The sequence below is a fragment of the Callorhinchus milii genome, unplaced genomic scaffold, assembly GCF_018977255.1.
Source record: "Callorhinchus milii isolate IMCB2004 unplaced genomic scaffold, IMCB_Cmil_1.0 Scaffold1, whole genome shotgun sequence".
In the NCBI taxonomy this organism is placed as follows: domain Eukaryota; kingdom Metazoa; phylum Chordata; class Chondrichthyes; order Chimaeriformes; family Callorhinchidae; genus Callorhinchus; species Callorhinchus milii.
This window is the reverse complement of record NW_024704742.1, coordinates 47,433,780-47,501,530: the sequence shown is the minus strand read 5'-3', so window position 1 is coordinate 47,501,530 and position 67,751 is coordinate 47,433,780. Positions and strand designations below refer to the sequence as shown.

Below are 67,751 nucleotides of genomic sequence, written 5' to 3'. Positions count from 1 at the left end.
GTTCTCAGCAAATTGCAAATATAGTCTTACAAATGAGTTATGGGTGTACTTAATGTATTTTGATTTGTTATCAAATGTTCCTGAGAATCATTAAGCTTGTTGGTGCAAGTCTTGACTGGAGATTTTCAGGCTATTTGCTAGACACACCCAGCTTCTTTTAACTTTCCACCTGTCCACAGGGAATACATTTCATATTCCTTATTCAGGTCCTACCTTTCACACCGCCTCCACTTTCATCACAGCAAACTGCTTCTACTCCGGCCCCTGTAAGGTTTAGTGCGGCGTTCCTCAGGGCTCTGTCCTCAGTCCCCTCCTCTTCACCCTCTACATGATGATGTTGGTGACATCATCCGCAGACATGGGGTAAATTTCCACATGTATGTGGATGACACCCAACTCTATTTCTCTGCCTCCACCCTCAACTCCAGGACTACTGGCGTCCTGACCAACTGTCTGTCCGACGTCAAGCCCTGGACGAGGGACAACTTTCTCCAACTCAACGTCAGCAATACCGAGGCCCTTCTGATTGGCTCAAGCCAGCGCCTCTGCAGCTCGGGCGCTGGCAGCATCAGCCTCCACGCTCAACCTCACTAAGTCAGTCAGGAACCTGGGTGTCTTGTTTGACCCTGAACTGACCTTTCTCCCCCACATCTGCGCCATGACCAGCACTGCCTACCACCACCTCCGCAACATTGCCAGACTCCACCACTGCCTCACCCCTCAGGCTGCCGAAATCCTCACTCACGCATTCGCTGCATCAAGGCTCAATTATGGAAACTCCCTCCTCATCGGCCTTCCCAACTCTTCCTTTCACAAGCTGCAGATCATCCATAACTCTGCAGCTCGTGTACACTCACGCACCAGGCTCCGTGACCCCATCACTCCCACCCTCGCCCGACTCTACTGGCTCCCCATCCCTCAGAGGAGCAAGTTCAAGATCCTCGTCCTCACTTTCAAGGCCATCCATGGCCTTGCACCCTCCTACTCTCTGACCTGCTGACTCCCTACCAATCTGCCCGCTCCCTCCGTTCAGTGAGCTCCGGCTCACTCCATGTCTCCCGTACGACCCGCCCTACCATCGGTGGCCGGGTTTTCAGCCTCTCTGCCCCCACACTCTGGAACTCCATCCCTCAGTCCCTTTGCCTCGCTTCCTCCCTTGCCTCCTTCAAGGCTGGTCTCAAAACCATTCTATTCGATCATGCCTTTCGTCGCCCTCCCACCTCTCTGCCTTCCCTCACCCCTACACCCCTCCTCCCCCATGCTCGGGCCCTGACGTCTGACTATTCAAAGCTTTGGGACGTCCTCCCGACGTGAAAGGCGCTCTATAAATGTAATTTTGTAATTTTGTTGTTGTTCAATTTGTTTTATGGTTTATAGCCGACAAAAATGCACAGTCACTACACTGCACAGTGAATCCCATGAAGCATTTTGAGACATCTCAAAGAGGTGATAAGGTGCTGTATGAAATGCAAGGATTTATTTTCATATATTATTAACCACAATAATTGGGATCGGGCCCATTGTGGATAAACATTGCGCAGATAAACTCTGTGTGACTGCCTGCCTAAATGGTAACACTTGCCTCCGAGTCAGAAAGTTGTGGGTTGTCAGGACTTGAACCTCCGTAGTCTAAGCCAAGTTGATGCAACCTTTTGGGTGTCGAGGGCCAGCTGCCACATTTGAGAAATGTCCACGGGCTGCATAAGCAATATTTTTGTACTTCAGATGACACATTAAACCGAAGTCTCATCTGGCTGTTTAGGTGGACATTAAACATCTCATACCATTATTCGAAAGTGCAGTCTCCGATGGTGGAACAGAGGGCACGAGAGACATGCAGGAGGCCGGAGCCAGTCGAGCAGAGGTAGCGGGTAATGGGTTAGGGAGTAAGTAGGTTGGAGAGGTAGGCAGAGGCCAGGGTTTGAAGGGTTTTGTAAACAAGTGTGAGAATCTTAAAATCGATCCATTTGTCGATTAGGAGCCAATGGAGCCTGGTGGGAACTGAGTATGCAGGCGGCGGAGTTTTGGATCAGCTGGATCCTGTGCATGGTGGAACTGGGGAGATAGGCGAGGCAAGCATTTGAATAGTTGATGCGGGAGGTGATGAACACATGGACGAGTGTTTCAGCTGTGTCTGGGGTAAGGTACGGTTGTAAGCGGGCAATGTGGTGGAGGTGGAGGAAGGCGGTCCTCGTCAGGGACCGGATGTGGGGTAAGATGTGGGTCGAACCTGATGCCTTGGTTATGCACTGGTTCAGTGAGTCTGAAGGATGGGCTCGGGGAGGTTGAGGAGGTCAGAGCCACAGGGCAGAAGAGAAGAGAGTTTATCCCGGTGTCCTGGCCAACGATCCCCCAAATAAAATTAATCATTCACTTCATGGCTGTTTGTGGGTCATTGCTGTATATTCCGACAAAAGCAGTCACAACACTTGACAGCAACTATTTGCAAAGTGTTTGCGCGGATCCATGGCACAAGATCACAAGATTGGTTTGGATGAAGAAGGCCTTTCATCCCATCCTAACCTTCTGATTGAGGTCAGTCAAATTCTTTCGAACAATAACAACAACAACTTGCATTTATATAGCACCACTCATGCTGGGCAGCGTCCCAGAGTGCTTGACAGTGGCGGAGCACGACTTCGAGCCGGATGGAGGGGGAGGTGACCGTAGGCACGGTCGAATAGGAAGGTCTTCCGCGTGACAACAACAACAACAACAAGATTCCATTTATAAAGCGCCTTTCACGTCAGGAAGACGTCCCAAGGTGCTGCACAGCTGGGTCAGGACCCGAGCAGGGGGAAATGGTCAGGGTGAGGGGAGGGAAGGGAGGGAGGGACGAGGGGGGAAATTACCTGAAAATGGGGAAGGAAAGGGCAAGAGGGAGGGATAGAGGAAGAGTGTTTCAGATTTTCGGGGCATAGAGGCTGAAAGCGCAGCCACCAATGGTGGAATGAAGGGCATGAGGGACATGCAGCAGGCCAGAAACAGTCGAGCGGAGGCAGTAGGTAGTGGATTGTGGGGTAAGCAGGTCAGAGAGGTAGCGAGGTGCCAGGGCATGAAGGCATTTGAAAACCAATGTGAGGATCTTGAATTCCACCCATTCAGTGGAGCTTGGCTGGAACTGGTGTGATGGGGGTACGCAGTTTAGTACGGGTGAGTATGTGGGCGGCAGAGTTTTGGATCAGTTGGATCCTATGCTTGGTGGAACTGGGGAGACCGGCAAGAGAGCATTTGAGAAGTCCAGTTGGAAGGTATGAACGCATGGACGAGTGTTTTGGCTGCGTCTAGGGTAAGGTATGGTCGGAGACGGGCAATATGACAGAGGTGGAGGACCAGATGCGGGAAGGGAAGAATCTGAAGGCTAGGTTGTGTGCCTTTTTGTTAAGTCTGAGGGCTAGGCCGGGAAGGTTGAGGAAGTCAGAGCCACAGGATAGAAGACGTCGACGGGAGCCAATGAGCATGGCTTGAGTTTTGGGAAGCTTTCACTCTTCTAGGCTCTGATGTCCACCAGACAAGCTGAGAACATCGGTGGATCTGGAATCGTAGCTGGAGGAGAAGTAGATTTGTTCCATTATCACCGGGGTTGATTTGAGATGTTTTTTGATTGCACTGTTGGCCACCTTCACCAGCAACCCATCAGGGTTGGACTCACAGTCCGCTGTGTGAATTGCTTCAGACAATAAAGTGCTGTCTAAATGTAAAGTGCTGTTGTGTTATTAAATGGAGGCATTACATTATAAAGCAGAAATTAATGCTAATAGTCGTATAGTGCCTTTTATGCCAGGAGAACGTCCCAAAGCACTTCACAGGATATATGTAAAGTGCGGTGACTGTTTGTGGAAGAATGCGGCAACCAATTTTGTTTTGAATCGCTCCATAAGATCTGAAGGACGGCACCTCCAACATTGCAATTGGAGTGTCATCTTAGACTGTGAGTTCCAGGTGATAATGTGGGGCTTGAACTCACTACCTTCTGACTCAGAGGTGAGAGTGCTACCTACTGAGCCAGGCTGACACAAATTGAGTTAAACTAGAGGCAATGCTGCTTCTTTAAAGTATAATGACAACTAAATGGATATCTTGTAAATTGACACCAAAAGGCAACTCTGGCTTTAAAACAGCAGTCGCCATCCAAGAATAATGGCACTAACATTATTCAGATGTGGGTATTTCAAAATACCTTGTTCTTTAATCGAAAAATTGAGTCCATTCAGAAATTCCTCAATTTCAAAATATGCAACATATTTATGGACAAGTAAATGACTAACACATTTTTTAATGTATATACAGATTTATTGACAGATGTACAATACATATATATTGAATATAGAATAAGACTGTACAGTACAAATTTGTTTTCACAGTTTGATATGACAAAATGTCATTACTAAACTCCCATAGGACAAATAACCTAGAAATGTTAAAGAAACAGTAAAAGTATTTAAAATTTCACATCTTTAATTCTACAGGCTGCAGGCACTATTGTTTTTCCTTTCCCTCAATAAAGTTAAAAAGACTTTTTGAAAACCCAGAATTACTTATTCCGTCTCATCAACACTTTATCCTATTATAATCTAACAGCAATAAACCTGCTGGTGCAGTCCAGAGTTGCAACAAGATGCTGAGATGCTGAGCAGGTGAAATATTACTAGCCACACACAAGGTAGAACATTATAAACTGAGATGTCTCTAAACCGTAAATATTATCTTCACGGGTGGAGGGCGGGGTGAGAGAGCCAATGAAGATGATGTTTTTGGATGAGGTACCAAAAAAAGTGCTGAAAATAAAACCAGAAAATGCTGGATATCAAGAGCAGGTCAATCATCGTTGAAAAGAGAATAGATTAAGATTTGTGGCATGATCCTCTGTTATCCCTCAAAACGACTGAGCTTGATAAGTACTTGATTAGCATTTACGAAATAAATGAGGCCAGATCAAGAAAACAAGCGTTTTACAAAGTTTATAAATTTTAATACCATTAACCAGACACACACAAAGGATCAGATAATGAGTATATATTAATTTTAGTCTTAATCTGGAAGCCATCTTTCCTCAGAAACCTGCTTCCAAATTAAGACTGAAATGAGGCACTTTCCACACTCTTACGCAATATTAAATTGTGAGGCAAAATGGTCTTGGAAGCTAAAAGGTGAAATTCTAGGCCTCTGGATTGAACAAGCTGCTTCCAGGCTTTCAGTTCTGATGAAAGATCATAACTCTAAGCTCTTAATGGATTTATTTAAACTGGAGGTGAACACATTAGAATCCTCCAACAAATCACGAGGGCAATGAAAAAATTGCAAAATGCACCTTTGAAAATTCAAACTGTTTTTTATTTAGAAAAAAATGCCATGAATGGCTCAACCAACACGAACTGCCCAAATATCCTCCTCCACTCTTCACTTTCCCTTCCACCCTATCAGTCTGGTTGAAATCTGAGCACAGTCGGCCAACTTGAGGCAAGCAAATTCAAGGGACAGTCGACCTGGGAAGTCAATCGAACAATTTTGTGGATGGAATGAAATGCCTGTCGTTCGAGCTACTCTGAAATTCATTGTTTTTTGTGTCTTTTTTGTGAAGATACTGGGGTGTTTAATTTTAGTTCTCAAAGTAAGGACTTCTTAAAGAAGGTTAATTATTGCTGGCAAAAGCTTTCTAAATCACCTTCCCCACTCCCCCCCACCCCTATCACTATGATCTTCTCTTTAAGCAGGCAGCAGATCAGAAGTTGCTGTAGTTAGGGACATTTTATTTGTACTGTAACTAGTTCAGAAATACTGCATTGAACGTTGCGTTATGCAAGCACTTACGGCAAATCTCTAGTGGAAAAAAGATTTATACCAATAAAAGTTCTAAAATATTAACATTAAAACTAGAAGTTCAAAGGAATAAATTAAAAAAGTAAATATTTTCATTTAGGATTCACAATATAATGTGCAATATAATGCATCATAGCAGACCTGGTTGGTGCATAGAGTTGCTTCGAGCAGTCAATCACATCAAGCCACTCTTTTGGGATCAATTAATGCTTAATGTAACTGTCTTTGTACAGTGCCCTAAAATATCATCTTTGCCACATACAAAAATATATATTTCACCTGTGCAGCATCTCTCGCCTTTGCTTCAATTGTTTCTTGATGCTCTCTCTGGTTATTCCACCCAAAAATAACAAATATCTAAAAAATATGGTACACCCTCCCCCCTCAAAACAAGTAAAAATTCACATTCTGTAAATCTAAACAGTGAGAATTGGTTGAAAGTTTGTGCACAGTGTCCAAACCTTCCCTTCCCACCTCAGTAAATGACACAATACATGGCATTCACTACTAACAAGAGGTTTCATATTCGTTCCACACCCTTACTTTACCACATTAATTTTTTAAAAAAATTCTTATGAAGCAATGAGACTAATTTTTTATATAAAACTTAACAAAACAATCTGTCACCACATTTACTATTTACGTTGTGAACATTACCTGATTTGCACCCATTTTACAAGTGGGTTTTTTGTTTAAAAAAAACTCCTAGGCTAACATACTAGATGCCCACACCTCTAAAGTACAGAAAGCCAGTGCCACTGTTTTAAAAGAAAAAAAGAATGACTCAAATTCATTTGGCAGGCCAGCTACCACAGATCATTGTACTCGCATATCCCAGATATTCATCAATCCTAATCTACCAAAGCAAAACTTGCCTGTGAATACACATACACACAAGGGAGAAAGGAATAGAAGGATATGGGAGGGGATAAAGAATCGGTGAAGACTTGTATGGTTTAAGCACCAGCATGGACTAGTTGGGACAAATGGCCTGTTTCCATGCTCCATGCTGTACGATCTATGTAAATCTATGAATCTGATCTCCCTGCCGAGCAATATCTTAATTGCATGGAATGTTTTGTTCCCCAGTATTCACGTTCATTCAACTCAGTCAAAATAAGAACTGTTGTGTTTCTCTCTCTCTCCTCCCTAAACGAGTAATCAAGCAATGCTTGAATTTCCCACTGCACGACAGAAGTTTTTATCTACAGTGCAGAGAGCTGCTGGAAAACACCAATACTTATATTTACTGTTGTGATACAATGGGAATGCTGTTGTGTGCACACAGTGATTTAATGCCTCCAAGATTAAGAATTTAAATAGGATTGATATTGTTTTGCCACATGGGTCATCTAAGAAATTGTGTTTAGTTTATGTCTGGGGTCTATCATAATGCAATTGCTTTCATTACATTATTTCGCATTCTAAGAACTTATCAAAAAATTGCTTTTTTTAAGCACCAGAGGCCTGAAATTTCAGCTAGTCTTAGCCTGTAAGACTGGGTGAAATTTTAAGAATTTTACATTTTTAAATTTTAATTTGGAACACTTTTCCACAGTTCTTAAAGAAAAGAACAGCTTCCAAATTAAGAATTCGCCAGAATTTCACAGGATATACAATTTTAAGACAAAATACATGCTATTTCTAGGTGGAATTTCCGACTTTTGGTGTGTCATGGAAACATATTGTTAAATTGTGAAGATCACTATGTCCATCTTATTTACTACCATTGTTTTCTTAAATTATGGAAGAATACCTGTGAAACAAACTGTTTGAAAACGCCTTCCTGACGACTCGGGACATCCTCACGACTGTATAAATGCAATTTGTTGTTGTTGAGTTTGCTGATCTCAACCTGGGAAACGTTTGGGTTCTACAATTGGCCTGAGAAACTCTGGGATAGGAAGGGAAATATGGACATATCAGCCAAGGTTTCCACTTTACATAGTTAAAAAGGCTGAAAGAAATATTGGAATCCAAACAGTAGATTTGAAGAGCCATTCCTATGCCAATTTTATTTTATTTAAAAAAATAGATAAGCTAAAATATCAGATAAAAAAAATCATATGGTGAATTGAAGTCAATGACACAACACTAATTATTTTATAGGACTGCAAATGTAATGATAACCAAAACATTTGTGTTAATGGCACACAGGAAGCATATTTCCATCACTTACACGCTCAGCAATCACAGGAGTCGCAACTGTAGGCAAGCAACCGATAGGAAAATAGTATTTATACATAGGGTTCAATGAGACTGATGTCATTTTCAGAGCAGCTCAATACAATTGACCCCACCCTACATCATTAGAATAAAAAATGATTGGTGCAATAAATTGAAACAAGCTTTCATAAAGTGCCTCATTTGGAAGAGTACGTTATGTGCTAGAAATGTCCAACACAACATTTGTTCTTACAGGTACATATTATTCATTCCTATCAATTCTTAGTTGATTCCCAACCTTTTTAAAGTTAATAATAATAATCCTTGCATTTGATATAGTGCTTTTTCACGTCTTCTAGACATCTCAAAGCGCTTCACAGAATAAACTGTAAAGTGAATTGATTATATGTGTGGGTGAAACACAACAGCCAATTGCGCACCGCAGTGTCCCACAAACAGTCGCAGATTGAAGTGACCAATTTTATTATTTTTTGAAGGATTATTTATCAGGTGTGTGGAGTAAGGAAACTTGCCCAAGGTTTCGCTCTGCCGGGAATCGAACCCAGGTCTCTCGCTTGCAAGGCGAGTGCTCTAACCACTGAGCTACAGGACTCCTGTTTTCCAGAGTGGGAGTTTATCAAAGCAGGATTACTACTTTATCCGGCTAACAGATTGAATGTCACTAAAGTAAGTCCTCACTGAACGTTTGTTTCAACGATTTTGTTTAAAAACTCAACAAATATTTGCAAGTTTGTAAATTCTAGCAAATTATAATATTTTATCTGGAAAATCCTGGTTTTCTGATTTTTCATTTGTCTTAAGTTGGGTAACAAGTTCTAAATGATAGGAACAGACAACGATGATAAAGACTGCTGCACAACCGGAGACAAAGAACATACAGTCAAACCTCATTATTACAGACTCGTGGGACCAGATACTATCGCCCTTTTTTAATTTTTTTCTTTATTCAGATGGGAGTATCCCTACTGACTTTAATGGAGTTTCCACTGGGGATAGATGAAACTAGTTTGATTACCAACAGGTCTGTGCTTAAATAAGAGTTTGTTTATGCTTAGAGTTTGTACGTCAATGAGGTTCCACTGTATTTGCAAACCATGCCTTCAATATGAAGAGCAACCGTTATTGCTCTGTTTGAAATTAACATTGAAGCTCATGATATTGCCATGCTATTTCAGAAATAAGCTCTAACAGTAACATTACTGAAGGACAGTCCATGGAAGCAGGAGATGACTGTAATCTTGAAATGCGTCTACAAACAACAGTCAAAATGAGTAGCATCCTCCAATTGCATGGTATGCTGTGCCCTCTCCTGTCTTCAGCTGTTTGCTCATGTAGCCTCACAATAAAGCCATCACTCAGTCTTTGTTGCAACTTAAGAGATCTTTCTCTGACACAAAGACTAAAACATCCACAAATCTCTTGACGAAAATTCATGTTGTATATGAGGTTTGCTGTTTTTGGTGAAGAAAATGACATTCAAAACATACTGCACTGATGAGAGAATCTCTCTGGCAAGATGAAAAATGCTTAACAGGTAACTAAGTTTTTAATTATGGCTAAATTGATAATTCATCAATCAAGGGTTAATCAACAGCAGAATCTTAAATTTCACCAAACAATAAAAACTGCACAAAAGATGTGGTTTGATACAAGGTAAAATTGCCCAGCCTTGTGTACTCAGTAGGAAATGCTATGCATCAACATTAAAACATTCACATTGTTAAATCTGACCCCTGCCTGGAACAACAAGACTGAGCATTTTTTTGCGCATCAGGTACTGATCAAGTGAAACTGTTCAATTATGAAGGATTCGGCCCAGCTGAATCTTGAATCTTGGTTAATATATTTGCTTTGTTTGCATTTTGTCCAGTTAATATCGCAAGTTAGAAAAGGAGAGGATCGAAACTCAGACCAACATGTGACGCTTTCTGTGGAGGGCAAGGTGATCAGAGCGAGAGAAACTGCGGTCACAGTCAGGGCACTGAAAAGGCTTGATTCCAGTGTGCTTGCGGTAGTGCCTGGTTAACTCATCTGAGCGAGCAAACTTCCATGTGCAACCTTCCCAGGTGCATTTGTAGGGCTTCTCACCTTGAGGGAAAAGAGGAACAGAAATGTAGTCAGAACAGATGGTTTCAAATGATCACAGAATTAGCTAAGGATTATTATTATTATTATAATGGAGTGGAGTCCTGTAGCTCAGTGGTTAGTGCAAGCGAGAGACCTGAGTTCAATTCCAGGCAGGGCGAAACCTTAGGCAAGTTTCCTTACTCCACACAGAGCCTAATAATAATCCCTCCAAAAAAACAAAAACAAAAACAAATTGGTCATTTTCAATCTACGACTGTTTGTGGGACATTGCTGTGCGCAATTGGCTGCCGCGTTCGCCCACAAATATACAGTCAATTCACTTTACAGTGTCTTCTGTGAAGCGCTTTGGGACGTCCTCCCGACGTGAAAAGCGCTATATCAAATGCAAGGATTATTATTATTATTATTATTATTATATTATTACTTGCCTAGTATTGAACCCAAGAGTCATGACGAAACTAGGCGGTTGGTCATTTATTAGTAAAAGCTAAGCAATTACTTAATAATTTATATTAGTTCAGAAGAAATATAATTCATAGAAAATGCTCAACAGGGCAATATCTAACAAGTTTGACCTGTGACCTTTCAGAACACAAGAAGCAGTTCTGCTGAACTGTTTGCATGCACTTCTCTTTCAGATAGTGTTTGATCTTATACACGTCTTCACATTTTCAGTTTTTATTTAGATTTTCTGCATGGATTTCTTTGTGTCTGTAGCAAAAACATGTATCTAAAAACAGGCGTCTTGTTGTGCAAAAGCAGACTAATTCACATATCCAACAGAATGAATCATCTCCGGTATCTGATGACACTGTACTCTTTTAAGAAAATTCAATAGGAGTTAATAAAATCCTGCAGTCAACCTGAGAGTTTAACTCCAGCCAATAAAGATAAATGAAAAGCTGTTTGATCTCTTTGACAAGTTCTGACGAACTGGACAAAGAATCATACAATCATAGAATTATACAGCACAGAAGGAGGCCATTCGGTCCATCGTGTCTGTACCGGCTCTTTGAAAAGTGCTATCCAAATCAATCCCACTCCTCCACTCTCTCCCCATAGCCCTGCAAACTTGTCCTCCCCAAATAATTTATCTACTTCTCTCTTAAAAGTTGTTATCAAAATGGCTTCCACCACCCATTCAAGCAATGCATCCCACATCCAAACAACTTGCTGTGTGAAAAAAGCTTTATCTACTTGTCCTGTCACCTTCAAAGATTTGCTTATTTGAACCCCCAGGTCTCTCTGTTCCTTCACCCCCTTTAAGATTGTACCATCAGCTTATATTGCCTCTCCTCATTCTTCCTCCCAAAATGCATCAGATCATATTTCTCCACATTAAACTTCATCAGCCACCTGTCTGCCCGTTTTACTAGTCTGTCTATATCCATTTGCAGTCTGCTACTATCCTCCTCACTGTTTATTACTTTTCCCAGCACACTTACTACATAATTATATAGAAAGAATACGGCACAGGAAAAAGCCATTTGGCCCAACGTGTCTATGTCAGTGTTTATACTCCACATAAACCTCCACCCCTACTATGCCTCTCTATTCCCCTCTCCCAGATGTATGCATCAAGTTCTCTCTTAAATACATTGATGTTTTTTGCTTTAACCACAGCTTCCGACAGTAAATTTCACATTTTCACGACTGCAAAGAAATTCCTCCTGATCTCCCTATTTAATCCATCACTAGATATTTATGCCATCTCATTTTATTCGCACCAACAAGTGTAAAAGGTCTATCTACATCTACCTTATTGGATCTTTTTATAAACTTAAAACACCTCTTTCAGGTTCCCTCTCAAATCCAACGAGAAAAGCTCTAACCTGCCCGATCTTTCTCAATAGCTGTATCCATTCATCTCCAGCAACATTCTTGTAAATCTACAACATCCTTGGAAATAATAATAATAATCCTTGTATTTGATACACCGCCTTATTACATCGTTGAGATGCCTCAAAATACTTTGCAGGATACACTGTAAAGTAGATTGACTGTGTATTTTGTGGGCAGAACGTGGCAGACAGTTGCACACAGCAATAACCCACAAACAGCCATGGAGCGAGTGATCAATTTTTGGGGGGAATTGTTGACCAGAACACTGGGAGAAACTCCTTTTTTTCTTTTCGAATAGCACCTTGGGATCTTTAACGTCCACCTGAACAAGCAGTTAGGACCTTGGTTTAATGTCTCATCCGAAGGATGGCACTCCGATAATGCAAAACACCCCCAGCACTGTTTTTGAGTGTCACCTTAGATTCCAAGTCTTGATGTGAGGCTTAAATCTACAATTACAGACTTCCCTGCACAATATGATTAAAATGGTGTGAATGTGCAGACTGTTTGAGCAGGCAGTTGCTATTTCATTTTCTTTACTGTAACAGGGAAGACGATACTTGTTGATAAGGCAGGAGGCTACTCTTACCTGTGTGTGTCCTTCTGTGTGCTTTGAGGTGTGAGCTCTTTGTGTACACTTTGTTACACCCCTCAAAGTCACACCTGTGTATGCGACGCTTCTTCTGAGTGTCTGGGGATTCAACAGGTTGGGGCCTGGGTAAAGTATGCCTAATAACTGAAGCAGTGTTGAATCTGAAAGAGGAGAAACAAAGATGTAAATAAGCAGCTTAATGTTTCATCTGTTTAACCTGTAATAAACCTGTTAAGAGGGAGGAATGTTTAATTACAAGTCAGTTGGATTGTCATGTAAAATGGGAGCTGATTTGTGGGGTGCCAAAAAGCAGAAAACATCCATGCTTTTAACAACGTTATCAGACTTAAATGGAACTTCTGATCTAGGCTGCCCGGGTGGTAAGCATCAGGAGCCATTCATGGGGGAGCTCGGGAACCATTCACGGGAAATTTCCCGATTTTCCCACATAGCAAGTCCGCCCCTGGACAGAACACCTTGTGCAGATCAACATGGCCAATGCTGACCGTCAACATTGCTGTGCTGTTTACCATGGTTCCCACATTGATGCCACAAAATCAAAGGTGTATTCACAAGAGATTCACATGAAGAAGGTCCTTCTGCCCAAAGGATTTCACCTTTCCAGGATACCTACTCTCCCATTAGAGCACCAAACTGTTTCTTAAATGGGTCCAGAATTCTTGGCTCAATGCAAATGGACTTAAGTTACTCTCATGGGTCTGAGCAAAAGATCAATTAGTAAACATGGCTTGATGTTGATTGCTCAGTTTCACTTGTTACAATCAAACCACTTATTGGGAGAGTACCATTACTCTCTGACATCCCAAGTACTTCTTTCTCTAGCACTGATTTGGATGGCCCTATGCTATTCCAATTTCACATCAACATATAAAAAAACATGGAATGAGGTAGGACCACTCCCTCTAGAGACCACAAATAAACAACCATACTGTGGAGTTCACCTCACCCACGCTATCATCCTCAGACAAAGCTCTGCATAGGCTTTGTGAACTCATTCCCTAACTATCTGTTATTTAGTATAAATGTACAACACACACTTAGTTTTGTTTGTAAATCATTTTGCCAGGGTGTGATTGTCCAGGCGAGGTACCTTCGGGAGTGAAACAGAGGCTGTTTCAAAGGTCTGATATCACAGAGGCTGAAGTCAAAGAGTACATTAATGTCAGCAGTGAAGAGTTGCTGAATAAAAGTGTACAAAAGCATGTGCTGGTTTCCAGGGTGTAATGTTCAGACACAAGGGAAGAGAGAACCCTGTTGAAGATATTCCCAAACCAGCTAGCATTTTAAATTCATAAAGTTTAATTTGGAATTATTGCAGCACATATCACACTTTCAACTTTCAAAGCCTTCAGGGTACGTTGGCCCTGGCTATGATAGCATCGGGAAGCCTGCCAGATAGCGCTCTCAATGTGCAAATTGTGTGGCTTTAGTGGTTAAACTCCAGCAGTAACCCAACGCACAATCTAGGGTCCCCAAGCCTTGAGCCCTTGCCAACCTGTGTCTAATATTCTCTGGCATTAGGTAAGCAGGGTGCGTCCCTACAGGAGAGAGTGCACATTCTATTCCAGACTCAGTGAAAATTGTAGGTGTAAGTAGCATACATACGTGGAACTTTGAGTCTGGATTGGATAACCTGAAGCACAGGTTTCCACGTGTCTGACACCCAATTAATAAAGAATTACAAAGAAATTACAGCACGGAAACGGGCCGCTCATTCCAACCAGTCCGTGCCATTGTTTACATTCCACACGAGTTCACTCATTCCTTATTCCCTCCCATACCCTGCCATTCCGCTTTCCCTCACATGAAGGTCCGGCTTCCTCTTGAATGCATCTACACTATCTGATTCAACTACCACTTCCAGCAGCGCGTTCCACAATCTCAACCTCTGTGTGAAGTAGTTCCTCCTAAATTCTCTTTTAAATCCCCTAGTCGCTATCTTATATTTGTTTCGCCTGGCTGTGGACTCCCCAGCCTATTTCAGACCAAAAAAAGGAAATTCCCTACAGACAAAGCAGTTTAAGTTGTGTAGTTTCTTTTCTGGCAGCAAGGCACCAGTAATCCTGTGACTTTCCTGAGGAGCCCTTTTTCAATACATTTTGCTTTGCTGTTTGTAACATTTTATTCAACTTCAAAACAGGATATCTAGGCATAAATGGAGCCCCTTTCTTGACGCAGTTTGTTTTCTTTTTCTGAACAAAGGTTGCATTAGTGTTTGATGTTAATTGTTATTTCTGTTCTTTTAGTAAAAGAACAAGAAATGAAGGTAATAACACCTCCTTATCGCCTTTGGAGTTTCACAAGTGTGTGAGCGGTAACAAGTTTCCGAAATGACTGCAATACCCTTGTGTTGTAGCCTGTTTACTGAAGCTAGTTAACCATGCACCCAATTTCTTCACCATTTTCATTTACAGGTATTCTAGTTTGCTTCCATTGTAGCTGAACTGCAACACTGTATGGAAACAGAGTTAATCATAATCCTTGCATTTAATATAGCGCCTTATCACATTGTGGAGAGGTCTCAAAGTGCTTCACACGATATACTGTAAAGTGACTGTGTATTTTGTGGGCAAAACGCAGCAGCCAGCTTACACACGTTAATGTTCTACAAACAGCCATGGAGTGAGTGACCAATTTTATTTGGGAGATTTATTAGCCAAGACACCAGGATAAACTCCCTTCTCTTTTCAAATAGTGTCACGGGATCCTTAATGTCCACTTGAACAGGCAGACGGGACCTCGGTTGAACTTGTCATCTGAAGGACAACACCTCTGATATTGCAACACACCCCAGCACTGTATTGGAGTGTCAGCTCCAAGCTTCCCCTGACTTGGGGCTTGAACCCACAACCTTCTGACTCTGAGGCGAGAGTGCTCCCACTGAGCCAAGCTGACACACAAGTTCTCCTGATGTGCAACGGCTTGTTTGGTGCATGACAGGTGCTGCCCAACTGATTATTGCCATTATATATTTTGCAAACCCACCTCTGACGGCAACAGGTATTGTGAAACTGCTAGTTTCGACCTGCTAAAACCTGAGTCATATTTGGATTTACGATCCACTCCACAATGCAGGAGGGACAACTCGATAATATAAATGTGTCGACACGGGAGAGACACCAAAGTGTTACCATGCGGACATCCTAACTCTTAAGCATGGTGATGGGTTTACATATCTGTCAGACACCCGGCTAACAAAACAAAACCCTCAGTTTAAAACAACCAACAATACACTCCACTTCTGACTACAATGCCGTCCACTGTTTACAAATGTAATTTTGTTGTTGTTATTGTTGTTCCACAATGCAGAGAAAAATGGATCTGTAACTTCCTGCAAAATAGGCAATGTATAACAACAACAAAGAAATTACATCTGTAAAGCGCCTTTCACATCAGGAGGACATTCCAAGGCGCTGGACAGTCAAGACTTTCAGACCCGAGCTGGGGATCAAGATTGGAGAGGGTGAAGGCTGGGGGGGGGAAAGCATGAAGGTCAAAAGCACGGTCGAAGAGGAGCATCTTGAGATGGGTCTCGAAATAGGCAAGGGAGGGGGCGAGGTGGAGGGACTGCGGAATGAAGTTCCAGAAGGTGGGGGCAGAATGGCAGAAGGCCTGCCCGCAATAGTGGGGTGAGCGAGACGGGGTTCATGAAGCAGCCAAGCCCGCTGAATGGAGGAAGCAAGCAGGATGATAGGGGGTTAGGAGGTTGCAGAGGTAGGGGGGAGCAAGACCATGGAGGGCTTTGAAGGCGAGGACCAGGATCTTGAACTGCATCATCTGTGTGATGGGAAGCCAGTGAAGTCGAGCAAGGACGGGGGTGATAGGGTCAGGGAGCCTGGTGAGGAAGAGGACACGGGTTGCAGAATTCTGGATGATCAGCAGCCTGTGGAGGGAGGAGTTTGGGAGGCCGACAAGCAAGGAGTTTGCATAATCAAGCCTCGATGTAATGAAAGCGTGTATGAGGGTTTTGGTGGCCTGCGGTGTGAGACAGTGGCGGAGCCGGGTGATATTGTGGAGGTGGGGGAAGGTAGAGCGGGTCACGGCACAGTTGTGGGGTAGAAAGGATAGTTGAGGGTCAAACAAGACGCCAAGATTCTGGACTGGTGGAATGTGCATCCATGGATGGTAATGTTGTCTGCGCCTGAGGTGTGGAGGCGCTGATAGGAGCCAATCAGGAGAGCCTCAGTCGTGTTGACGTTCAACTGAAAAAAATTAACTCTCATCCAAGACTTGATGTGTGACAGACATTCTGTCAGGACAGCAGTGGTCCTGGAGTCAAGGGTGGAGGTAGAGAGTTAGAGTTGGGTGTCATCCGCATACATGTGGAAGTTGACCCCATGTCTGCGGATGATGTCATCAAGAAGGAGCATATAGATATTGAAGAGGAGGGGACCGAGGACAGAGCCCTGAGGAACGCCGCACGAGACGGTGCGGGGGCTGGAGGAGAAACTGTCTGTGGAGATGAAGTGGAGGCATTGAGAGAGGTACAATCTGAACCATTCAAGGACAAAGCCGTGAAGGTTGAGGGGTAATCAAAAGTGCAGCAGCAACCACTGCAAACAAGGGCAGATATTTTATAGGAATTATATTGCAAAATTGTCCAGCCTGCGTGTTCCACTGAAGAAATGTAGATATTATCAATGTGAAATCCCATGGTTGCAACACGAGACTGTCATTTTCTTGGCACACAATTTTAAAGAGACAAAAAGAAAGAATCATTGTTCTAGGCATTCTTTCATTTTATTCTCACTTATATCATGATAGCTGGAATGTTCTTTTACTTGCTCTTGCTGTCTATTGCTTCACGTCCATATTTGTATGTATTGGAAATATATAGTTTATGGAGCAAAAGCAGTCTTTTCATATGTGGAACCCAGAAATAGACCTCACGATTATTCTGGGGCTTATTGAACAATGTATTATATAAACAAAGGCTTCCATTTTTGCCTTCCTCAGGTGGTAGCACTCTTGCCTCTGAGGTAGAGATTGTGAGTTTAAGCCCTAAACAGGATTTTAAACTCAGTCTCGGCTGACTTTCCAATAAAGTGCTGGTACAGTACTGCACTGTTGAAAGTGCCCTCCTTCGGATTAGATGTTAAACTCTGTCTGTTTAAGAAATGTTAAAGATCCTATAACACTATTCAAAAAGGGAAGGGTGTGTCCTGGCCAACAATCCCCCAGATAAAATCGGTCATTCTCTTCATGTGGGACATTGTTATGCGCAATTAGTTTCTGTGTTCACCTAATAAACTACCATCACTACAATTTATAGTAAATCCAGTGGACTGCTTTGAGACATTCTACCGACATCAAAACTTATTATTTATAATAAAAGAGCCGTACATTATTTTTTCTTTAGTTTGACTCAGTTGGTAGGATTCTTTGCCACTTGGTCAGTAGGTGGTGAGTGCAAAATCCATATGAGACTTGAACTCACTCCAGTCGAGTTGGGGACCAGAGGTGCTGTGCTGGTGGGTGTGTAGACCTTTGGACCAAGTTTTTATCTGCTGGTCCTCAGCCTTCTGCTGTTCTTTAAAGGAACTGGCTTCCAAAGTAAAACTGAATTTAAGAATTTGCTGAAATGCTTCATGGCCTGAAAGGCTGAATCTACAAGAAATGTTGGGCATCAAATTAAGATTCCATACAATCACTTAAAAACTAAAATCACTGTGGAAATGGCCAAGTTTAAAACTTACTCATTATGTATACTATTTAAGTAATTTTGGGGACATTCTGGGGCAAATGACTTTTTTTTAAAAAACATCCACAGCAATGCTAAAACTATAAATTGAAATCTCGTCTTTCTATCTGTATTTTTTATTGTGCAAAAAAATCCTTCAGGACTTAGTCAACATCCCAGTCTCCCGCCCTACCGCTGCAGTATCAGTGACACTGTGAAAATTAGGTGGCCTATATGAAAAAACAAAATGCATTCAATATATGAAACAAGTGAGGATTAACGACTACTCATCTATTCTAGGTCGGTATGACTACACTGTCTCCACATAATAAGTGGAGTCCTGTAGCTCAGTGGTTAGAGCACTCGCCTTGCAAGCGAGACACCTGGTTTCAATTCCAGGCAGGGCAAAACCTTGGGCAAGTTCCCTTACTCCACATGCCAAATAATAATCCTTCCAAAACAAAATAATAATAAATTGGTCATTTTCAATCCAAGACTGTTTGTGGGACACTGCTGTGCGCAATTGGCTGCCGCGTTTCACCCACAAATATACAGTCAATTCACTTTACAGCATATTCTGTGAAGTGCTTTGAGACGTCTAGAAGACGTGAAAAGCGCTATATCAAATGCAAGATTATTATTATATAAGTACGTTTGACCCATATTTCTGCAATAAGAATACCACTCATTGCCGCCAATTCAACCGTATAAATGGTTTCACCTCAAGTCCAAAGACAAATTGAATTCCATCAACAGGTACCTGCAGGTATCCAATTAGCTTCACAGTCAAAAAAATGTGAGTGAATGGCAAAGGTGTGGTTCTGAAAAATTCCATCTATTGATGTGTGACTGATGTGCATTTGTGAATATTTAAATCCTAAAGAAGTTGTGCTGGAGGATATGAAACCATTAGGTTTGTTACAATGGAGGTGATCAAACCCAACCCTTTACTTCCTGTCCATCTTTGCTTTTGATATAGTGTCTTGTGCTGTCAGGATGTCTCAAAGCGCTTCACAGGATTTTTACTATCAAATTTTGACTATATATTTGTAGGCAAACACGGCAACATTATCCCGCAAACCATGAAGTGAGTGATTACTTATCTCTGGGGAATGTTGGCCATGACACCGAGAGAAACTTCCCCCTATCAAATAGTACCATAGGATTTTTAACATCCACCTGAACAGCAAGGGTCATTGGGCAATGATCAGAAGCAGGAATTCTGTCCATTGTGGTTTTCACCTCTCCAGCCCAGGAGATGCTGAGATGAATTGAAACTCTGTTGGCGCCTTCTCTAAAATCTGCTAGCCCAGGGCACACAAGGCAGTTCTTTTGTACTATACAATGCCTCTGATACTGAGCAATCTGTTGGTAAGTGTTCATGTGCAGAACTACACTTGTAGGTGACCCAGGGAGAGCATAATGTAGAGCTGACAGTAGATCTACCCTATTAACACCCATGTACTGGTTAACCTCAGTCTGGGCCTAAGGGAGTGAAACCATATACTATAGCCTGCACATTCTGCTGCCTTCTGAAATTGTTAAGACTTGCCTTCCTTCAAAGACATTCTGTCTAGCTGAGCACAATTAAAATGTCTCAAATTCTTCAAAGCTGCGTTTCTCATCTGGTGGACTTTAAGCTAGGCGGACAAAACAATCACATTCACAGAATAACTAAACACCTGTTGCTTCCATCCACATGAAAGGATTTGAAGACAAAAAAAAGTATTATTAATTTTCAGTTTCTCCTTTTCAATGTACTTGAACTGAGTTGGGGAGATTGAAAATAATATTCTATCTTCTCACAAACAAATATTATAGTCATAGATAAAAAGGTCCCAATATAGCTTGATATGAATTTGACCAGGCAGTCAGCAAAAAATAGTTTATGCTTGAAGTGACGTACTTGGTCAACAGGACTGGATGAACATTTATCTAAAGATTGTTGTTTAAGTAATAGCTCGAATCAGTTAGTACCACAGTTTTCCCCTGAGTCAGGTTTGTGGTTTAAGCCCCATGTCGGGAAGTAAATCAACAACAACTTGGATTTATATAGCGCCCTCCACGCCGGATGGCGTCTCAGAGTGCTTCTCAGTAACGGATCCCGGGGCCGAATCAGGGGGAGAAGGAGGAAGGTGACCAAAGCCACGGTTGAAAAGAAAGGTCTTCAGCCGAGACCTGAAAATAGGAAGAGAGGGGGTGAGGCGAAGGGAGTGAGGAAGGGAGTTCCAGAGCCTCGGGGCGTAGTGGCTGAAGGCACGGCCACCAAGCGTGGAGCGGAGGACTCAGGGGATGAGGAGGAGGCCAAACCCGGTGGAACGAAGGCAACGGGCACTGTTTTGAGGAGAGAGGTCAGAGAGGTAGGGGGGGTGCAGAGGAGTGGAGGGAATTGAAAACAAGGGTGAGGATCTTGAAGTCAATCCTCTCTGGGATAGGCAGCCAGTGCAGTCTGGCCAGGACTGGGGTGATCGGGGAGCGGAGTTTGGTGCGGGTGAAAACACGGGCGGCAGAGTTTTGTATAATCTGGATTTTATGGATGGTAGCGGATGGGAGACCGGTGAGGAGGGCATTAGAATAGTCCAGCTGAGAGGTGACAAAGGCATGGACCAGGGTTTTAGCGGCTTCCGGAGAGAACTATTGGCGGAGACGGGTGATGCGTCGGAGGTGGAAGAAGGCGGTGCTGGTGAGGAACCGGATGTGGGGGAAGAATAATAATTGGAGGTTGAACCTGACGCCGAGGTTGCGTACGGATTTGGAGAGTTTTAGGGGGAGGTCGGGTAGGTGGAAGAGGTGAGAACCATGAGACTTTAAACGCTGACGAGAGTCAAAGAGTATGGCTTCCATTTTGTCAACGTTCAGCTCCATTGTGGGCCATAGAGTTCCAACATTCAAATCCATAGTGTACGCTGCCATCTCAGTGCATTTCTGTGAAAGCACAGCATCCTTTTGGCTAAAACATTAAACTGAGATCCTGAGATGCTATTCAAAAAGAGAAGGGACTTTCTTCTGGTGTCATGGCCAACAACCATGTAACTAAATTGGTTATTTGCTCCATAACTTTCTGCAGGATTTTGCTCTGTGCAATGTCAAAGCCTGCGGAGTCAATTACAAAAAAGTTGCTACATGCAACAATATTTTCTATGAAACTCTTTGAGACATTTCAATGTAATGGGCATTATAAGAATTTTAGACTTATTTCTTAACAAGTGATTTTTTAAAATTTGGGGCATACAAATGAAAAAGCCGGCCAACTCTGGTCAATTGGAAGGGATAAGCTGTGAATGCTGGAAATAAAAACAGACATTGTTGGAAATGCACAGCAGGCCATTCATTCAGCATCTTGAAGTGAACCACAGATTAAAATATATCTGTTCATCAGATTTGCTAAACTTGGCACTAAACAAGTTTTTCCTATCAGAAGCTGCTCTCCAGAGCTTGTCTTTCCTCACATTGCCATCATTCAGCGTTAAACAGTAATACTTGCATTCGACATAGCACCTTTCACGTTCGGATGAAGTCTTGAAGCGCTTCACAGTATTTATTGCAAAATGGAGTGACTGTGTATTTTGTAGGTGAACAAAAACAACAATGTTTGAAAACTCTTCACATAGCTGACAGGGTGCCTACATATTTTTTGGTGGGGTGGAGGGGGGGGGGGGGGGAGAAGGGATCTAAGGAGGGAGAGGTGGGAGATGACCAAGAGTGCAGTCAAAAAGATTGGCTGCAAGTTAAGTATTGTAGTCCACGATTGTCTTCTCACTGTAGCAGTAATAATATACTAATCCTTGCATTTGTTGAGACATCTCAAAGCATATACTTTAAAGGATAAAGATAAAGGATATACTGTAAAGTGGTATGAGTGTGCATATTTGTGGGCCAACTTGTCAGAAACTGTCAGGATTTTATTTTGATTAGCTTTTACAGCGAAATGTTATCTTTACCTGCAGGCATTATCTTTATCCTATTCTGTCAACATGAGTGATGTTTTCCACTGAACCAAGCAAACTGGTTTTGTTCTATTTATAACATAGAAGGTTTACATTTATCATTTCATCTTTCAGAATTAATGCACATTCTGGTTATACTTTCAGAATTAATGCTCAGTGGTTAAAGCACTTGCCTCGAAGGCGAGAGACCTGGGTTTGATTCATGGAAAAGCAAAATCTTAGGCAAGTTTCCTTACTCCATACGTCTCTGTTTACCTAGCAGTAGGTAGGAACCTGGTTGTTAGTCGATTGGCGGATCACTTTTCCAGGGTTAATAATTCCTTCAAAAAATAAATAATAAATCGATAACTTCAATCCACGACTGTTAGTGGGACCCTGTTGTGCGCAATTGGCTGCTGAATTTCACCCATAAAATATACAGTCAATTCACTTTACAGTATATTCTGTGGAGAGCTTTGAGACGTCTTGAAGAGGTGAGTGCTCTAACTAATATGCTACAGGACTCCACTGGGAGTCAAGATGAATCCAGGGGATTTACTAACACTGAATCCAGAGGTGTTAAAATGTTTTGGATTTGAGGGAATGTGGGTGAACTAGGTAATACTGTAAGTCACCAATAACCCTCCTTTAAATGTATTATATTATCACTAAATGCACACTTTGTACATATCGATGGTAAAAAGCAGAATACTTCTCTGATTGTCAGTAGTGAGCAGCAGCAACAAGCAACCAGGTAAAGAGACACTCCCTACGCTGTCTCATCATGCAGCAGAATTGATGCCTTAAATGGTGCAAATATAAACTTGAGCAGAATGAACACAGTTAAGGTATAAATTTAGGATAACGTGAAAAGGTCTTAAATCTCAATCTCAGAAGTGCACCCCCTTGTGGCAATAGTAGGAGTGTTGCTTTTAGGTGTTTGGCTTGTCCTATAGGTGTTGATCAAATGCTGATTGCAAAAAGAGACATCTTTTCATTTGGCCTTTCCAATGACATTTCCCATTATAAAGATGCAATTAACTACTTTAGTGGCCAGGGGTGATAGATACCATGGTTCCCTTTCCAGGGGTGCCTCGCTGGAGAATAATTCTGTAATGTGGATTTCTACCTACTCAAACTTTAGAATCAATTACAATTTTTCTAAAGATGTCAGAGGACTTTAACCCATTTTTAATTGGGCCTAATCCAGTATTAAAATATTATCCTTGAACATAAATGTATTGAAACGGTTCACGTATATACCTGTACCGTAAACTTCACATAAATCGTATCACTTGGGACCATGCAGGAGTTTTTTTTTGAAAAGGCATTTAATATGATTTATGCAAAGTATGAGTTATGTCAAACCTGCATAGAATATGAACTCTTGAATGGAGTTTTGGTAGATGTATGATTTAAGAGATTATATGATTTATACAGATTAGATTTATGTGAGTTTTATTGTAATATAAATTATAACAACTTCAGAAGGCAAATTTTCATATTTTATGCGAATTTTCCTAATTGAAACATGGAATTGAAGAAACTTGGCAGCATATTTGGTAGCACACTGTTGTTTGTCTCTGGGATGTGGGGGGGGGGCGTCTAATCCAGCCTAGTGGGGTGAAAGTCTCTTCTCCTGAGGCTGTAAGGGTCCTACATGAAAAAGACTAGCACAGCCTCAGTGACCTATTCTTAGTGTGAATTAATACCCAGAAAAGCATTCAAGATGCTGGATTCTTGTCTTGCGTTGCTGTTCTGAGTTTTGGATTAAAGCACATGTAGGGAGACTGGCCAGGCAGGGAGACTGGCCAGAACTATGCCCGAGCAAGCAGCACATTTCTCCCACAAAATATACATTCATTTCGCATTAGAGTGCATTCTGTGAAGCACTTTGAGACATCTTAATAACGTGATAATTCGCTATATCAAATGCAGGGATTATTATTTGACACTAACAACTTAAGAACATAAGAAATGTTGGATGAAAAAAAATGAAGGTCCATCTAGTTCACCTTCCAGGCGGTGAACTAGATGGACTCACTGTAGGTGAACTCGCATGCACATATGTCCCAAACTACCTATGTACTATATTCCATAATGTTATTTCCTAAAACTATCCAATCTGTGCTTGAAAGAATCAACACTTTCTGCTTCAACCGTCTCCATGGGGAGCCTGTTCCACAGGTTCACTGTTTGCTCACTGAAATAGTGTTTGTGTGCATTTGTTCTGAATTTACCCCCTTCAATCGCAGGCCGTGTTCTCTGGTTTTACTATTCTGGGCAAGTTGAAACAGCCTGTCATGATCTATATCGTTTTGCCCCCTAAGAATCTTAAAGACATCAATCATGTGGCCTCTTAATCTTCTCTTTTCCAGCGTGAACATGCCCAATTTACTTAGTCGCTCCTCATAGTCCATAACACTGAGTGTCAAGCACAAAGCAAACGAGCGTTCCATTCTCCAGCATTGATTTCCATCAGGTTAATGAACACAACTGTTCAATTTAGATAGTTGTAAGGAAATTTGTTTGGTTAACATTTATTACAAAATAACTGTCATACATTTTATATGCTGTTTATCACCCTAAACGTTCAGAATTCAGGAGATTTAATGCTGGAGCCACTCCGTCAATAGGTTATTAAGGGTTTCCTGTTGTTCTGATACTGGCTCTTGGGTGTGGCAACGTTCCACCACTGATGTCAACACCTAAAAGTAATTTCAGCTGCAGGTCACACCCACAGGATGTCTGCAACTGAGTCACAACCTCACAAATAAATTCACAAAGTGCTTTTCTTTAGCCTAAAGTTTTAATATATTCAAAATGTTTAGCTACACAATGACTCTTCTTACTTACAGATGATGACAGAAATGTTCTGAGTAAATCCATTAGAAATTTTTAATTTAATTTTCTATACACTTTGAAAGAGTGACCAGACATTAATATGTGGAGTCCTAGAGCTCAGTGGTTAGAGCACTTGCCTCGCAAGCGAGAGACCTGGGTTTGATTCCCAGCAGGGCGAAATGTTGAGCAAGTTTCCTTACTCCACACGCCTCTGTTTACCTAGTAGTAATTAGGAACCTGGTTGTTTGTCGATTTGGCAGATCGCTTTTCCGGGGGTAATAATTCCTTCAAAACAATAAATTAAAAAAAATAAATTGGTCACTTCAATCCACGACTGTTTGTGGAACACTGCTGTGTGCAACTGGCTGCTGTGTTTCGCCAACAAAATATACAGTCAATTCATTTGACAGTATATTCTGTGAAGCGCTTTGAGATGCCTTGAAGACGTGATAAGGCGCTATATTAATATAAAGGATTATATTGCATTATTATAGAATAAAAATTGCAGTTTTTATTTAAAGGACACTTAATTGCCTGAAGAGCACTTTTGTGTATACATGGCACACTATGACACATTTCACATTATGGAAATATCATTCATACTGATAAAATATTTGTATTACGAGGGTGTCAAGTCTCATTGTGTGTAATTTATTTTGACAGAAGGGACTCTTTTGTATGTACAATGATTCACTATGTTGATTAAATTACTTGCTATATGACACGTACAGTAAAATAAACACGTTTATACAATGGAACAGTTTCTTCCTTAACAAGCCTCTTCTTCAAAATGTGCTTACCAGATATCAACTATCCAACTATTGACTAGGAGGGGCGGGGGGGAACGAGGGGTCTCCTCGGAGCTGAACTGGCTCCAAGGTGACATGCTTGGCAACGGAATGTCAGCTCTCTGTGGCGGTCTCAGTAGTCCAGTTTCTGAGTAAGGTGAGTCTGCAGTATTCCAGGGCATTGCTCAGCCAGCTTGGCTCATCGGCAGAACGTGGAAGGACAGATCAGTCACTAGGGGCTGGGACTCTTCACACTCATCTCCTGTTCACGCTGCTAGCCAAAGCCGTAACTGGTAGGGTGGTCTTAGCTGGACAAGCAGCGGGAAAGCATGTCAAACAGTGCTTTCAAGCTATGTGGTTTTAGCTGGTTGGACTCCAACAGTACCCCAACAACAACAACAAAATTACATTTATAGAGCGCTTTTCACATCGGGAGGACGTCCCAAAGTGCTGAACAGTCAGCTGTCTGGGCCCGAGCATGGAGGAGGGGTGGTGTAGGGGTGAGGGAAGGCAGAGAGGTGGGAGGGAGACCAAAGGCACGGTCGAAGAGAAGAGTCTTGAGACCGGCCTTGAAGGATGCTCTAGGACCCTTAAGTCAACGACAATCTAGGACCTTTAAGCCTTAGCTCCGACCAACCTGTGCCTAATATTTTCCAGAATTAAGTAAATTCTCGAGGGAGAGAGTAGCATTCCATTCCAATAAATATCTTTGGAATTTTTATGTATAGGTGGGATACATGGAACTTTGTTTGGTTTGGATACTCTTTAAACACGGTGATAGGTTTTCTCATGTGTCAGATACCTGGTTGACCAAAATAAATTACAGAGAACAGTTTCTACCTTAAAGCCATTTGTCATTCTTACCAGTTATTAAACACTGGCATGTAGATGAATTTCTGGATTATAATAATAATTTGATGTAGCGCCATGTCACATAATTGAGACGTCTCAAAGTGCTTCACAAAATATACTGTAAAGTGAATTTACTGTATATTTTATGGGCAAAGCAGATTCTCCAAGCACCATAATCAGAATTTATTGCACAAGTCAAACCTCAATGTCCTTTAAGTATCTGTTCTATTAAGCAAGTTGCTCATTATAGTCATTTGTGGCTGGCTGAAAAATTATGAAAGAACAGATAATTATTCAGAGAGATAATAACAAACAGAATCAAACTTAGGGTCACGTGCAATATTTAACCTGTTTCACTGGTTCAGGTGAAATAAAGGACTTGTTTTGTGCTCTCTGGGGCTGCAATGTTTTATGGAAACATGATAAGCTGATTTAACTGGTCCTGGAGATCAGAATAAACATCCTATAAATGTTCCCAAGGTATCGATTAAATTCACCAATGCTGACTAGTGATCTTTGTTTGCTGGTTTCTCTATTTTAATTGAGGAAAATCAGCATTTTGGTAACTTACCAAAAATCAAACTCACCTTTATTAATATTCTATGAATATTTAAAATTATATTTAAAAAAGTGCCTGCCTTATTTCTTATTGGGATTACTACCTAATTGGGGTTGAAGATGTGACGGTAAGGCAGATTTACATTGAGTTCTAGTTCACAAAAAGGTTCACTAAGAAACTCGTTAACAGAATATCAACCATCTGTACAACATGGACAACTTGTGGGATCCTTGTTCTGAGGTGTTGGAACTAAGTGGTAGGGAACAGACATGGCTGGTTACTATACATCCTGTAAGTGAATGAGATGCTACTAGTGAATGCTATTATGCACCACCATATTTTGACCCCATTGTATTATAATCAATCATTAATGTCCCATTATGCACATCATCATATTTCACCTGCACCTTAATCACAACAGAGGCTTAAATAGCAGAACAACTCACTACCTTTTCATTACAGCATCAAGCTGTTTGTTAAATGACTCCAATATCCTGGCTTCATCCACTTGGTAACCGGTTACAGCTGTTGATTACCCTCTGTTTAAAGTAATATTTCCTGCTGTTTCTCATAAAATTGCCCTGAGCAACTCTGAACATATGACCTCTTGTCCTGCTGCCTTGGTACATCCCAAAGAGCTATTTTGTGGTCACCTTCTTAGTCAGAATGCACTGGGCAAAAGTAACTGCTATGAGCCTCTCTCAGTAAATAAAAACTTCATAATGGAATAAACTCATTGAGTTTATATGAAAATAAATGATATATGGGTGTGAACGTAAAGCTTTGTTCTCAGCTTGGTGCTCACATGACAATTCAGCTTCAAACTCCTGGTTGATTCTGTATCTGAATTCCTTGAGATTATTGTCTTGCAGTCCATTATTCTATCTTATCTAAACAGAGAATTTATCAGGCATGCTCTGATAATTGTAATAATTGCAGAGAAATTACCAGCGAAAGATGCACAAATGTACTCTAGTCCAAGTATGTAAGTCAATGGGCAATAAATTATATCTAATTCAAAGTAAAAAGACTTTCTATTGAAGAACGGGCAGAGCTTACCTCTTTACATTATTATTTAATGATGTGCAACCGTACTGATAACGTAGGGGAGCAAAGTGTAAATATAGAGCAAGGTTCATCATGATAACAGGCATGAAGGGACTACAAACAAATCAGTGGCTGTTCTCAAATTCATTGGAAGTAATAAATATCTTATAATAGCAACTGACACCATTTCTTATCACAAAACAGTCAGGTATTGCATTGTAATGATTAGGATGAAGAAACTATAGTTGGAGAAACAAAATGCAAACAATTTCTTAAACTATAAATGATGTTATCTTAAATTGATAATTAATTATTATCAATTTAAGATAACATAATTTATGGTCTAGGGCTGTACAGTATTCTGTGTAAATCGGGTCCAGACTGATAACAGTGTATTGCTGGTAAGTGAGATCTTAAACTGACCTATTAGATCAATAAATAAATTTCTACAAGGACGACGATAGAGGGCCACTAAGACATGCCTCAAGTGTGGATTCTATCCGTAGGCAACACACCCAGATGTAGTACATTAAATGATCTCAGAAATGATGGTTAAAGACTACAGACAGAGTTGGGTATGCCTGATGTTTTCAAGTTGTGACAGATATAAAAATGAAGTTTACACCTTGTGATTTTCTTCCCGTTACACAATGATGTGCTGTCCATTCCCAACATCTTCATCGTGTCTCCTCCAACAGGTTCTCCCCCCAACCCTGAAGTCATACGCTTCTCCTTGGTAGCAATATCTGCTGGCATTCAGTTCATTTCCACTTGACACCCAACTCCAAAGGGTACAGGAGTGACACCAAACCCCAAACAGACATGAGATAAGTGAACGACTAATTTTATATGGGGAGATTTATTGGCCAGGACAACTCTCACATGTTTGGATTAAAGGGGTTAGAACTGTGGTAAAATGATCTGCGCTGGTAACATAGTCCGTAGGTCTTTCACTTTTGAGCAAAAACATTCCATCAAATTTCAACTAACTTCTAAATTTGTAACTTGCGCAATTTGTAACTATAGTAAGTATCCAAAGCACTTACTATAGTCACCATCCAACTCCATCAATTTTACAATCTTGACAACTTTATTTACATTACCTTAACTCTCCTGTTCAAAGAGAATTCTTCACCTTCCTAACTTCATGTCAGTTGTGAAACGTACATTTTGATTGGTTCAATGCCAGCACGAGGCTTGACAATGTTCCAGTGCACTTTAAAAACTTATTGGGACCTATTTTGATAACACACATTTGTGCGCTATGCCACAACAACTCATTAACTGACAAGCTAATTTGATTATCTTTCCAATAAACCACAATCTAGGAGCCGAGGACAATGCCAGATACAAGGGGCCCATCGACCACTTGTTCTGGTAACACATTGAATCTATCTATCTATGTACTTATGATTTTTTTTTAAACCGCCGTGTAAGGTACTTACTCATGTGCCATTATAGACTTTATGGAGCTGATAACTGATGAGGACACTTCATTTGTGCAATGGTCTGACGGGTCCATGTTTTGCTCACACTTTACTGGTTTTAACAGCATCGGATGTGGCTCACCAGATTTAATCAACGAGCCTGATAACAGAAAATGAAAGTTGCTATTAATTGAAAGGTGATACTTCAAATCATTTTACCCATGAGGAACAGGTCTCACCAAGTTTAGTGCTAACCACTGAACATTATTATTTTCAAATTTTAAGAATGTTTTAGCACTATCTTAAAATGACATTGCTTTTGCAATATATACCATTATACGTGGGATAAGTATAACGCAATACCATTGTCATTTTTATTTATTTGCGGGATATATAATTGTTATGCTACAGTCACATGTCTGTTACAGCATATTGTTGTAATGAAGAGATTTTTCCTCCGATAATGCTAACCACAAGCCCATAATAAGTATAGTTTCAGTCACAAGTTTACAGAGGAGCCTTCCAGTTTAGTCTCACGATGAGGTGAATTTTCAGGGTACTTTTGCTGTGTAGAAGTTAGAACATTTGCTTTAAGAATATTAATGAAATAAAAATGTGTGGGCAATTGGACGTGAGCTTCTAGTCTTTGGAATGAAGCCAGAACAAGTAGTCTGAAAGTACTGGGCTATTTAAAACATTGATCAATACTAATGGTTCACCATAACATGACAGTGATCAACATTGAACTTGTTATAAACAACAGACTTCATGTATTAATACAAGTGGTATTAAAGATGTTTGTGCTGCTGCTGCATAGAATAATGCACAACAATGCAAAGGGCGAGGGTTGGTTTCCCAGGCACAATTCCCTCTCAGTTTACTAATATATATCAGGAGGGTAATCAGGTTTCACAGATTCGCTAACATGTTGAGGGGAGAAGGGCAGGTGAGAAGGAGGAACCAACAACAGGCAATTCACTCTTACTTACTTCTTCGTGACTGGCTGCACACTGCCATTGGATGTTGCCTATGAATAGGTCGCCCGCCTGAAATGTTATGTGGCATAGGGGGAACTGTAGAGGGAAGAACATTTAATAATAGATAAAATAAACAAAATAAATACAATGTTGGCACATTTCATTTTTTAGAATCTTAACTTTATATTCCATACATTAACTTTAAAGTAATTAATACATAGTTTACTCATGTTTTCCCCGTTTGCAGGAAACTGGAAAACTTTGAAATAAATTATGGTTTAAGAACATGGAATGTGCCTTCCAGAGCCTGCAGTGTAAAATACCAGTGTACGTTACAACACAAAATAAAAAAAACTCACTCTACTGAAAACTACATTCAAATTTAGATTGATAACAGTGTACTTTGAGTAACTAAACTCACCGGACTGAATAGTTTGAAGTTCATCCTTCATCATAGTGGGAACCATGATGGGCTGTGAGTACACAACAGGCTGCACTACCACTGGATGAATAACTGAGTACAAGCCGGAGCCCGAGATGGGTGAATGGGACATGAGTGGATTGTTGAGCATCGAGGGAATGCTCAACGGCATGCTGATGGGAGGCTGAGGTGACCTTTTGTTGGGCGAGCCTGACCGATTCAACACTGAGGTTAACATAGTCAACGAGTAGGAGGAAGAGGGGGAACTCGATATATGTGGAGAGTGCCTTTTGTTCAATGAGAGGTCTACTGGCTCCATTTGGCTTCCGTTGGTTTCATGTGATTGATAAAGTCCATTCTGGCATCCGTGATGTGGCGGATAAATTACGTTACATTTACTGTTGGGCTTCATCTCATTCTTTATTTGCACCATGTATCCTTGTTGAAATGGCTATAAGGGGAAACAAAAGGAGACGATTAAAAATAATCCATCATGCTGAAATTCACAAGTGATTAACACAATCAAGTGACACTGTTAGAATAGTGAGACTGCCCAAAGTTTACTGTAGTTTCTATAGTACAGTGAATGAGACAGTCACTCAAATCTGGGTGAGAAGAACTCTGCCATTGTTTAGTGCTCCAACTAATGGCGAATCTTAGAGCAGACAAAACACACCAATAATGTTGGTGCTTTCAGGGGTCAGTTAAGACTGAGTAGATCACCACAATGATCTACTTCTATATCCAAGTCATTATTTTGGTCACTTTTTAAACCATAAAAATATATGTATAGATTTTTTTTTAAAACGTCATTTAGAAATCCTTTATAATTTTTTTTCCAAAATAAAGTAGACATAACAATCAGCATTGCAACGCAGTTTGACTTTTCACAGTGAAAACAACTGACAACAATGCTCTCTTTATGTGGTTTAATATGTTGGCAGCCATAACATGACTACCAGAATACCATGTGATGATACTGCTCTCGGAAGTAAAGCTTCTTAAAAGTGTAGGATTATTCTTTACTGCTGCACAACGATTAAGAGTCACGTCAATGTAATTGCACAACAGAGTTCATCAAGATACAAGAGCAAAGTGGGTAAGGATCCTGGAAAACATTATGCAACTGAGAGTCACTAAATACTGTATAACTCAGCATTGAGAAATCAACTCATACTACTTATATCACTCATTTTTCTTTGTGCCCCATTGTCCATTCTGTGTTTGACCTAAGGTAAACAATTTTAAAGCAAATTATATGTTTGAGGAAAGACTATTATAATTATTCTGGGAGTATTGAAGGAAAATATTACTTGAAAATGTAACCTTTTTCTCTTCAACTTATTAGTCTCACCCATTGTGAAGGTGCTATATAAATACAGTTTGTTTTTTCTTGTTGAAAGGGTAAACTGATCTAATATGATGGTTATTCCCCACCAAACTGCAAGAGCTTTGCTCCAATCTGAGATTATCTCAGAACAGAGCTTGTGTAAATCAACACGATGAACAATGGGTTTCCCAACAGGAGAGCTACTTTATGTGACAAGACACGTCTTCCAGCATTTGCACAATTTACAGTACAGTTTTCTCATCCAGATGCTTTTTCAAACCCATTATGAAAGAAGTGTATGCAACCACATTAAAATTAATACAATTCTTAATTTTAGTTTTCAAAATTAAATGTAAAAAAGAAAAAACAAAACATGAAAGACTGGATGTAGACATTGAAAGAGCTTGAGATCATTTTAGGTTGCAAATGGATTGAAACCAATGCCTCCCAAGATAAAGGAACGTGCTTTGCCTTACTAATTTAGACAACCCGCAGTGTCATATTGTATTTCAATTATATTCTTTCTGCTTATCAGAATTCAAGAAATACACGCTGCATACCCATTAATTGCTACCGAGCAGTCTTTGCCAATACACGTCTCCTCACCTTGTTCACTTTGCAAAACAAACAACATTTCTAAGAATTGGCTTGGCACAGCAAGTGTGCATTGGCACTCATTTTACCCTCTATTCACAATACCAGACTGATTCCTTTTAGGCAAAATTACAGAGTTTTTTCCGATCTATCTATACATTTTTGGGGCAATCATGAAAACAAGGTCTGTTGTACTTACTTTCCTGACCCTATTTCTCACTGATCTACAATAACTAATTTCTCAAGAACTACTTGTCAGGAGCAGGAGTGCCTTAGTGTCCTGTTAGTTCATAAAATATACAATTTTCACAGTTGTTATGCATTTATCTCAATTATAAACTTGCAGATTAGTGCCACCATCTATTTTATATCAGCTAAGTAAGATACACAAGATCAAACTCTTACCTATAAAAGCATACCTTGGTGTTCAATGATTTATTCTGTATTAGATGCAAACAAATAAATGTTTTTATGTAACTTATGTGGTTTGAAGGAATACAAATATTTGCCACTGCAGAATAATGGGTTAAAACTCTGATGTTTAATTGACGTCATCATATTGTTCCATCTGTTACTAAATACTTGATGGGAGTGCAAAGGTTCGCCTCCTGACTTTGGTAGAATGGTTGGATTCAAATACAGTTCGAAGAATTTCAGTGGCAACTGCTTTGTTCCTTGAGTTGAGCTGATATAATTTGAAGCAGAACTGAAACAATGACACGCTGAAATTTTGGGAGTTGATTTAGGCCTAACATTATCTCCAAGTTGGGGGTACGGAGAGTATTTTTATGTAATTCCATTAAAATTAAGCCAATATTTCATGATGCAGCACTGAATAGCAGCACTTTTTTAATAGGCAAAAAGAGTGCTGGGGACATGAGAGATTAGCAGAAAGAGGGGGATGGTCAGAATTTAAACCGAATTTACTTCCAACCACTGAACTTCACCCTGTGCCTACTGATAACTACTGATGACAGTTTTTTGATTGATTATTCGTAATTAATAACACATTTTCTCCCCATGGCATTTTGCACCCACATACTGTACAGATATATTCATTGTTATTATTAATAAATAATAAAAGCATTTATCAAACAATACAATTTTATATAAGTGTACTCATCAAGGGATGTGGATTAATTCCTTAAAATTGTGGATTGTTTATGGCATCAATACAATCAACTCTTGAGAATTGCTGCTATTATGTTATATAGTTTTAGTCCAGAATGATTTTTTTCCATTTCTTTGCAGTGACGCAGTCTGTGGTATGCAACCACCGAGTGACAATACTTAAGTTGTGGTATGTCTGCCTCACTTTTACTTGCATTCTCTGCAGTACAACTCCAAAGATACCTGGCCACCCTGGTGTCTGTGGTATAACTGAGTCCTGTCCTCACTAATGATGCAATCTCCTCTATACTCTTCTCATTGTGGTCTATATCTCGATCCTTACTCCTTTTGCCTATCGTTAGTGGCCAAGCTTTAAGCTACTATCTCACACATCCTCCCCGTCTTCCCCCCAAATCGCTTTAACTTGTTCCTTTTTTCCCAAGCTTTCCAAACTCCTCTGAAAAATAACTCTTTGACAATGATTTGGTGAATGCTTCTAAGTTTTCCTTCTTCCCCTCTCAGCTTCCCATTTGTCTTTGTGAAGCTCTTTGAAACTTTTATCCTACTTGTGCAAGTTTGCATTGTACTGTATGCATGAGAATGATATTATACCCAGGTCAATTGGGTGTTATTTTGTAGTCACTGGAGGGTGGTTCAGTTGGGCATGTTTGGAGTTACTCTAAAGTATCTTAGGGTGGGGTTGCTATTCTTGTGATGATTCAAGGCACAAAAAAACAAATTCTATTTTTTTAAAAAACATTTCTCTTTCCAACCATAACCGAAGTTTTCACACTATCACCAATGTTACTATGGGTGGCACACAAGGAGATAAGTAAGAGCAGCCAGGCATTAGTCTTTCTGGAAATCCATTGGATTCCTCCTGATGGCTTCTACTGCAACAACAACAGATTGCACTTGTATAGCAGTCTTCACGTCGGAAAGACGTCCCAGGGCGAAACACAGCTAAGACATCAGCAGTGTGGTGATGCAACCTCTGCCACACCAATTGCTGCTGAATTGCTTCAACAATTACAGAACAAAATCTTCGGGTTAAAATTTGTGGTATTCCTTAAAATGTTCCTCAACCTATTTAAGGGAAATGTTTTAAGATATACCAGTGGTTCATAGCACTGCTGTTTTGTCATTCTGAGGTGGAAGTAACTTTAGTCTGTAAACATTCGGCCCTGCATCAAGCTCGGGGTTACGCCTTTGTGGTTTGTTGTGTAATATTTTTCTATCGGTTTATCTAACTTGGATGAAATCCTTGCTCTCCTAAACCCAAAATGTTAACTTCTAGTGAGCAATCGAGAGGCTTTGGGACTAAGTGCCTAATTGCTAAAGGGAATCTCCTTTGCTACGAAATTCAGATGTGTTGATTTAAAACAGCAGCACATCAGGCCAACCTGCAGGAACTCTCTCCAACTCAATCTATTCTCGCAGAGCAGAGTTCCTGACAGTTGGTGTGTTCCATTTACCAGAGGAGACCCCATTTGGATTCCATAACTGTGATGAAATGAAACTTTGGGGAAATCAACATGGCCTATGAATGACCCAATGCGTATTGGCAACAGAATAGCAATGGAACGTTCATATATAAAACTGGCAGATAAAAGATCAATAAATCCACACCAAAAACCACAGTATACAACTGCATCAATGTACAACAAATCTGAAAAGGCACCTTGACAGACACCATCCTCCCTGCTGTTTCCCTTCTGTCAAGCTATTCACAAAGCGAGTCCAAAATAATCGTCAAAGCACATTGAAATATCAGCAAATTCCCCATAATTTAAAAACACTGATTTTTTTTGCGTGTTTTGGCTAATAATACGGGATATACTTTGACCGTTGGCGATTTAAAATGCAGCACAATGTCAAGTAACTTGAAGACAATGAATCTTCCCTGTATATCAATGTGCAAAGGTGTATCCAATAGCTCAACCACACTTCTGGACCCACCCCCTGCTCATCGTCTCTACTGGAGAGTTTTCAGACCAAGTGAAGTGTTTCCTGCAGTCAAAAAAAATAGCTGGGGTTCATCTTGAACCTTGCTGAACATGAAAAGCTCTTGACACTCACTGGTTTACTTCTTATTATCAAAACACAAAATTCTGCAGATGCTGGAAATTTTTTTACTTCATATTATGATGGCCCGAAATAAACACAAATCAGCCAGACAATTATGGTGAGGGGTCCCACACTTCTTGGGAATTTAAATTTAATATAGGATTTAATTAAATTTCAATTAAATTAATTAAATTAAATTTTATTCATGTGCATTGACCTTTCATTTGAAGTACTAAATGAACAGGAAATTCACCTCGAGTGACAGTGAAAAATCCAGTACCCTGGATTGTAGATTGTATTCAAGGTCTGAATGTCAACAGCCAACCATTGCAAGCGAAGCCGGGTTCCCTGTTCCCATTCTCAAATAGAGAAACTACGATCAAAGATTTGCCTTTCCCTAGTGACAGGTCTCATATCTTCAGAGGTAAAACGCCTCTCCTAACTCCCAAATACCGGTTCCCCACCACCGCCCCCCGCCCCCTCCCGACCCACCCACCCAGAAATAATTTAACAATTACTGTGAATTCCTATCATTACTTCTTTGGGAAATGACACACAAGAAAGGGTGGACTTGCTGTCAGACCCTTCTCAAAGTATGTTCCTTTTACTAGAAAATTAGTTGTAACTATTTAGTGGTATTAGTCTACTAGCCTGCAGTATGTATGATTCAGGTGCCGAAGGAAAGGTCAGTCAAAGCCTGTCTTGGCTGAAGGATCAGAAACAGCCCAATGAGACACCGAGGTGAAACATGTGATGGTTCATAACAGATTGTATTGTATCGGTTGAGTAGCATCACATTTTTCAAGGCACCCCCATCCTCCATGTTTCTACTTGTTCCTACAAGTTTGTATATTGTGAAGTTTCTGTCCCTTAGTCTCATCTGGAAAGAATCTGCAATACTGAAGACATCACTTCAGCAAGTTTCGCCCACAAAATATAGTCAATTCATTATGCAGTATATTCTGCGAAGCACTTTGAGACGTCTCGAAGAAGTAATAAGTCACTATATCAAGATGCTAGAATTATTATTATCAAATAGTGAGTATAGTAAAACTCACATAAGTCGTATCAGCTGGGACCATAACATTTAATATGACTTGCGCCGAGTTACAGGCAAAGTAGAAGTCGTAGAAAATCCAATTTAATCAATAATTTACACTGCACATGCGTAATTCAATTGAGCCGATAAATGTGAATGCGTTACTTTGTCATTGTAGACTGCAAGTGCACATTCAGTGATGGGTTAAGACTACATTTCCTGGGATTCAAGGTGTCCTGATACATCACTGCATGGGCACTTACTGACAAATTCATGGAATTTGCAGAAAATAAAGTTCTTCTGCACGGGCGTCAACGGATGAAGACTACGTTTCCCACATTTCAATGCAGCCGATTGCTAAGTGCGCATGTGACGACAGGTAAGGCCGTCATTTCCCACGATTCAAGGTCTCCAGTAAGCACGGGGGGAATGGAGGGTAGGAGAGTGGCGTTATAAGTTTTAGCTCGTAGTCTAGGGTGATAATCCACTGCAGTAATGGGGAAGCACTGCTTTGTCAGAGGTACTGTTCTTTGATGAGATATTAAACCCTTGGCACTATTCAAAAAAGCGGAGTTTTCCTTGGTGTCCTGGCCAACAAATCTCCAGGTTAAATTGGTCATGACCGTTTGTGGGATCTTCCAAATAGCTGTTGCGTTTACAGTTGACAGTAATTACTATAAAGCACTTTGAGATGTTCTGTCTTAATTAAAATGCAAGTTATTTCTATGTCTGAAGTGATCATCCACACATTCTGCAGTTTTGCTTCCCCTTTCTCTGCTGAACCAATAATCTGCTCATTGGGGAAAACATAATCGGTTCCGAGCCCTACACAACAAAATTCACCACATAGAGAATCACTAACAATCAAGCAGTCCAGACAGACAAAACAGGTAGTCAAACAGACTCCTAACTTTTAAACCATAGAAATTAAACTCTTACTTAGTCTGAACCTACAAGATTTACTACTTTGAATCCCTTATTTTTCTGGGGTATTTGTTGTAATCCTGGTTTATTCTCTCCTCATGTACCCAAGCACTTCAGGACACAAAATTATTCTTGTTTTCCACTGCCAATGTTTCACCAACTTTCTCTCCTCCTACCCTTCAAGCATTTTCGACTACATTTTCCCTTTAAAATAGAATGCTGTTGCTCTTCTGCTGATATTAGTAGTAACACTTCATTAAGAGCTCTATGTTGCCTCATAGTTTTGCTCAGCAATCAATTTTTAAACACCAATTCTATACCGGGTAGAAAGGTGAAATGTTGTTTTATAAAATATTATAAATTAGACTTGATTTAATTGCAGGATCAGCCACTAGAGGGTACTCTATTATGGCCATACAATCTGACCTGGCATGCTGCACTCTGCATGCTTGTGGATTAATAGGAATCAAAGGAACATTGGACACCTTGTGGGCGCTGACTGATAGGAATTGTAGATATATGGGACAACTGTGGGCCCTAAGTTGTAGTGGCTCTTATTTTACTGTTACTCTTTTACTTTTTGGAACTCCATCCCACAACCCCTTCGTCTTGCTGCCTCTCTTGCCTCCTTCAAGGCACGACGCAAGACCCTCCTTTTTGACCGTGCCTTCAGCCACCCTCCTAACCCCTCTGCCCTCCCTCATCCCAACACTGCCCCACCCCACACTTGGGTCCTGATCCCTGACTGTTCAGCACCTTGGGACGTCCTCCCAATGTGAAAGGCGCTTTACAAATGTAATTTTGTTGTTGTTGTGAGTTTTTTTATAATTTAAGGCTAATAACAACAATGTGGACTGTAGTGCAAATAAAATTAATAAAAATGAAATTACAACCAAAAACCAGTGTATATTTTACAACCCAGGGATTTCAGCAGTTCTGTTATAACCCAATGTAACTGTGATTGCCATGAAGTTACTCAAGTCCCAAATTTAATTTATTTACCATCAATACCCAGTGATTCTTTTCCACTCAATAGTTTGTCATCAAACTTTTATCTATTAAGCATCCTAATAACATTTATTGGAGATGGAGGTAATAATCGCTACACATTGAATGGAGAGATTGGTATCATTTACAATAGATTTGTAATATTTCCTATTTCATACACTGAAAATTAATTTCTGGGGAAAGGGGAAAAGAAATTAGCAATACACAATATATTCTATTGATTTGCTTCTATTTAAGTAAGTGAATGAAGATACCTACGGAATAGGAGAAAAATTTGTCACCGTCTGAAATAAACAGCTTATGGCACGGGGGAAATTGTTGAGGTTCCTCAAAGAATGATGCTTTTATTTCATTTGGTGCAGCGGTAAGAAACTGAAAGAAAAATTATCACCAATGCTTCAGCCCGGTAGAGTTGACAAATGAAGAGTAATACTGACTCCACAATGTGTACAATGTGCACTTCATATTTAAACTGCCTTTCAGATTTCATTGATAAAAAGGAAGAACCCTGTTAAAATGTTGATTACACAGCCAGACTATTATGTCACTTTGTTTCGAAAGACCGTTCAGTTCTCCTGTAGGTCAGCATCATTGTCTTACAAGTGTATCACAAGGTAAATTATGTGGTCACCATTGGCATCACCATTGCCTTACAAATTGTTAATGGAACCAACATTGTAGCAATGATTCAAGGAAAAAGAGTGGATTTGATCTGAAGTGATATAGCTTCCTCACTCCATTTAATGAATGCAGTTCACATACTCACCATTGAACTAGATTCCATCGGGTCTTGCTTAGTGGGGCTATGATCAAGCATGAGCATTTTGAGGTAGCCGTTACTTCTGCAGGAGCTATATTTTCTATCTACCGAAAGAAGAGAAACAAATTTTGAGAAGATACAATTTGTAACTAATTGCATCCCTGTTTATATACATCTATGTATATATATAAACACACACACATAAAAAACTGTCTAATTTGCACTATTTCTTAACTGAATTCCTTATTAAGGAATCAAGAGTCATGCAAATTGGAACTCCTTAACTAAAACATCCAATGCTGATCTGTGGGTGTCAGCTTCGTCTTGATTTACATTTGGAGCCGAGTTTTCATGGCTTGACGAGAATTCTAATATTTTCCATACCTGGACATTCCATTAAGCAATGCTCAATATTGGAACCGAATATGGAGACTTTATTTGGGATGAAAGTATCCTCTATCCATTGGCTGTAAAAGTTCTGTTATTATTAATAATCTTCAGAATTACTCAAAGGACTTCACTGATTTACTGTGAAGTGACTGAATTTGTACAACAACAATAAAATTACATTTGTAAAGCGGCTTTCACGTTGGGAGGATGTCCCAAGGCGCTGGACAGATAAGAGTTGTGGACCTGAGCTGGGGGTCGGGGTGGGGGAGTGTGGAGGGCAGGGGGGAAGCAGGGAGATCGAAAGCACAGTCGAAGAGGAGGGTCTTGAGATGGATCTTGAAGGTGGCAAGGGAGGGGGCGAGACAGGGGGACTGCGGGATGGAGTTCCAGAAAGAGCGGGCAGAATGGCGGAAGGCCTGCCTGCCAATAGTGGGGCGGGCAAGGCGGGGGACATGAAGCAGGCCGGAGCCTTTTGTAGGCAAAAGCAACAGCCAATTTGCACACAGCAATGTCCCACAAACAGCCTTAAAGTGAATGAGCAATTTTACCATCCTGGGGATTGTTGTTCAGGATATTGGGAGGAATTGCCTTTTTTTTTTGATTAATCTCACTTCATAAGTATTTTCCACCAGGTCAGCTCCGACAGGTTGTTCTCACATGTGTTCCTATTTGCGCAACTCAGATTTCTTATCAAGAAATTCAATTAAGAAATACCGCAAATTGGACTCCATGATTCCAAACACAAGCTTCCCAAAACACTGTCCATGAAGGCAGGCCCTGATTAGAGAGATTCCTTCCCCCATTCTCCCAAATCTGCTGAAATTCCACCTCTTCCTGATTTCCATGGTGAAAATTGCAGTATGGGACATTATCACAGTGATAATTGTTATGTAAACCAAAAATTCAGTCAAAAACAGTTAATGGTGAACTGATCGCTAGACTGGGAGAGGAGGGGAGAACAAGACCAGTGACAACTATTGAATGTGTTAATGCATTTTTGGTCAACGCAAAATACATTAACAGCATTCAGTAGTCGTGGAGTCCTGTAGCTCAGTGGTTAGGGCACTCGCTTTGCAAGCAAGAGACCCGAGTTCAATTCCAGGCAGGGCGAAACCTTGGGCAAGTTTCCTTACTCCACACACCTAATAATAATCCCGCCAAAACCAAAAACAATAATAAATTGGTCATTTTCAATCTACGACTGTTTGTCGGACATTGCTGTGTGCAATTGGCTGCCGCATTCGCCCACAAATATACAGTCAATTCACTTTACAGTGTGTTCTGTGAAGCGCTTTGGGACGTCCTCCTGACATGAAAAGCGCTATATCAAATGCAAGGATTATTATTATTAGTAGTAGTATCACCAATGATAATACCACATGCTACAGCTTTCCTCCATATATCGTAAAGACTGCATCTCGCAAATGAACATACTATCACAAGCACATGAGGAGCCCAACAATGACAACACACATATACATACACTGTAACAGTCCTGTTACTGTATGTTTTGTAAATTACTATATTATTTTTGTCATGTTAGTATCTGCTTCACTTATGTGAACCCCAACACAGAAAAGGGGGAAAATCCAGTAAAATCTTCCCCATGTCGAAACATAAACAATGCATTTGTCTCAATTCACACACGTGTGGATGAGGCAATGAAACCCAATATAGCTCAACCAATCTTGCAATTGCGAAAGTAACACCTAATGGTTAAAAAAAATTATAATTCTAAGGTACTGTAACTTTAGGGTAATTTTCGTGAATGGTTAATTACTGACCTACCATTTTCTCCAATAAATACATTTGAATTTTTTCTTAAGGATAGATTCCAACTACAGTACATTCAGTTCAAATCAATTTGGATTTTTTGATAATGTTTTCTGCTTTAAGCACCAGGGAGCATGACCAGAAAGTCCTAAGAAAGTGAAGCTTGTTCCCTATTGACCAAACATTGAGTTTGTTCCAGCTTAGTACAGTAGTAGAGGTAATAAAAAAACCTTGTGAAGGTTATAAACCCAGCAGGTTGATCCATATCTGAAAAAAGACTGCATTTCAGGCGTGACTTCTTCAGAACTGATTACTTAGTTAATTATCCATTAACTACTCTTCAGGTACCACAGACAAATTAGATGAACACATCCAAACTTTTTTTTAAACATTTGTAAATTGTATCTAATGCATTTACTTTCTTGGTCTGTCCTTCTTACTTCAATTTTTTTTAAGAAAGAGGTGTCTCTAGCCCTCATTCTAGTTCTGATGAAGTGTCAGACTAAAGCATTAACAACAACAAGATTCCATTTATTGAGCGCCTTTCACGTCGGGAGGACGTCCCAAGGTGCTGTACAGTTGGGTCAGGACCTGAGGAGGGGGGAAATGGTCAGGGTGAGGGGAGGGAAGGGAGGGAGCGAGGAGGGGATAGAGAGTCGAGAGGGGAGCTGAAGGCACGGTCAAAGAGAAATTTTAATTTTTAATTTTTTTTACTCTTGCAGATGCAGTCTGCACGTTTCTAATCACTTTTTGCTTTGCTTTCAACAACAACTTGCATTTATATAGCATCCTCAGAGCACTTAACAATGGAAAAGCTTGATGCTGAGCCAGGGAGCGAGCAGGAGGTGACCATAGGCATGGTCAAATAGGGAGGTCTTCAGGTGCAATCTGAATATAGGGAAGACCATAAGACGTAGGAGCTGGAGTAGGCCATTTGGCCCCTCGAGCCTGCCCCGCCCATTAATAAGATCATGGCTGATCTTCTGACCTAATTCCATTACCCACCCTATGCCCATATCCCTTCATCCCTCTATTAGGGAAAGAGGGGGAAAAAGCAGAGGGATCGAGACAGAGAATTTCAGAGTTCCAGGGTGAAGTGGCTGAAAGCATGGCTGCCGAAAGTGGAGGGAAATGTAGAAGTTCAAAATTCCCCAAATAAAACTGGTTACTTTATGACTGTTTATGGAACAATTTTGTGTGCAAATTGGCTACTGTATCCACCTACAAAATACACAACCACTTTACCGTATAACCTATAAAGCACTTTGAAATGCCCTCCTGATGTGAATGGCACTATATCAAATGCAAGGATTATTAATTATTATGTTACTAATTTAATTCACTCCATTGAGGTAATTTCTAAGTGGTTTTCAGTGATGGTTCAGCCAGATCAATAATGTTACTTATGAATGAATGTTACTTTCTTTTAGTATGTTTGCACTTCTTAAAATAGCTATTTTTTTGGAGGACGCTGATATTTTGTTCAGTGGGTATTTTGTCAAGTAATTTCTAAATAGTCTTATTAATAGTTATTAAGTCTTATTAATAGTCTTATTAGCGTTTCGCCCACAAATATACAGTCAATTCACTTTACAGTATATTCTGTGAAGCACTTTGAGACGTCTAGAAGACGTGAAAAGCGCTATATCAAATGCAAGGATTATTATTATTATTATCAACAAAAATATTATATTACTCTAATTTTAATTAGTATTATTAGCCAAGGGTCCTTCACTATCTCTCTATGGACTTTTTGCTCTCCAGCATTTTTTTTCCACAATTTTGACAGCTTTTGGATATCACTGACCCCAATCTGACCTCAAATGAGGAAGCTCAAGTTATCCATTGCTTTTCGGAGTACAGTAGTACAAAAATGAGATACCATATCATTCACAATGATCAGTGGCACTCAACTGCAGTATTTAAATTTTCTGCACAGAGGCTCTTTTATTTTTGATCTTTTTAATCTGTAAAACATATGGAAATCTCATTCATTAATTGCTATCCCCGTGTCACTTGGCTGCTTTCAAATAAAACATCTGGAATGCTGATAGTCTTCTCTAACTCCACGAGACACATCTGTTGGAGCGCATGACCAGCCTTTTGTGTACATGGGAGGTGTGAGTTTCAGAAGTTTTCATTTCTAGATTCGGAGTCATATCTTCTTTTAAAATAAAGGCCACGATTTGGGTGTGGAACTTAACACAGCAATTAGTGTGTATCATCAGCCATGTCTTTCACAACCTACACTTTGCCAAACTGGTCATCATCTAGTCATTCCAACCTTCCTTGCAGTTCACCCAACTCCAATTGTTTACTGCTACCACGATACATCATCAATTAAAGTCATCATCACAATCTAGTTTGCTGCTTCCTTTCTTCCTTCAAGTTTCGTCATCTTTTCCAGTAAGTCATACGTGCCTTCAATTATTGCCATTGTTACATAATGTTCTGTGTTCTGGTCAATGCGGGTTCAAGAAAATTATGTTTTCAATTTCAAAACTGGACATCCTTTCCAGACTTTTTAATAACATTTTCCCATCCCCTGCTCAAGTGTCGACTCATACTCTGGTGCAAAGTTCCACAGGCTCTGGAGACCATCCGATACCTCGCCCAAGTGGGTTCAAACACTGAGTTTTAGAACAACAACTTGGATTTATATAGCGCCCTCCATGCCGGACGGCGTCTCAAGAGCGCTTCACAGTAACGGATCCTGGGGCTGAGCCAGGGGGAGGGGGAGGAAGGTGACCAAAGGTGCGGTCGAAGAGAAAGGTCTTCAGCAGGGACCTGAAAATAGGAAGAGAGGAACGAGGCGAAGGGAGTGAGGAAGAGAATTCCAGAGCCTCGGGATATATTGGCTGAAGGCACAGCCACCTCCACAGGTGGAGCGGAGGACTCGGGGGACAAGGGGGAGGTCAGACCTGGAGGAACGAAGGCAACGGGTACTGCTTTGAGTAGAGAGGTCAGAGAGGTAGGAGGGGTGCAGAGAAGTGGAGGGATTTGAATACAAAGGTGAGGATCTTGAAATCGATCCTCTCTGGGATAGGCAGCCAGTGCAGTCTGGCAAGGACTGGGGTGATCGGGGAGCGGAGTTTGGTGCGGGTGAGAATGCAGGCGGCAGAGTATTGAATGATTTGGATTTTATGGATGGTAGTGGAGGGGAGACCGGTGAGGAGGGCGTTAGAATAGTCCATGGACTAAGGTTTCAGCGGCTTTCGGGGAGAAGTATTGGCGGTGACAGGTGATGCGTCGGAGGTGGAAGAAGGCGGTTCTGGTGAGGGACCGGATGCGGGGGAGGAAGGATAATTGGGGGTCGAATCTGACACCTAGGTTGCGTACAGGTTTGGAGAGTTTTAGGGAGAGGTCGGGTAGGTGGAGGAGGTGAGAGCCATGAGATGTTAGACATTGATGAGAACCAAAGAGCATGGCTTCCGTCTTATCAACGTTCAGCTGAAGGAAATTTGCGCTCATCCAGTCCCTGAGATCTGACAGGCAGTCTGACAGAACATCAGGGGACTGGGGGTCGCAAAGAGAGGTGGAAAAATAGAGTTGGGTGTCATCCGCGTACATGTGGAAATGTACCCCATGTCTGCGAATGACATCCCCAAGAGGGAACATGTAGATCAGAAAGAGGAGGGGGCCAAGGATGGATCCTTGGGGTACCCCGCAGGTAACCGGGTGAGAGCGGGAGGAGAAGCCATTTATGCAGATGTAGTGCTGGCGGTTTGTGAGGTAGGACTCGAACCAGGCGAGGGCGGTCCCACTGAGGTGGATGACGGAGGAAAGGCGGTGAAGGAGGATGGCGTGATCGACTGTGTCAAAAGCGGGGTAGAGGTCCTGGAGGACAAGGAGGCAGAGGGAGTCCTGGTCACAGATAGAGAGGATGTCGTTTGTGACTTTCACAAGCGCAGTCTCTGTACTGTGGGCAGGGCGGAAACCGGCAGGCTGTCTGACAGTGGGGTGGAGCTGGGGAAAGTACAGCCAAGCCCTATCCTGTCCTCACTGAATGTCCACACACCCTTTCCAGGAGGGACCACCGGGCAGTGGTCAGGATCGAGAAACCCGACTGATTTTTGTTTCTCCCCTTCCTAGCCCAGCGAAGCAACTTTAAGATATAGTGATGTCTAATTTGCAATATGTCTTACCAGGATTCCTTAATAATGAATCTTAGTTGTGGAAATGGGGCTCCTTTCAGTAATTGGACATACATTACACTAATCCTCCCCAGAATAGATTTCACCCTGGCCAATAGGAATTCTAACTGGATTGTTTATAAAGGAATCTGGTTGACAAATGCTGCAATATTAGAGCCTCAGTGTGCATTAATCTAATAATAATAATCCTTGCATTTGATATAGTGCCTATTTATGTCTTCGAGACATCTCAAAATGCTTCACAGAATATCATGTAAAGTGAATTGACTGTATATTTTGTGGGAGAAACACATCAGCAAAACAATGTCCCACAAACAGTTGTGGATTGAGTGACCAAAGTTTAATTTCTTTTGGAGGGTTTATTACCCCTGGAAAGTGATCCGCCGATTGACTAACAACCATAATCATACAGTATCTGCTCTTTCAGTACTATTACTGTTGTATCTTTATTAACTCATTGGAAAGTTTTTCTAGACTGGAAAAGTAGCTAAAAATACCTTGCTCTGAAGATTTGATTACTGTGGTCACATATGTACAAGGCTACAATAACTTCATTGTAGGTCATATGTTAGTTCAACCCTGACACAATCACAGTGTCAGCATTTATATTTGAAAATACCTGGTGTCTGTTCTGTGTGTTGTCATATCTTCTGTGCATGTATGGAACCTTGGAATCCATTACTACCTTAGTAACATGGGCCAGGTAACTGTTTCTAAGCCTTTATTCCTGGTTTTGCTAATGTTAATTAGGTGCTGACCAAAAGGAAAATGCTGCATGCATACGCAGATTGGTCAATGTGCATTAAACAAGGGCGAAATGGAAAAGCTCTTTGCTATTCATCCACAGGGAGATCCGGCAACAGGAAGAGACATCAGGAAGAGTTCAACACAGGGCGCCTCAAAGTATTTTTACTGACCAGTGATGACAGAAATGCTATCGCAGGCAGAACAATGTTACAAAGCCCCCATTAATGTTTCAGGTGCTCTGAAACATTAAACTATTCTGAACCCATGCCCTTGCATCCTGTTGTCTTGGTGTATCTGAAAGTATAATTCTTGGTTTATTAAAATCAATCTCTTCCCACCTCTTGATTAGATGGCACATGCAACCCATCGACTGTAAATTCTTTAAATACTGTATGGGGCAATTTTTAAAACTGCATAGTATTCACTTGCAGCATTTTCTAGTTTTTTTTGTATATTTCCAACATTTTTGTATTTTTTTTCTTTTAATCTCAGCACCTTACAATAATAATAATCCCTGCAATTGATATAGTGCCTTATCACTTTGTTGAGACGTCTCAAAGCGCTTCATAGAATATACTGTAAAGTGGATTGATGTGGCAGCCAATTTGCTTGTGTGAAACAAGTTTTCTCCCCACCCAGGAATCAAACCTGCTTATCAGTATGTTACTTGGAAAGATTCAACTCTGATGAGTCACCTTATTCAACAAATGACAAACAGGAACTCTGTCACAAGATTAAGGGAATAAATCTGATTTCAAGCACCACATACAATAGATCAGTGATTCTTTGGGTTTGCGCAGTACCCAAGTTTTATGTGATCCAGAACTAAGTGACTATTCTGTGAGCCACATCTACTTACTCATTGATGGGGTGTGATGGGATAATTATTGCTGCAATGTAATAAGAGCATCTTGATGGGAATTGTGAAATCTTGGCATAACTTTCAATATGGTATCAATTAATACCATTATCTCTGATAAAACTGTGCCTTTAGTATTTTAGTTTTATTGCCTGTGGGATGTGTCTTATCTTGTTTTCTCTTTTATAGTTAGAAACATATTTTGTAATATAATCATCAACTCCAATAATTCTCAAATAAATACTGCCAGGCATAGGCACAATAAAAATGACGCACAATTTGACCATGGCAAATAGAGATTAAAATACACAGATGCTAAGGTATTTACTGAGAGTGAATGAATTTGGAGTTATGATTATAATCTGCACGAAAACAAGTGATACTTAAAGCGAATTGATTATAAAAGGCTCAGAAAACAAACTTTAAGCAAAGCAAAACTGGTACATCTGCATCAAAACTCTTCAATATGGAAATCAGTTAAGTAATTAAACAGACCTGTCCCACAACAGTATTTATAGAAGGTACAACTGATGCTTTGCAATTCCAATTTAATCAAAAGGCTCAAAGAGAAAACAACAACAACATTATAGAGCGCCTTTCACATCAGGAGGACATCCCAAGGCGCTGGCAGTAATTCTCAATTCAACAATGCTTTCAGCTCCACCACAACTGGTCCAGAGAGTACGGGTTCAGGATTATGTAGGGTAATGTCACAACCAGGAAGCATTTCTTTACGCAAAGGGTAATCAGCAGCTGGTTTCCGGGAAGGGTGATCAAGGACACGACATAGAGGACGTTTGGGAAAATGTTGCTATCAAATATGGGTGGCTTGACATTCCGGAAGGATGAAAAGACTCCTTCATCCAAACTGCACTTATGATGAGTTTTGTGCAGCTCTCCAAGCCATTACCCTACATGAAGGGCACTATAAGGGGAAGTTGTTGCTGTTATTACTTTTATTAACATGAAAACTGGATTTTGTATTTTTCTTTCTTCTGTATTTTGCATTACTTGTCCAGAGAGTACGGGTTCAGGATTATGTAGGGTAATGTCACAACCAGGAAGCATTTCTTTACGCAAAGGGTAATCAGCAGCTGGTTTCCGGGAAGGGTGATCGAGGACACGACATAGAGGACGTTTGGGAAAATACACTCTGTAGATAGGGTTGATCACAGTTGTGTGGAAGGCAGGAGAACTAATACAGGTGTAAATTGTATTGGCTTAGAGATTGTTCTGGTTTCAGATTTCTGGGGAATAGGTTGTTGGCTTCGATCCTAAACTGCTGCAAATGTATAACTTTTAAATCCAAGCATCATTGGATGATCTCTGGTAAGAGCCAAATACTTGTGATTTGGTATCACATACATGGGACCTCTGGGAACGATGCATTTTAGATCCAGAGGCACTTTTCACTGGTGTCAGTCACTTACACAGTCATTTTCCCAACAATGCTCTTTCATCTCCATTAAATGTATATTCAATGAGTTTGAAATTGCTCTGTGGAATATGGCTTACAAGTGGGATTTGACTGGACCAGACATCTGAAACTGGATATAATAATAGCACTTGGCTGGGCCAGATGATACATATGAAACTTAATACACAAATCGAACAAACTAGACCAGATTCATAATTGATCTTTAAGGAAAATTTGTATTTGTTTTGAAATAGAATTTTATTTCCTGGAGCCTGACCTTGTGATTATTTTGGTCCAAGGTCCTCCTCAACCTTGCTCAATAACTGTCTACTTAGAAGCGCATGATCTCTCCTGTAAGGAGTTACCTTGCCCAGGCTCTGGAACTCCATTGTGAATATTCTGCCTAAAAATGTGCTGTAAAACTCTCCTCCTCCTAAGTTACCATGGTACAGCAATACAGCAACATGCTGCAGCCTGACAGGATCCATCAAAAGCAATAGATTACTAGCCTGCCTCAATTGGATATTAAAATACTCGTGGGTCAACACTATCAATTTTCTATGGATGTGGTACAGAGCCACACCCACACAAGCACACATACATACAAACACACCCACGCACGCACACACACACACACACTTTGGTCTAGTTCAGATCCTGTTCAGAAGAATGCTGCCATCAATCAAGCAACTAAACAAACACTAAAGTGTTATACGTTTTGATCTTATATTTGCTAGTCCAAAAACCCCGATTTGAATATCTAAGCTGCTGCTTTACACAGAATTTAATCGGCTTCAGAACTTTCATGTATACACAGACATGCAGTCTTAGTGCACGGCCAATTATCACACTGCTGAAAATCCCAGTCATTAATTATCAACTTTTTGAGCATTTCCCCCCTCTCCAACACCTGAACAATGATTTGGCCCAAAGCCAGGAAAAGTTTTCCGTGTCCGATATTGCTGCTTGTGGGCGAAACGGAGCAGCCAACTGCGCACAGCAGTGTCCCACAAACAGTTGTGGGATTGAGTGACCAAATTATTTTTTTTTGAGGGATTATTATCAGGCATGTGGAGTAAGGAAACTTGCCCAAAGTTTTGCCCTGCCGGGAATCAAACCCAGGTCTCTTGCTTGCGAGACGAGTGCTCTAACCACTGAGCTACAGGACTTCACAAACGGTTCCTTGGAGAGGCTAAACATATATGTGTGCAGAAAGACCGGATTTATTTTCACCAAATCCAAAATGTGTTTGCTTGATTGCTCTAAGAAGCAATTGCTCGGTACTTTGCATAGTTCTGAGCTGAACCTCACAATGATTCAGTTCATCCTTTCCCATGATTTGGATCAGAATCCATTCAGGGGAAATTCCATGTCAAGTCATGAGCATCAAGAGACACATTTAATCCAGTCTCACAGTCGTGTGTTCCTTCCTCTGAAGCCATTATTTGTAAAGTTGTTTTAAAAACTTTTGTGTGACCAAACAAACTGAATATATGAGAACACAAAGCGACTGTAGACATATTCTGGAATTGCTATACTGCTAAAGTGGAGTTTGCCTGCGTCATTAAATTAGAGCACAACCATGTCGTGAACTTTAGCGGCCCAAGATAACAAACAAGTTGCAGCATGACATGGAGAAGTAATGTGTGGCATTGGACAAAGTCCACTTCCCTGCTGGAACAAACGTTTGCTCTTTACTATGAGTGAGCCTAAAAGGGGGTAGAGCCAGTGGTTAAACAGTTACTAATCCTATCTCAAAGTATTTGAAATTGCAAAGGATCAGTTTTGAACTGAATTTAAAACCTCAGTTGATGCCGGGCTTTTAGCAAAACACTGTATGAAACTCTTTGAGACGTCTCAAAGATGTGATGAGACGTTATATAAAATGCAAGGATTATTATTACTACAGTGGAGCATCTCAACGTTGTTTAAAAAATAATTCCTCCTTTCATTGGAACAGGAGGAGGCCATTCAAACCTTCGAGCCTGTTCCGCCATTTAATTAGATCATGGTTAATCTGTACCTCAACTAATCCTTTCAATTCCAATTTCCTGCTTTCTCCCCATATCCCTTAGTACCCTGACTTACCAAAAATAAAGGACAAGAAGTGTAATTCCATATTTGTCTGAACATCAGATCACCTCCATATTCCTCGTGTGCATTGTTACGTGTCCATTGTGTCCATGTTCAGCATGGCTTGCTCGTGCCTTCACCTCCCCTCTCGACTCTCTACCCCCTCCTCGCTCCCTCCCTTCCCTCCCCTCACCCTGACCAATTCCCCCCTGCTTGGGTCCCGACCCAACTGTCCAGCACCTTGGGACGTCCTCCCGACATGAAAGGCGCTCTATAAATGCAATCTTGTTGTTGTTGTTGTTAGCCAGCTGGGGGAGTGAATGAAAGGTAGCAAAGCAGGAATGTACAGGACTGGAAGAGACCAGCATGATCTATCCAATTGATCTCAAAGTAAAATGAACAGTTCTACACTATTCTGTATTTCAATAACAATTGGCATTGAGGCACGCGCTTCATGCAGGATAGCTTCTGAGCGCATTCAAATTCAAATTCTTTGCCAAGCGTCCAGCTAATTAGATTTGCCGGACGCTTGGCAAAGTGTCTTAAATTTGCTCGCGCAATTTCCCTCTACCTCCATTTCAGCTTCAGCATGGCTTGCTCGAGAACATTCCTCTCAATGAGAGGGTTGTGGGTTCAAGCGCCAGGCCGGGACTTTGAACCTACAATCTAGGCTAATGCTCCAATACAATGCTGGGAGAGTGCTGGGTTGTTAGGGCTGTCCTTTTGATGAGAGGTTAAACCAAGATTCCAAATGCCTGTTCAGGTGGACATTAAAGATCCCAATTGAGCACAAACTATATCAAATGCAAGGATTATTATTATTATAAACATTGTCTGCTTGTAGGACATTGCTGTATGCAAATTAGCTGCCACGTTCACCTATAAATACAATCACTATACTCTCCAGAAAAAAATGCTGTAAAGCACTTTGAAATATTTTTGGCGTTATAAGGTGCTATATCACATAACCAGATAATTAATATATTGAGGATATCAGAGATCAAAACAATAAAGGCAGCCATTAAAATCTTCAGGTCCAGCATTCCACCCCCCACACACACACTCAGTTAATGCACCAATAAACACCCCTAGCCCTTTACAAGCTTATCTCTAGCAACCATTGGTAGCTGTTAAATGGGTCTCCTTATGAGGACTTGTTTCTTTATAAGTGAGTGAGTAAGCAGTAAGTAATAGTTTATCTTATCTTGCTTTCGGACACCCTTCGTGCCTGAACATCAGACTTCTGGAATTTCACATTCTTATTGCAGTCTTGGTCTTGCCCATTGTTGGCTTTTCCTTACCCCGCTGTTAGCAGCATTACACAATCTGTTAATGGTACAACAGCTGTCCCTAACAGTCATTTACAACCTCTTTCTGATGTCTACTTTGCTAAGTTTATATTGGCCTCTGGCTTCAGTCTTTCTGTTCAGAAATCCCAGCAGTTTCTGGGGCTGTGTTCCACATTGTGTCAGGATGTCTTCAGACACTACCTTACTGTTCTCTGGAACTCTACTGCAAAATCTCTTTGCCTTGTTCCTTCTATTTCCTTTCTCTTTTACTGTGACTTTGGTGAACACTCTTGAATACCTACCTGTACTCCTTCCTCCCAGCCTGCTGAGGACTCTGTGAATGGCTTTGAAATGTTCATTTTACGGGAAAGATGCTATAGAATGTTATTATCTTGTATGTGAGGACGTCATAAATTGGTTGCATGTGTGGAACCTCATATACCCATTCACATGTGACTTAATATCCTATCCTCACAAACAATCGGCTTTGATTCCTGGGTGGGGCAAAACCTTAGGCAAGTTTCATTACTCCACATGCTTCTGTTTACCTAACAATAAGTAGGTTGTTTGTCAATTTGCCAATCGCTTTCTGGGGGTTAATAATCCCTTTTTTGAAAAAAAATTTGGTCACTCAATTCACGTCTGTTTGTGGGACACTGCTATGCACAATTGGCTGTCGCGTTCGTCTACAAATGTAAAATTAATTCACTTTACAGTATATTCTGTGAAGAGCCTTGAGACGCCTCAGCGATATAATAAAAGTGCTATATCAAATGCATGGATTATTATTAAGGTACTAAGCAATGTTGTCATCTCAAATTGTTTAATCATCGGTGAGCAACTCGGGGAGGTGGGGGTGGGGTTATATAAATTAATAAATAAACTTCTGTAAGAAACAATTGTTCTGATGAATTTCTTTGGGACAGAACAAACTCAAAAGAAACAATACAGCCTCTCACTGTTCCCCATCGTCTAAAAGAATGATGAAGAAGCACTATTAACCTAAGCAAACAATCTACCCTTTCTTTTGCTAATAAACCACAGTATTCTGTGCCATCTACTCTCCTGCCTTTCCACACCCTGCCCCATGGCCCTTTGTCAGGGCTGTTTAACTTGTCCAAACAAGACAGGGGTTTAGAAACATAATCCGCCTGTTCCAGTAAAACCAAGCAACCACTTCAGCGTGTAAACGAAATAGGTGGGGAGGTAAAGCCTGCAACATTCCCGGGATATTAGCCAATTCGGTCACGCAACCACCTAGAGTTTACTCAGTCACAGAAAAGGGGAGGGGAAAAAATTCAAATCTTCCTGGTGACTCAACTCCAAACGGGGGGTTTAAGCAACAAAATTAAAGGAAAACTTTTACTAAGTGAATCACACACACAGGCCAAAATAAAAGAACAATCTGCACTTAACACTGAACGTTTCATGAAAAGAACTGAAACAGTAATGAAAAATAATAATCCTTGCATTTGATATAGTGCTTTTACATGGGGGGGTGGGGTGGTGGTGGTGGCGGGGGGAAAAGACTCTTAAAGTACTTCATAGACTATACTGTAAAGTGTAGTGACTGTGTAATTTGTAGGTAGGCATGTCCACAAATGCGAACATATCTAGTAATGCATGTAAACTGAACAATAATGGATTGAAATAAGTGGGGAGCAAGCAATAAACCAGAGTCAAAAGGGCAGAGAAGCACTTGCTATTGAATTATACGTTCTTACCAATTAAACCACAAACCATTTTCATTCCTGAGACTGGTATCGAGTTTCACTCAGCAAAAACGTTTGGCCACACAGACACAACTTCCGAGTCATCCCAAAGGAATAAAAAGCCTTTTGATTTATTTTGTCCAATTATTGTGTGAAGCTGCAAAGGGATTCACACCAATTCATGGAGCTACACTACGGTATCAGGACATCTGCCACAAAATGCACAAGTGAGCAGCACTAAAATTGGTAATTCGCTCCATGGCTGGTTGTGGGACACTGCTGTGCACAATTGGCTGCCGCGTTTCGCCCACAAATATACAGTCAATTCACTTTACAGTCTATTCTGTGAAGCGCTTTGAGACGTCTAGAAGACGTGAAAAGCGTTATATCAAATGCAAGGATTATTATTATTATTAACACGTGTATCCTTTGAAACACTTTGGGACGTACTCCTGACGTGAATGGCTCTATAACAAATGCAAAGATTATAATGATTTTATTTCAGAAAACTCAATGGCTGAGGGATTGTGAGATGGGGAAAGAAAGATCCTTCTACAAATGATTTAACCACACCGATATGCTGAAATTAATCGATTCTCTCTTGCAAGACAGCAACAGCTTTGAGACCTAGATCTGCCAGCTTCTACCCAGCTTGGGAAAGGAAAGAGAAAGTTAAAGAGCAGAAATTCTGCTTCTAAAATCTACCCAAACCATGTCACACAAATATAGTATACCTGGCCTGTGCCTGATCGAAGGAAGAATTTGATCTAATCAGCTCAATTATAAACTTTGCATCGCTTAACTGTTCCTACTTTGAGTAATATTCTTTGGCTTGCCAATGAAACTCGCACTAATTTGTTACAAACAAATGCTGCGATTAACGTATCTATGGCAAAGATATCAAGCTCAAAACGGAATGCAAAATGCATGACACCTAAGATTTTCTTCTCCATTAATCAATGAATGAAAGCAGCCAGAGAGAGAGAGAGAGAGAGGCGGGTGGGGTGGGGGGGTGGGGGGGGAGAAGAGAGAGACGAATCCACTATTTACATTCCATTGAAGGATTAGGCAGGTTTACATGTGGTATCCTGTCAGCTATCCTTTCCCACCAGAGAACCTCTGGGGACAACACTTGAGCCAACTCCCTGAGACAATACCCTCCCTTATCAGAGCAGACTGCTGTCTGGTTTCCTGTCTCAAACCCACACTTCTGCTTGGGACAAGAATATGACTGTACTAATTACAGTACTGTAGCTCACTTAACCATTTCTAGTGCACAAACTGAGTTTGCAATATTCCTGTCTGAAGCGGCGTGAATGTTAGCGGAGGCTACACATGGTAGTATTTTTCAGCTGTAAACCTTATTTGAGAAATATTTTTCTGCAACTCTTGTGCATTTGGAATATACATCCGACAGAAATCATGATCCTCTTGGTAATCCTGATAGATTAGCTAGTTGAAGCATGAATGAACTGGCCTTGGTTTCAACACACGACAACTTGTATTTATATAAACAACTTTCGCCCATAAAATACAATCACTACTTTACGGTATATTCTGTGAAGCGCTTTGAGGCGTCTCAAAGATGTGATAAGGCGTTATATCAATTGCAAGGATTATTATCCTATGGCGTCCTTCACATACGATAATGTCTCAGAAAGCTTCACAGTGGCGGGGATGACATCAAACAAAAGAGCAAACCAGGCTCGTCAAATCCAGACACACAAGTGACAGAACACAATCTGGCAAACAACAGGATTGTGTTCTTTGACCCACCCTTTTGCACAAGCAACTCCTCAGTGCCTAACCTCTTCCCCCCCCCCCCCCCATTGGTTTGAAATACTTTTGCACTTAATGACAAAGACCTCCTTTGTCCGGGCAGGTGGGCTGCCAGTCATGTGAAGCATGCCAGAACATCAGCAGCAGATGGAACGACTCAGCCCACCTCTTTATTGTTTCACTGGAGAGTCGTGTGAGAAGTATGCAAGTGCTGACTGAGTTTAAATCACGTTACACAACAGAATCCCTGACCACAATGAATAGACACAGAGCAAGACAGGCTAAATCTAACAGTACATTGGTTAGGTTTATACAGAACTAAGCCTGCGCCCATACTGACTGACAACTGGGACGCACTGTTTCACTTCGCAAAGTGCTGGATCCTTTCTGCCTTCAGGTTTGTGCAGGGTCATAGTCAAATGCACAATACAGCCTCCCACACATGAACAAAACCACAACCGTGCTCATAATCTATTATGATTAGCGAAGCTGAAGAGCTGTTATTATGCAAGTTTGCTCGTGGTTCATTCTGCAGCCTGCACTACCATGATTTAGGTGAAAGGCTGGTTTGGAGGACCGCCCCTTACCCCCATCCACGATCTGCTCACAGACAGACTGGAATCACATTGCTACTGCAGTGCTGCTCCCCCAGACTTACACAGCCTAAATCTGATATTAATATACACTTGAGCATTTGAAAGGCACAGTAGCTTTAGCCCATTAATCTTTCACCTCCAGCGCCGGGCTTTACATCAAGCCCAAACTAACAGGATGAAAGATTTCTCTTCCCGCTATCTCACTCCATGTTTACGGCTACGGCAGCCCAGTCCAGCAAGTTTTTGTAAAAAAAAGCTATTTTCTCACTGGTGAACGTACCTGGACCCTCCTCCATGTTGGATGACATCATAAATTCCATGCATGCGCAGGACGAAAAGTGGAAACCTCAGGGTTTCCAAATGGGAAAGCTCCAGCAGCACTAAAGAGCCATGCTCAAGAGTCAATGCCTCCACTTTCTGTTGCTCCCTGCTGCAATATAAAAGCAGCATTAGATGAAAGGTGCTTGGGCAGTCTCAAACCCACTTTCTATTTGGCATTGCCCACTGCAGGAAACTGCTTGTACAAAGTAAACATCGCCAATCTATCCGCCAAACTGTAAGGATCGGGATCTCACTGCGGGAAATGGAAACATTTACACCTGGTCTATAATAGGTGGGCACACTCTTCTGGGTTTCAGGGTTAAAGCACATTACTTGGGTAGCGTGAGGGAGCTCCACTCTGTACTGCTCTGCTCCTCACCAATATCCTTCAACAAGGAACACAAAACTCATCAGTCAGAATAGTTGCAGAATGCTTTTTTTTAAATTTGAGCTGATGTTTCCTTTTGTTTTGATGCAAGCAAAGCCACTCTAAACTATATAGGTGTAAAGTGACTTGCACTTACAAATGTCAAAGTGCAATTAAATGGAATTACTGTTCAATTAGTTACAACTTCCATTCAGCTAAACTGCTTCAGCTGATCAAAGCATTGTTGTCTGTGATATATTGTCTCCCCAAGGCACATATGTCTATCACATCAAATTTAAAAGATCTTCAGCAAAGATATTTCCACACTCGCTCACTGCTGAATTTCCTCTTGTAAAACAGAAGGAACATAATCTCTTTCACCATATAAAATACCCTGTTAAGAAGATAATCACAGGACACCAGCTAAACTGGTTAGTAAATGTAGATGCTTACCCAGTTAATTTACCTCGGCTGGTCTTCCCTTTCCCAGGTGACAGCTTACTCCTATAGAAAGACAGAGGAAAATACTATAATTATTCATTTCAATACAAACAGCTTTTTTTAAAAAGAAATAAAGATTTTAAAAGTAAAGTTGCATTAAGTTTTCCAAGAACTTTGAATCTCAGCATTGTAACTCACAATAACTAGATTGATCTGTGACATCTTCTTCCGTTCTCTGAAGACAAAATACACTGATTTTTATGTTAAGGTACATTAATTAGCATCGTGCTATTTTAATACTGTAATCAGTTTAAAGCGATTACAGATCATCTGTGGTGTGGAGCTTTTATCTTTCCTGACAGGACACACAGACACAGAGCGTGGTATGTGTCAACAGTCAATGTCTGCGCGGGAGGGGTTGGGCTGGGGCTGGGGCTGGGGCCAGGGCTGCAGCTCCTCTGGTCGAAAACAACCTAAACAGGAAAGAACATTGAAATAGCACTTGGAATGTATGACGCAAACCTCAGCCTTGAAACAAAGAGCAGGAAGCAGCCCTGGCTATAGCTGAGGTGGAGTGAAACCAGGGAGAGGCCTTTACACATTCTCGACAGCCTTATTTACATGGGCAGCTGGGTCGGTGGGGGCGTGTGGGCGGGGGTGGGGGTTGTTGAAATGCTACAGGCTGCTTGCCATTCGTACACTAACCGAGATCGATGCAGTTTGTTCAGTCACTGAGAAACTGAGAAGAAGTCTTTCGAAATCCAAGTTTAAACATAGGAACATAAAGGATCAGAAGAGACCATTGTCCTGGTGCTTTGGTCTTGGTCCCAGAGTAATAACAATCCTATATGACTCTCCCTACCTAATCCACCTCAATTTCTTTGTCGAAAGCTATCTAAAATTCCATCCTGTATTTACCAACACAATCTGGGTCTACTGCCTTCCCAGAAGAATGTTTTTTAACCTTTCACCACATAAGCAGATCAGCTGATCCAAAAGTATTACGCAACAGCAAGGCACAACTGCAGCAATAATAGTCCTGACGTATTAGAGGATGGCAGGAGCTATATGACACTCCTTAAAGTTTGATTCTTCTCCATAACAACGGGTTAAACTCCTGTTGCAGAAACAGAGCAAATGTCGATTGCTAGATCAGCCATAGATTGATTCCTTCATCTAACATTTACATTGTGCTGTGGACATCCATGGTAGATACAGAGTAGCTACAGTATTTTTAATAGGGTAGCAAGTTGAGTATAGAAAACTGCAAAGAGCCTACCTGAAACTTCACGCGTTGATACAACTTTAAGACTTTATACAATATTTGGATTGGGAGTGTCTGTAACTAACAGCCTGAAGTGTAAGCAGACAAAGAACCTACTCACCCAGACCGCTGGGGAACACAGATGCTGGCTCCCTCCACCAGACACATGTCCCGGCCGACTACCTCAGTACTGCTGCTGATTTGCCAAGTTATTCCCTTCTGGCTGGCAACATTAGCGTGCAATATTTTTGGCTTAAGTTCCAAAATGGCATTGCGAATACAGAGGAGATAAACCAGCAAACTAAGATCCCGTTCAGACATGGGCCTTTCTGCCTTTAAAGGGATGGGCCATTTTTCATATCAGGCTGTCTGAATTGAATCAACACATTTCCACTATACACAATGTCACCTACAGTATAAGGCGGAATCAGTCTCTGGCAGATATAATCATTCATTACTCTAACATCAATTTATAGGAATACTTATTTTATGAGACTTTTTTTTAAAGCAGGGACTAAAACATAATATTTACAAACTGGAATTGTTTCATTAATTGCAGCTTCCAGTTTACAAATCATTGATAGCGAATCCTAAATTAGCAAAGACCGTAATAAGGCCAATAAACAAAATAGCAAACATGTGGCTAGAGTTTGACTCATCCTCCTCAACTTTGTCGGCTTGGGATTCACAGTTTACCAGCCCCGAATTTCGCAATATGATATTTGTAAACTGGAAGTTACAGTTAAGGCCATGTATTTAGTTTTTAAATATTACATTTAAACCTCATTGAAAGCGTTTGGATGAAGGCTGAATGACTTTGGTGCATAAGAATTGTCAGCTGAGGTGCTGCTTTTCCTATTCATTATTAAACTCACCTTGAAATCCCTCGATGGTCTTGTCCCACCTTACCTCTGTGACCTTCTCAAACCGTATAAACCCGCCTTCACCCTCCGTTCCATGGGCACTGGCCTGCTTCACGTCCCCTGTCCTGCCTGCCCCACCATCAGTGCTTGGGCCTTTGGTATTTCTGCCTCTCACCATCTAAAATCCCCATCCTGGATTTCCTATGACTCGCCCCTTCGCTTGCCTCCTTCAAGTTCCGTCTCAAGGACTTCCTCTTTGACCTTTGGTCATCTTTCCCACCCCACCTTGGATGCAAACCCTGAACTATCCTGAACGTCTTGGGACATCATCCTATGTGAAAGGCTCTATATAAATGCAAATTTGCTGGGCTCTGCCATTAATTCAATCCTCATGGCTCTTACACTATTAATCCCACAGGTTCTATAAGAGCCCAGCTGGCAAAGTCAAAAAGCCCCGGCAAGTGTCCCACCCCCCCACCCCCAATCTTTGATTACAAATAATTCCAGTCAAGAATATCTATAATTTCTCCAAACAACAAGTGGCTGCTAGAAAAACCCTACAGTGAAATTATGGAAATTTTTGTTTTGTGCAATGTTTTCAGAATTTTACAAAGTGAAAGTGGTTTACCTGCTAAATTTACAGTGCGACATGTTGTTCTAATGTTTCACACATTTTAGGCGTTGCATCGGTCAAGTCACTACTGTTTAAAACGTGTTAATTTTACAAACATGTTGACCACCACAAAGAATGGGTGAATTTGGCAATGGTAGTACACTGGGTGTAAATTTGTGACATTTCATAACGTATTCAGTCACAATTAATACATTTATGAAAACACCACAATTTACATCCTCATGTTGGCAATAAAAAAAGGTTCAGCATTATCATATTAGGCAGTAACTGAATTAAATGATTCAATGCTGTGCACACACTGATATTCTCCGACAGTCAAATTGGTTACGGTTGCTCCATTCTTTTTAATGGGATTCACTGCTCAAGGACAAGCCTCATTCAGTCATACCCATTCACACCAGTGAAAAGCTAAGTGTTCTTAGATATGGTTCAGCACTAAACCACAAAACCTCTTTCCAAGAGAGTTAAGCATTCAGAATCTGTGAACAATAACAACAACTTACATTTATACTACGTCCTTTATGTAGGATAATATCTCGGAACGCTTCGGAGAGGTTGAGTCAGATACCAAGTTGGGAATGTGGGAGAGGGAAGTGACTAAAGGTACAGTTGAAGAGGTAGGTTTTAGGTAAGATTTAAACAGAGAGTGAGGCAGATGGGTAGAAGCAGGGAGATCCAGAGGTTACAGGTGTGGAGACTGAAGTCTCATTCACCAATGTTGGTGCGGAAGGGGTGGGGGGACATGCAGCAGGTCCAAGTTAGCCAACCAGAAGGAGCAAGCAGAGGAATGGAGTACGAGAAGATCAGCGACAGGGAGGTGCCAGAGTGTGACGTGGGAACGTCTTTCTTACAGTCACGACAGCATTGACCTGCGAAACATTTTTAAATATGTCAACAATATAGTTGCTATAGCAAAGGCAAAGATGATTAATGTGATACAGAAATATTTCATCAACAATAATAATATTAATTCTTGCATTTGGTATTTCATGTCAGGAAGCACTATACCAAATACCAGGACTTACTGTGAAGTGGATTGGCTGTGCATTTATTGATGAATGCAGTAGCCCAACTGCACATAGCAATGTCCCACAAACAACCAGAAAACAAATGAATTATTTTATTTGGGGGTGAGGGATTGTTGCGACAGGACCCGGGCAGAAACTTCCGTCTCTTTTCGAATAGTGCCTTGGGATCTTTAACATCCAACTGACCTGTAGACAGGACCTCGGTTTAACATCTCATCCAAAGGATGGTACCTCCAAAAATGCAACACATCCCTGCACTGGACTGAAGTGTCATCTTAGACTACGCGAGTTTGTGTCCCGACTGGGGCTTAAACTCACAACCTTCTGACTCAGAGGTGAGAGCCAGATAGACACACAGTTGTATTGATTCCATGGGTGAACCCTGTTACGACTTACACATGGTCTGGAATGTACCCAGTAATGTACCAGAGTTCATTATCATCATTTACATTTAGTGTGCTGTGGTCACAGTGGTACAGCGCTATGTAAATGCAAGTTGTTGTTGTTATCGTCTCACTCTGCTGACAAGCACAGGGTGGTACAAGGTGATGGGACGAGAAAACAGAATTAAAAAAAAGGAGGTGGCAGATAAGTTTTACATTTTACTGAAATAAATAGCAGAAGTAAAGGCAATGTTAAATTTTCACGTATGTATGAAATCATGCCTCCCTTTTCTCCCTTTGTTTACCTACAAATGACACAATCACTGCACTTTACAGTAAATCCTGTCAAGTCCTCCCGATGTGAAAGGCGTTACATCAAATGCAAGGATTATTGTCACCTATGTCATGTTTGCAGTTAATTCTTTCAGTTGTTTTTTCTAAACTAAATTTATTGTGTGAAACTTTCAGACGCCTCAAAGTGTCAAGGCGCGATAACAAGTGCAAAAGTTATTTATTTAAAATTCTTTGAAATCGGACACACCCTGATTGTGCCACATTCGATCATAAACTGAGCTCTCTTTCGTAAACCTTTTTCCAAATAGAAACAGTACATTATCACCAGTTAGACAATAATGATTCATGACCCTGGGACAGGACAGCTCGACTTTCTCCTTAAATGCCTCTCGGACCCAGACCTTTTTCAGCTGAATTGTACTCCTGTTGTTGAAAGGCTAATTTTCAACCCTGCAGCTGTAAACCGAGATGTGGTGCCTAACATGATGGAATAGATTCCACTTGAGATAATTTAAAGCAGTGCTGCCCCTTTTATTCCAACAGTGGATCTGTCAATTTCAGTCAGTGCAAATCTACCAAGTCGTGCTCTCTGACAATTGGGGAGGATTTGGACGCAGAACTGTTACAAGATTGATAACTGCGCCAATATGAGATTAAATTATGGGCGAAAAATCTGAATCAATACATGATTAAACCTTTGAAGTCTGAAGTGATAGTTCAGCACTCAATTTTTTTAAAAAGAGAACTATTATAGTTATAATATTACTCCTAAGAGCATGGGTTAAAGGAGCAATGTCTCCATTAATAAAAATGTCTGGCAAACATTTTTCATTTGTTTGCCAACATACAATGCAATAATATGAAATGTAACAAATGCATTGTGACAAGCTGTGTCACAGTGTTAAAGGGTGCACTCTTCACGAATCACTGTCTGGCAAACCCCAAATGTCTCAGTATATTCTGTATCAGCGAAGTGATAAGGTACTCTAATCAAATGCAAGTTTTTCTTATTGTTAAAACCCTGAATGAAAATGATGGTCGGCTGTTCTCTCTCCCAATGAGTAAGTTTGCCAAACAATTTTTCACAACTCCATTGGATCTTAAGGTGGGTTTATTCACAAGAGGATTCGTTACGACCCCCGACCTGCATGAAATTAGCTCGAGGCTTCCATTGTAATCCTAAACTGGGAAAGTCAGCAAAAATCCTAGCATTTTTTTTTGGTTGCTAAACTTTGTTAATTTAGGATTTAAGATTTTCTGGATTGTAAATCTTCCAATAAAACATCACGTCAGCAATGTCAGCAACATCACATGGATTTTTGGTTTGAAAGTATGTATATTAAACTCCGAGCACTCTATAAGGAATGTTATTACTGAACTACTTTTCCTTTAAAGCACTTAAATTGAGAGTCGTACGGTAAACAGGCAGGGCGAAACCTTAGGCAAGTTTCTTTACTCCACACTCCTAATAATAATCCCTCCAAAACAAAGAATAATAAATTGGTCATTTTCAATCCACGACTGTTTGTGGGACACTGCTGTGCGCAATTGGCTGCCGTGTTTCGCCCACAAATATACGGTCAATTCACTTTACAGTATATTCTGTGAAGCGCTTTGAGACTTCTAGAAGATGTGAAAACCTCTATATCAAATGCAAGGATTATCATTATCATAAATACCTTGGGATGTCCTTTCGACATGAAAGGCGCTCTATAAATGTAATTTTGTTGTTGTTGTTATAAACAATTTTTGCAGAAGTTACATTTGAAAAAGCATTTATGAGTGACTAATAATAATCTTTGCATTTAATACAGTGCCTCATCACGTGGAGTCTTGTAGCTCAGTGGTTAGAGCACTCGCCTTGCAAGCGAGACACCTGGGTTCAATTCCAGGCAGGGCAAAACCTTGGGCAAGTTTCCTTACTCCACACGCCTAATAATAATCCCTCCAAAACAAAACAATAATAAATTGGTTATTTCAATCCATGACTGTTTGTGGGACATTGCTGTGCACAATTGGCTGCCCCGTTTTGCCCACAAATATACAGTCAATTCACTTTACAGTTTATTCTGTGAAGTGCTTTGAGACGTCGAGAAGACGTGAAAAGCGCTATATCAAATGCAAGGATTATTATTTATTAAACGTCTCAAAGCGCTTATCAGAATATACCATAAAGTGAATTGATTGTATATTTTGTGGGCGAAACACGGCAGCCAATTGCACACAGTGGTGCCCCACAAACAGACGTGATTGAGTGACCAAATTATTATTTTTTATACAAGGGAATAACAAACACTGGTAACAGTGGAAATACCATATCAAGAGAAATACTGAACCAGTAAATTACAACAGAAACTGCTGGGAATCTTCACCTACTCAAATGCGTTATGAAAGAGAACAATGAGTGAACATTTCTGATCGGAGATTTTATTTGAGCTTATGAAGTGTTATACCTGATAATGAAGTGTCATGCCTGAATCAGTGACCCATCTTGCTCATGCAAATGCTGTAATTTTCTGATGTTATTTAAGATCACAGTGTACTTTGGGCTGACAAGTAAATATGAATCACTTTTTTTTAAAAAAAGAGAAAACATTTGCAAGTCAAATAAGTAAAGGGGAGTACTGTGCCTTTAAGAGCGTAGAGGTGTTGGCAGGCAGTATCTGCTCACACTAGCCCCACCAGAAAAACTTCACACTGTTAGCCAACTCAGCATCACCCTGAAGCTTTTGCTTTGAGTTCATTGCCTGAGGTCAAGTGGAATTACTGCAACCTGTTCAAGTAAAGGTTCCTTTCACATACAAAACGTTTCCTTAGCAAAGATCATCTAGGATCATTGCAGATTGTTCACCTGCAACCAAATACAGAGCCATTACGCTTCACAGTAAAGAAATCCTGTAAACAATATGTTAAGCCAATACATCAAAATGCAAAGATTATTATTGCGATAACGTCACCAAGCATAGGATGAAACATTTCACCTCTGATCAAATCAGGAAATCGTCGAGATTAAAATATCAAAGAGTATGTATCCAAGAATGATTGTTTCAATTTCATCTTTTTTTAAATAAAGCAAACCACATCAGTGAACCGAACTGCATTTCCTTATGTGGGTCCCTAACCCCACTCCACTGGATGTTTATATAATAATAATTCTTGCATTTGATATAGTGCTTTTCACATCTTCTAGACGTCCCAAGGCTCTTCACAGAATAGACTGTAAAGTGAATTGACTGTATATTTGTGGGCAAACGCACCAGCCAATTGTGCACAGCAGTGTCCCACAAACAGTCATGGATTGAAAATGACCAATTTATTATTGTTTTGTTGCTTGTCAAAGTCCATGAAGCACTTTGAGATGTTTCAATGTGATAAAGCACTATAGCCAATGCAATGATTATCATCTTCAACTACAACTTCACTCAGACTCCCCATATGCCTATGTAACTTTTCCGCACATCTGCCCACTATTGTCATCCACGTCACAATCCAACAGCTATCCACAAGCAACATAAAAATTTGCTCGGCGAAAGAAGACCAAGTTCCATCCAGTTTGCCTTCCACCATGCTGGAAGTGGCATGCACATATCATGTCCCAAACTATATATTGGATCTATCCTGAGGAATTATTTCCCAGCGGAAATGTACTTAATTTGTTCAGGAAAGAATAAATACTTTTTACCAGTTTGCTTTCATAACGAGAAAATTTCCAATATATTATTTAATCCTATTCTTCGTCCCGGATAGATTATTTTCATATCGCAGCCCAAACGACATTATCACTGCTGAACTATAAAATCAAACTCTTGAGGCTATTCGTGGTGGTGGGGGGGGGGGGGTCAGTGAACATCTATTTGAACAATCATTGGCTTTCTGTAAGATTCGGCACATCATATTTTTGATTCAAAAAGTTTTCCATATCGTCTTCAGCAAGTGCAGTAAACTAGCAATCTGCCAAGTAGACTGTTTAAACTTTTCCCACTGCTCTTTGTGAGGGGACTGTTACTAAGGAAAAGCAAACCACTCAAGACACCAGTGCAGTAGCAGATGAGTAAACAGTCCAGAAACTCACACATTATGCAACAGCAGTACCACAGTATACAGAATCATATGTGGGCCATTTTTGGAAAGTTAAAGGGATCAGAACATAATAATACAAAGCTCTGAGAGGAAGAGAAGGAGAAAAATGTGTAAAGCAGAGCAACAGAGAGACACACACACACAGACACACAGACAGACAGACAGACTGACACACTCAGACCTTAACTCAGAGAGAGTAAACAGAAGCAGATTGCATCTAAAGCAAAGCAGGAACAAAAACATGTTTTTTGAAACAAAATGACCAAGAATAACCCCTCATTCAACGAATTGCAACAGCAGGTCATGAAAATAGTTCAAGAGCACAGTGTGTGTGTGTGTATGTGTGTGTGTGTGTGTGTCACTGGAAACATTGTAAAATGACAGACTGCAAAATATAAACAAGTGATTTAAAAAACTTACTCTTCCCAAACTTGGCAAAACAGGGCCTTTACATTCCCCCACTGTGGCCCTTGATTTCAATTCACACTCTCTGCTTCCTCTCCTCTCCTCTCCTCTCTTTCTTTCTTTCTTTCTCTCTCTCTCTCTTTCAGAATGTAATGTGAATCTCTCTCTCTCTGAGCTCTGCCAATACCTTTTAGGATCATATGATCAGACTCATTCAGGGCGGACCCATAGTGTGGAGGGTGGAGTTGTGACCAACCCTCTGGACAACACTCCTGACTTGGCTCAGAAACCTTCCTGAGGCCATTTAGTACGACGTATAATAATAGATGGGTTATTCAGATAGAGGAACATGACAGATGCATTTCTTTGCATTCGTTATTCCATCTGAGAATGAGCCCTTCTCATTTCACAGAGGGGTTTGGATGACATACTGTAAAGAAGATTTTACAGTGGATCTGTAAAGCTGCAGAGACTGTTTATCAGGACAGAACAACATGTGTGTAGGAAGTGGGAGGCTATGAAAGTGGCCAGTCGTCTCCTTTTGTGCTTGGAAATCCTGTTTGAGCCAGATAATGCAGAGAAGCTTTAAGCCAGCAGGTTCATTGAGAGGCTATTGAGGTTTTGCAGAAACGTTAAGTTAAAAGACTGGAGCTGTTGATGGAAATCTGCCAAGATTTTTTTTTGTGCTAAGCAAGACTAGAAGATTGCCAACAGAGCAAACAGCGACTCATCAACACTGGGAACTGTAGGTTGGGTCAGTTCGGAAAGTACTGTCATCGTCAATTATGGTCAAGAAATGTAAGATTCAACAAAACACATTTTAATAATAATAATAGTCCTTGCATTTGATATCGCACTTCTTCACGTCTTCTCGATGTCTCAAAGCGCTTCACAGAATATACTGTAAAGTGAATTGACTGTATATTTTGTGGGTGAAACGCGGCAGCCAATTGCGCACAGCAATGTCCCACAAACAGTC

The 67,751-nt window shown here is 40.8% G+C and overlaps 1 protein-coding gene across 5 annotated transcripts; it reads right to left on the bottom strand.

Moving 5' to 3' along the window:
* Positions 1 to 7,918: 7,918 nt before the first annotated feature.
* Positions 7,919 to 66,907, bottom strand: LOC103175850 (Krueppel-like factor 3). Of its 5 annotated transcripts, none has more exons than XM_007889099.2 (10): positions 66,788 to 66,907; positions 57,834 to 57,884; positions 56,973 to 57,122; positions 39,910 to 40,007; positions 39,402 to 39,515; positions 31,072 to 31,522; positions 30,663 to 30,746; positions 29,692 to 29,833; positions 12,527 to 12,690; positions 7,919 to 10,095 (listed from the first exon to the last, which is right to left on the bottom strand). In XM_007889099.2, exons 3-10 carry the CDS (start codon positions 57,010 to 57,012, stop codon positions 9,914 to 9,916), a joined length of 1,275 nt encoding a protein of 424 aa, XP_007887290.1. In that variant the 5' UTR covers positions 57,013 to 57,122; positions 57,834 to 57,884; positions 66,788 to 66,907; the 3' UTR covers positions 7,919 to 9,913. The 5 variants fall into 5 exon arrangements, with proteins under 5 accessions (XP_007887290.1, XP_007887291.1, XP_007887294.1 ...); XM_007889100.2 differs by having other exon boundaries at positions 39,910 to 40,003; XM_007889103.2 differs by lacking the exon at positions 39,402 to 39,515.
* Between the last annotated feature and the right edge of the window lie 844 nt (positions 66,908 to 67,751).

Bases quoted from the DNA above. Each gene is read 5' to 3' on its own strand.
- LOC103175850 (XM_007889099.2), bottom strand. From the start codon at position 57,012: ATGGAATTTATGATGTCATCCAACATGGAGGAGGGTCCAG. The intron at 40,008-56,972 runs GTACGTTCACCA...TTCTTTCGGTAG, and splicing joins CAACATGGAGGAGGGTCCAG to ATAGAAAATATAGCTCCTGC. The intron at 31,523-39,401 runs GTAGGTATCTTC...TTCCCCTTATAG, and splicing joins ACAAATTTTTCTCCTATTCC to CCATTTCAACAAGGATACAT.